The 72,089-nt window shown below is 40.8% G+C and overlaps 1 protein-coding gene and 1 long non-coding RNA gene across 8 annotated transcripts in view; both read right to left on the bottom strand.

The window, feature by feature from the left end:
- Positions 1–553, bottom strand: part of LOC110429936 — a 1,465-nt gene extending 912 nt beyond the window's left edge. Inside the window, exon 1 of the long non-coding RNA XR_002447126.1 lies at positions 1–553. This exon is cut by the window's left edge and continues 197 nt beyond it. This is a non-coding gene — a long non-coding RNA (uncharacterized LOC110429936).
- On the bottom strand, positions 36,563–44,076 carry LOC110429765 (nucleobase-ascorbate transporter 3). Of its 7 annotated transcripts, none has more exons than XM_021446278.1 (15): positions 42,798–43,067; positions 42,308–42,512; positions 39,990–40,087; positions 39,720–39,899; positions 39,441–39,541; positions 39,269–39,344; positions 39,104–39,163; positions 38,791–38,987; positions 38,597–38,693; positions 38,414–38,500; positions 38,046–38,104; positions 37,713–37,804; positions 37,557–37,634; positions 37,282–37,445; positions 36,563–37,067 (listed from the first exon to the last, which is right to left on the bottom strand). In XM_021446278.1, exons 2-15 carry the CDS (start codon positions 42,465–42,467, stop codon positions 36,840–36,842), a joined length of 1,677 nt encoding a protein of 558 aa, XP_021301953.1. In that variant the 5' UTR covers positions 42,468–42,512; positions 42,798–43,067; the 3' UTR covers positions 36,563–36,839. The 7 variants fall into 7 exon arrangements, with proteins under 7 accessions (XP_021301953.1, XP_021301952.1, XP_021301956.1 ...); XM_021446277.1 differs by lacking the exon at positions 42,798–43,067 and adding an exon at positions 43,469–44,076 and having other exon boundaries at positions 36,605–37,067; XM_021446281.1 differs by lacking the exon at positions 42,798–43,067 and adding an exon at positions 43,469–44,076 and having other exon boundaries at positions 36,605–37,067; positions 42,308–42,509.

The raw sequence follows: 72,089 nt of genomic DNA, 5'->3' as shown, positions 1-72,089 counted from the left end.
TATATTTAATGTCTATAAAACTCTAATGAAACTCTATCGAGATTGGCCTTCCGATGGTGCAGTAGTATGTACGTCCACCATGTTTGTTTTCTTTGGGTATCATACAGGTGGGTCCATGCATGCACATGTCGGGCAACAAATGAAGTATTAATATGATGTACAGACGGAGTCACCGAAGCGGCAACTCGAGTGGCCAGCGGTGGGAACCCCATGCCACAACCCACAAAGAGAGGAGATAGGAGGGGACGACAGCGGAATCACCAGATCCGGTGAGCGCTCACACGTAGGCTGATGCATCAGGACCATCGCAAGCAAAGCCCGCTCAGGTAGCCGCGCTTTGGGGCGCCATCGCAGGAACCACCAGATCCGAAGGGTGCTGAGGCTCAGGCTGCCGTGCCAGGTCGGCCGTAGCTAGAGCCTGCCCAGGCTGCCGTGCCGTGGGGCGCCTGTGCCGGGCCGCTGCCGCCGAGTGCTGCCGCGATTAGGGACTGGGGGAGAGAGAACGATAGGGTGGAGAGCAGAGGAACATGAGAGACGGAGAGTGAGAAGCCGCGGGGACACCGGCCATGGGGGCACCATCCACCGCCGCGTCTGGAGGGAGCGAGACGGAGAAAGAGGACGAGAGGTCGGCATGGGATTCTTTTTTCCTTTTGTTGCCCGATGAAGAGGAGGAGAGCGCGACATATTTATGTGGACACATTTATGGGCGACGTGTCTCATCCGTGGCCAAGCAAATTTCACTGTGAGGCTACTCGTGCGACGTGGGCATCTCCTGTCCACGAGAACCTATTTGGGGCGACGTGGCTCAATCTGAGAATTCTGGATGACGTAGCCAGGGGGAGAGGCGAGGGCTGTACATGTGTTTAATTGGTTTAATTTCTTAAGGGGGCATTTTCCCATGTGATAAACTATATTAATAGAGTAGTTATCCTCATGTATTTTTTGCTTGTTTGGTCAACATGGTGGAACATAACAATAATGCATATTCTTAATTCAATAGTGGTAAACTTAAATTATAGTTTATGGTAAAATTATTTTTTGGAGTTAAAGGGCTATAGCCCCGGGCTTTCAGTTAACACCAAAAGACCCATCCTTGCATTCCCAGATCACTTGATCAGGTCCTCGCTTGATAAGCTTCATGTGATGTCGAGGGGGAGTAGGGGAGCCAAAGATTTTTCCCCTGCCAAAGCTTCTGATCTTGTTTATGATGCTGGTCACCACGTCTTTCTTGTCTCCAGAACTCAGAACACTATCCAGTTCTGTAGTAGTCCAGCAATCCTGAAGAGAAGTATATCCATACTCCACCCAGTTCTCTGGAAACATATATGCTAACAGCTCAAGGAGAGAGGCGCTCAGAGGCAAGAAAATGAGACACACTGTTAAGTCGACGTCCACCCATACCACCATACACATACAGGTTGGTTTGATTTTAGCTGAATGCTACAATGATAACAGATTTGAAGGACAAGTACCAAAGAGGCACAGCAGAGCCACCTGAGCGGCATCTGTGAACATTTAATACTCGTGACAACAGTATATGTAGCTCCTTATCTGCTTGTTTTGTTCTGCTAGCTGTTCCAGCTTTGTGTTCTGCACCTCCCAACTGCGACAACGACAGTGTAGTGCTAATTTTCGCTTCGGTACCAAGGATTTCTAGTTGAACTTCAGCATGTTACACCTCAGCTTCTGTTTTCTGTTATAGATGTAGTGCTAATTTTGGCTTCACTAGCACCCTCTAAGAAACAATGCTACATAAGACATCCCAATGCCCTCCTAAGCCTACATGCAGTAGCAAAGCAAAAATTTAAAGCGCCTTCAATAATTAATTGGGTCATTCCCCCCACAACTATCAGAAGGCATTTGCTTCTTCTCGTTTGCCCCTGTCGTCAGCTGTCCTTTATAGATGGTAAGAAAGAGATTACAGTAACTTTTTTCGAGATCTACAACTTTTCAGATGATATGTTCGGAGTAGTTGTCTAGATTCATCCCATAGCCGGTTAATAAAGCTTCCAAAGGCAGGGAACACCATCCATTCAGTTGTTCTCTCAATTTATATACAGACGTTACACATCCATGCACTACTGTGGCAGGTGCCTAATTATTTGGCTTCAATGCACCACACCTACTAATTAAACTACACATGCACTAGTTTGGTAGGCAGACAGGTAGTACACCTCATGCATCATTGTTAATTGTGACACATTTCCGTTCGTTCCATAAGAAGATCATGCAGATGAAGGTGAAAGGAAGACAAGCTATATATAGTCCTTTGGTCTACAAATAGGAAATTGAGAAACCTTTGAATTGCGAGAGGGAGGGAGAAATGTGAAGCAATAGAGATTTGCTGTGTGTTAGGACTGGGAGGCATGCGGGAGTTCTGTACATCATTCAAATCTTTACAATGGTGCAGCAAGAGGGGTAAATGTGAATCCTAGTGTTTTGCATTGATGGGTTAGGGCTGGGAAGTATGGGGGTGTTTTGTTCATAATGCAAATCTTTACGTCCCTGCATCATGATGGACACATGTGATGGATTTAGAAGGTGAAAACATAGGATGAAAGATTTCTCAAGGCTAGTCTGTGGTGTTACCCTGCAGGATGTGACCGGAGGAGATCAGGAGATGGCATCGCTCACACCATAGAACATGAATGAACATTGAGTTGAAGTTGAACCTATGGATATTTCTGTCACTGTTCCAATTCCTCCTGCTGCCAAAGAGTTCACGGCCGAACACTATGAGATATGCGATCAGTGTGCGAGCACCGATGTGATGATGTACACTACAGTTGGTTCACCATTGACCACCATACGTTGTACTTGCACCAGCTGGGAGCCGCGGGGCTGGCTCCATTAATACTGAATAATTTGAGCGTCCATTAGTATTTTTAACATGGTTGGCCTTTTAATTTTAATATGTATATATGTTGTCTTCTACTATACAATTCACTTCAAATCCGCAGAATTAGATGAGAAATTTGAAACTGGACAACAACGGTCACAGCTGCCTCTGACAGCGCTGGCTACTAGAGCATGATCGGGTTCAGAGAGCTTCGTTTCTTATTCAAGTTTGGCCTACGCATGGATGATGGCCAGTGCCAATAAACAAGCCACTGTCCAGTCAGGCCACGAGTGTTCAGCCCCCTTCTGCGATTGACAGCATTGCGACTCGAATTAGTGCCGTTTAGCTTCTTCTGGCTAGTCATTGGTGAAGTGTGTTCAGCAGCTGTATGACGCGCCAACGTAATTCTCCACACACTGTGAACCAGTGCTGACAAAACACATATCAACACCGTACCGGATCAAGCTGTGAACCAGATGCGATTAGAGTATCATCAGGTCAGGATAGTTAAAAATTAAACCGGTGGTGCCATACACTCATTACTGCCGGATCAAACGCCTGCAGGCTGGCGGTGATAACTAACTTATCACAGATCACCATCGACGGCCAAAACCTACTGTGATGCATGGGGTTTCCAAGCCGATGGTAATGGTGTTTCTCTAGTAGTTCATTGGAAGCAAGATCCGTTGATTTTTGGGAACTGGAAAATGGGTGACTTCGTGCAGATGCACTTTGGTCTTCTGGACGGCCAGGAAGTCCTCGGTGTACGTCTCTGGCAAAGTGATGAACAAAACCCTCTCATGCCTCCCAGGCCTAACACGTACGACAACGCAAGACACCAACTAGGGCTTCAAATGTGTCCGTCTCTCGCAACTGATAGTTTCTTCCATTCCTATTTGATGTCTTGCATTCCTCCTATACTTATAAGAAAAGCTTTTTTATTAGATGTGTACTAGCTATCGGATCCGAAGCAATTACACAGTATCACACAACATGTAATTTACTACTCTCCCATGACAGTTGTTTGCATGACTTTGAGTCCGTGTAACTATGTCAGATTAGATATTGGTATCTGCAAAACTGACGGTAATATGTTCACGCACACTTGGAACACATTGGGATGTGATGCTTCAATCTTAATTTATAATCTATGCCACTAGAATGATCGTTTTAGACTTGGCCTTGTTCACTTTCCGAAAAATTTTGCAAAATGTTCAAGATTCTCCGTCACATCAAATCTTGTGGCACATGCATGGAGCATTAAATATAAATAAAAAATAACTAATTGCATAATTTGAATATAATTTACGAGACAAATCTCTTGAGCCTAGTTAGTCCATGATTGGACAATATTTGTCAAATACAAACGAAAATGCTACTGTGTCCATTTTGCAAAAAAAAAAAAACTAAACAAGGCCATAGTGTAATTTTAGATCTTCCTCATAGTGTGTTGCTGGTGTTTAAATAATCTGAGACATGAACATGTACACAATCTTCTTCTTTGCTAACACATGATCAGTGTTTCATAAACAAGACCAATAACTAAGGAGATATCAAAACAGAGTTTGATGAAGTCATCAGCGTGCATCTGTCTTTGATGTAGAGTGGTGTAATTAATTAATGTACATAGTGGTTCTCCCTTCACCGATTTGGCCTTTTGATGCCTTCTATTCATGAATACAAATGTAACAGAGTAGTGCCAACTAGTTGGGATTGGGAACCACCACCACTATAGCCTGCATGGGACAGACGGAGGGGATGGGGACTGGTTCCTTCTTTGATCCTCCTCCTCTCCCTCGTGCCTCTCATTGTTAACGAACACCGTACCAAGAGAGATTAGAGACAGGAGTCTTCCTGTTGCCTACCATGTCTGCTATTGTAAGCCACTCGAGTGTCCTCCACAAACAAGTCATCTCCCCTGGACAGAAAGGAACAAACAGAAAGGTTTGGTAGTCGCAGCAATGGAGCTGCGTGCTCCCTCCCTCGTTTGATCCTTCATATTGACCCAAAATGAGATGATGATGATGCAGGCTTCAATTCTTGCACCTACCGTTGCTTTAATTAGTATCTCCAATGGACTGCTGCCTACAGCTTCAGCGTCTTCAATGAATGTAGCAGAAGGTTAGGAGTCATGAAGACATTCAGTGCAGTCTAGTCACAAACTAATATATATAGCATGAGGGTAAGATGATGCTGAGCTAGGTGATCATTGTACTGTAACTTTTAGGGTGATATAAATAATGATACGTTTGTCGGTCCAGATCCGATGGCCAAAAATAGAATAAAACCTATTAGGAAACCCAAGTTAGGGCCACTAACTTATTAGAATTTGTATCAATGTTTTAAATAGCGGGCTAGGACGTTTAGCGGTTCATGTCTAAAACAGCTAATAGCGGAGCTAAATCGGGCTATAGCGGAATATAGCGGCTAAATTGTACATGAACACAAATAGCGGCACTCTGCCTCAAAAGGCTATAGCGGGCTATAGCGGCAGCTATAGCGGGATTTTTAAAACTATGATTTGTATGCCTGCTACTAATAGTTCCAGAATTTAGTTAAAGGGTCTATTGTCATATGTTGTGCCCTCACATGATAAATTTTATACCATGTTATTATCTTCATTTGAGGGCGGCACTCCTGAGCATTAGGTTCGAATTCAGAGCATTGTCATGCATTCCACCGCCTTTAGAACCTGATCGACCATGTCGGCAAGAGCATGCACAAGAGGCCAGTGGCAGAGGCTTACAGGATCACCAAGTTCAACGAGAACTAGAAGATGGCCCTGAGCGACTAGACAGAGAAGTACTTTAGTCTTGTCAATGTCCATGACTTGTCCCCGGTGCATACCCTCTTTGTTTCTGAAAGCAGGAATGGGGAAGGCTAAAAACACTACATAGTAGAAAAATGACATACATATAGAGATGGTTATGCATGCTAGAAACACAAATGAGTTTTTTGTTTTTTGTAAAGTAGCTAGCCACACAATTGTTCGTGACTGCCTAGCTGTTGTTCCTAACAACTCACAAGATTGAGAGAGATTCCTATCCGTCATGTCCCTGATGGGAAATCCTGATGACTTTGCTAACAGTGCTATCTTATTGGTTGCCCAAAGGTCGATAGTTTGGACAGGAAATGCTGTTTCTGTTGACAAGATGGTCCTGTTAGCTAGTTCGTGACAGTTTGCAGTCAGTAATGACATTCCTGTGTTTTTTATGCATGCTCTCTTGTCGGTTTACAGCCATTTGGAGAAAGTTGTGCTATGGTAGTGAACCGTCAATGGACAATAGTGAAGTACACATGCTATGATGGTGTGTATAATTGCTTGGGATCAGATAGCTAGTACACATCTAAAGTCTGGTTTCTTATATGTGCAGTGCAACACATCATCTCATTTGGTCTACAAATAGGAAATAAAAAAGGCTTCGAGTTGCGAAAGGAGCAATGCGAAGCCCTAGTGTCTTGCATTGCTGTGTTTGGATTGGGAGGCATGAGGCAGTTTTGTTCATCATGCAAATCTTTATGCTCGTCCTTCAGGATGTATTATCCTACAGAAAAGACAAGCATCATGTTGTTTTAGAAGATGAAAACACGGGTTGGAGATTTGCCTATGGCTAGTCGGTGGAGTTAGCCTCCAGGATGAGATGTTGAAGCTAAGGAGATGACATCAATTACGCCAAGCAAATGAATGAACATTGAGTTGAAGTTGAAGCTATGGAGAAAATTTCTATCATTGCTCCGATGCCTGCTGCTGCTGAAAAGTGAAGACCGAAGACTTCACTTCCGGACCGTCGTGTCCTTGTATTGCCATGTCATGAGACACAGAAGAGGATGGCACATGGAGATAGCTTCCCGGAACCACGGCGGCAACAGCAGAACATCCAGAAGCACCGGTGGGTGATGAAATTATTTGGCGTTTTTAATGCATACGTAATCTTCTTTTAAATTTTACAATTTAATTGAAAATGAAATTCTTACATGTAGAATCAAGATCACTAAACAGTCATGGGAAATTAAATGTGTATAGTTAACAAATTGGAGATTGGACAATGATCTGATGCAGGCACCCCGCCCCTATGCTAAGCCGCTGCTAATCACGTGACTCACACCCATGCCCGTCGCAAATTGCTGCTACCGCTAATCACGCGACTCAGGCTCGTCTTCCTGCCATACAAGACTCACGCTCGCCTCCCTGCCATACGCGACTCATGGGAGTGCATACGCCACTGTCATAGTGGTGGGCGGGAGCCATGACGACAAGCAGCGAAACGGCAGAACCTGTGGCGCATGTGAAGCAGCCAGCGAGAGAGGTCGTCCGCCCAGCCTAGATCAAGCTTCATGCCCCCGCGCAGCAGGCTCCTCCTTGCCGCTGACGAGTCTGAGTCAGCGTTGTAGTTGCTCTCTCCCTGGCGCTCTCATCGCAGAGCGGACGCCCCATATGTTGCCACGACGACGCAGCGGCTGAGCAGGTACATATCTGAGTTTTGATTGCTTCACATCCATTTGTGCACGATCACCCGTCACTTCCTTCGTTTCGTTGCTGAAAGTAAAACAAACTACTCTACGGTTGTACTTCAAAGAGGAAAGAGCCTGTTCACTTGAACTTATCTGCTAAATCTGCAAGTTATTCTTTCACAACAAATTAGCAAACAGTACTTTTAGTCATAACTTTTCAGCGAAGCGAATAGGCTAAGATCACTGATATTTATCAAAAAAAATAAATGATCAGTTTTTACCTACATAGGACCAGAGAGAGCTAGACAATGTATTGTGTACACGGAATTGACAAGATTTTCACAAAACACTTAAGTAAGTCTGAGTAGATGATGGACCCGCAGAAATTTTGCATCCTTGTCAGTTAACATCCTAATCCAATGTCTATCCCCAACTTCTGAAATGGCAGTTTTTAGAGCAGCAACAGCTCTGCTGGAACAAGATTCGGAACTTCAGTAGGAGTGACTGTCGGTCTGTCCGTGCCGTCCTTCCTTGACGTCCTTCCGCTGGCGAGGTTAGCTTGGCGATTAGGCATCGTCCTTCTTCTGTTTATAACACGACAATTTCAAGTGTGTTTTCCCTCCCACCAACCGTTCATGGTCCGACAATTGCGATATCTTGCACAAGCAATGGATTGAATGAATCACTGATGACTGAATTGGGTGTAGTGTAAGATTCAGTCAGCAAAACACACGGAGGAGAGTTCAACTGCAACTTGTAGCTGGTCCAGTTGGATTGCTTTACAATTACTTGTTGGTAGAAATGCAGGCTGCATAGGATCTGAATTTCTTTAATGTAGAGTATATATATAGCATCTTGTTTTCTGTGAAATGTCAAATAGAGAAATATATCAATGCATTTGGTTTAACTACACCATACCAGTTTGGATACAATTTTATTATATATTTCCATGTTTTATATACTACAAAATAACACTTAAATTCTGATTTCTTTATTACAACTATAAAACTTAGGATCTCAGATGAGAACTTCACCTGTAGTACTTAGTATCTCAGACCATGTTTTTTTTCGTGTGAGGTTTTGTTGCCATTCCTGACTCTATTCTCAGAGCATGTAACATATGAATTTTTAGATTATTACTTACCATCCCTCATGAAAAATGGGGACGCCAGGAGAGGGACGCATTGCGCTTAGCAATTAACAAACATACATACTCCAGGTATATGCATACACACATATTGCAATGAGTATACAGCACCATAAATGAACACCACCATGTCAACAGCTTGCAGTGAAGAATAATGCAAAAGAGAGAAAAGGAATAGAAAACAACGTGAGTATCGCGCCAGAAAAAGGGCTGGAGAAACAATCGAGGAGAGGGAGGAGAGGAATAAGAGGCAGTGTGACTATCTGCTTGCGGAAAGGCTGAAACAAGTGCACTTTCAAATGCATCGGCTCAACTAGGTGCACGATCTTCACTAATTGTTGTTTGGTTGTTTTCATGTGTATCCCTAAGATGAAGCCATGGCATTAGCATGAGCATTATACTAGTGATTTGTTAAAGGGGCAGTTTTCCCATGTGATAAAATATTAGTAAAAATAGTTATCATCATGTATTTTTGTTTGTTTGGTCAACTTGGTGGAACATATCATTAATGCTTATTTTTAATTTAATTATAATATATATAATGGTAGTTCTTTCGTTTCAAAAAAAAATCTGCCTCCCTGCACTCAACACAAACAAAACAGTGCCACTGCCATCCTCATATTCTTCCACCGCCATACATCTGTTGTGGTGAGAAAGAAGGAAGGGCGGTGGGCTATGTTTTGGTGGAAGTTGTGGCGCTAAGTCAAAGATGAGAAGGCGTGACGTGGTCTTTGCTTGCGCCAACCAAGGTTCATATAGTTATAAATGAAAATTTGTTTTTTTATATAACATAGGCAACCTGACATGTAGTTCCCTACTGCTATGTCAGCAAAACCACCTAAAAAACACTTTCAAATTGTCAAGGGGTATTTTGTTTGGTTTAAAAATAAAGATGTGGATGTTGTTTGGCGTTGGAGTTTGAGATGCCTTTTAAATTCAGTGATAATTTCTTTGTGTGTGTGTGCGCGCGCGCGCACAGCCGCACACACGTGGATTTATACGTATTTTATTAAGAGGGAAATGTTCATTACACAAACAAAGCATTTGATAAAGTGCGGGCTGTGAGAGGCCTACCACCGACACCGTTAGACGAACAAACCACAGAGCGAATGCAAACAAGAAACACAATGGCAATTCCATAAAGTTGAAATGGAATCGACTCTTAGAAAAAATGTCCTTGCTAGTTCTTCAAGGAAGTGGCACTCTTTCCTGGAACTGATTTCACATGCTGAACTGGTTTCCACTTATCTGTGAGGAGAAGAGGGGGGGCTTCTAGAAGCTGCAGACTGCAATGCCAATTACAGTATAATTTCTCCACTGAAACTCAGAAGTCAGAATGAAATTAAAATCGATAAGATCAGAACTGACGATCAATGGTCACTCACAAGTGAAGAACCCAGTGAACTTGTGAAAATATGCATACATTTCCCGTTGATGATCCTACGGAGGTACTAGTGGAAGCAGCTAGAGGTTGAACCGTCAGAAGGAGTCGTACTGCGCCATCTCACAGCCCTGGGACGTCCCACGGTATCCATGCTCCATGGGAATCATCCCTGTGGCGGGCGCATCCTTGCTGATCCTCCAAGGCTCCAACAAGAGCTGCAGCGCACGACTTACTGGCTACTGACACAAGGAAAACAGACAACTACCATCCTGATGGCTAGCAAGGAAAGATACGATTTTTTATAAACCTCAACCTAAAACAAATTTTTAGGTTCTATTCAGAGGGATATATTGGCTCCATTTCTGGGTCCTCTGTTCAGGGGATGAAACTAGATGTTTAATTCCATTATCTAAAAAAAAGATTGCTTAGGCGTTATCCATGCTAAGAAACTCCTATTGCCTTGCAAGCCTACATTTACAGTGAGCTACCGCGAATGGTCACCTGCAGAGTGTAAAGAGCCCTCCCGATGCCTTCCTAGCCTACAATACATCTAATTACTGAAAACAAAACAGTCATCTCTCTCATGTTGCAACATAGTGTCGTGCTCCTTCAAGTGCCCCATCCTTTATTTATGGAGTGAAAGAAAGGGCAATATCACAGAAGAATTGTAGGTAGTAGCATTTGATTTACTATAGAGTAAATAAATTACGCCCACCGTACAACAATTTGTATGGGTTGTATCACTTTGATCCAACAAGTTATCAAACGTGAAAACATATGCATTGAGTTGTTGAATTCGTGTGTCTACAGTCTCATGTACATCACAAAGCATATTTTGCCACCATAACATGTGACATGGACAGTTTTATGCAGTGCATGATACGATCATGCACCTAGCTGTGATGATCGTCAACGAACCAGGAGAGCATCATGACATCCCAACATGGGTTTGACTATGCCAATCACATATCCCGATCTCACTATAACACACATCATGGCTCATTACATAGATCATAGTTGAAGCTGCATTATAACATCAAATTAGTGTAAATTGCTGCTATGATCATAAGTAGTAGACTAGATTGGTGTAATTGTTCATGTGAGTGATTGACCAATCATTTAATTGGCCAATGGGCTGCAAATTCACAATATGAAAAGTCATGAAAAGAATCATACATGCTCAAGGCGTGTAAACGAGGTTATGACTTTGCCTGGCCATATCACAACATACTTGCTCAAGGCAGCAGGCTCTGGTGGACCAACCTCTCGTACAACATATTGTCCTGCGCCGCATTAATTCGCCGGCAAGCTCAACCTCATTTATATGCCATTTTCGATGCTTGCTCACCAGCCACCCCGTTCAATCAGGTCAACCTCGACAAAAGTCGGTGCATGAGAACCAGCGAGGAGCTAGTAACAAGCTCAGGTATGTGATGATCGATGACGATGGAGATGTCCCATCTGTTCAGGTGGTCAATACCACTGGTAAACCACCGGAAAGCTTCCTATCCAAACGTTCGGACACAGGAGACAGACCCTAATGGATTCCCGCGTGACCCACATGTACGGCAGCTATGTCTTTCTGCGCAATGCAGCGAGATCCACACACGACCTACCCACATGCATGCAAGCGCACGCTGCCCGCTCGCCACGAGATTGATTTCCGGCAGCGGTAGTCAGGTGTGTGTTTTTTTCTTTTCTTTTTCTTTCTTTTAGTTTCATTTATTCTCTTTTCTTTCCTTTCTTTTCTTTTTTTTTCCAGCAGCGTCCAGTAGGTAGTTATGCATGTTTTCTTTTTTTTTTCTTTTCTTATCTTTCTTTTTTCTTTTTCTTTTACTTTCCTGCTACATTTATATATATATATATATATATATATATATATATATATATATATATATATATATATATATATATATATTCTTTTTGTTTCATGTGATTTTCTATTATTCTTTCTATTTTCTATTTTGATGTTTCTTTTCTATTATTTTTCTTTTTCTTTTCTTTCCTTTGCTTATGTTCTATTTTATCTCTTATTTTATTTTTCTTTTTTATTTCCTTTTGTTTGTTGCTTTGTTTTTTTTAATTATGTTTTTCATGTGTTTTTTTCTTTCTTTTCTTATTATTTTTTCTTTTCTTGTATTTTTATTTCCTTTATTTTCTTCCTTTTATTTTCTTTTGATCTTCTTATGGTGTTCTATGTTGTTTTTTTAATGTTCATGTTTATAAAAAGAACCAAAGAAAAATAAAATGATACATTTGTTTTATTTTTTTTCTTTTTGTGCATCATTCATTTTTTTTATTTTCTTAATATTTTTTATGATGTTTCATGTTGTTTTTTGTGATGTTCATGTGTATATATGTGATCTCTGCTATATTTTTTCTTATGTTCACGTGGTATATAGGCAATGTTTTATAATGTATTTTACGATGTTCGCGTGATATTCATGTGATGTTCTCGTAGTACACATGTGATGTTCTATGGTTTTATTTTACGATATTACACATTATACATGTGATACTCTATCATGTATTATGTGATGTTCATGTAGTATACATGCATTGTTCTATTATGTTTAATTTTTATGTTCTATGGTGTATTTAATGATGTTCATTACTTAGTACACATGTGGTTTTCGATGATGTATTTAGTGATGATCACGTAATGTATATGTGATGTTCTATAATATATTTAGTCATATTTTATAGTGTATTTTAGTGATGTTCCACATTGGTACACATGTGTTCTGTGATGTATTTAGTGATGTTTACTTAATATATATATGATGTTCTACAATGTATTCGGTGATATTCACTTAGTACATTTCTGATGTTCTATAATATATTTAGGATATTTGACAGTATCATGTGTTATTCTTTTTATTATTATTATATGATTTTATTTTTTCTTTTCTCTTTTTGCTCTAGATTTTAATTTTATATCACGTATTTATTTTTATATATATTACAATACCAATTTATGAACCTAAAACTAGAATATTTTTTTCTAAATAAAGAATATTTTTTATGAAGACGGAATATTGTTCTTTGAACCTAGAACATCGTATCTGCTTAATAAAATAAAATGTTCTATCTTTATGAAATTGGTGTTCGTTAATGAAACTTTATCTGAGTATATCCATGTCTTGTTTTGAGGCATTTATTATAAGAAACATAATAGTACAATCAAAATTTAATTTAGATATACAGTTTAGTAATTGTGACTTTTTAGTTTGAACAACACATAAATCAATTAAACAGAAAAAAATAATATGCGGTCTCCCACTTCCTACGCGCAAACGCACTGCAACCTTGGCCAAGATAGCATAATCCAGATTATACATAGTGTATTTCGAATTGCATAATCCAGATAGCCTATGCCTCCACAATGTTATCCAGAATCGTAGCCTAAGACAGGAAAGGCACCAAAGTTATCCAGAATCCAGATAGCCTATGCCTCCACAACGATTATGCTGATTCACCTCTACTTTTATTATGTCAAGATGGGTGTGCCATTTGATTTCATATACTCAAATACTATTGAGCATCTGCAGTCTATCGTAACTTGATTTGGGCAGCTGATACTTCATGTTAATTCAGTTGTATGATGTTCATAGCCGATGAATTGTCTTCCCGTTTATTGTGTGATATTTTCTTCAGTGTTGGGAGCAGGTGACATTTTATGTTTGTTCATTCAGTTGTTTAGTTCAGGCCAAGGTTCATATATTGTTTTTGCCATTTTGGTAGCATCAGGTACCATCAACCAACATTGGCAACCTAAGATCTGAAACTATGTTTATTCAGATGATTATATGATTGTTAAAAGAACGAAATGTACAAATAATAAATTAGGTCCTTGCAAAAAAAAAGTAATAAACTAGGTGAAACATCTGAACATTTATCCAAAAAAATTGGTAAAAGCACAAGTCCATCCTATCATGTAAATTGGCTCCCTAAGAGGGCAAGAAATATTTCCCAGCTATTGAATCATGGCTAGAGCACGTGGTGTAATCGCTCTGATTTTCTTTGTGTCGTTTAAAGTTTCCTAAACTTTGTTCAGGTTTTAGTTAGTTTTTTGCCTTAGCCTTAGCTTCCCTGCTTTTCTCTTGCTCTTGTAATCTCCTTGATTACTTTTTGTTTTGTTAATAAATTTTCAGTAGAGGTCCCGGTGGCCTCTCCTGTTCTCTCAAAAAAATTGAACCTAAGTCCCGAAATCTTGGGTTCTAGGTGTATATTCGACAAACAATACTATAAACAGGAGCAAGAGAACATGGTCGAGGATTGTTCACCAGCAATGAGATGTACTGTTGTATCATGTTTCACATTTTTTTCATTATAATGACTTTGATAATGAACTTATTAGATCTTATATCTCCATGTAAAGAATATAACTAAGCAAACAGCTCTTAGGAAACAAAAATTGGAGCAACATGGAAACACCAAAACTATTGCTAGCAAGCATATTTAAGACATTTAATGTAATTTATTCGTAAAATTACAATTCCTTTCATTCTCCTAATTAAACAAACAATAATTATTTTTTCTAGAAAAAATGAGCAGGAAACATATATAATTTATCCGCCCAGATCAGGGCAGAGACTAAAGACTGACCCATGACACCACTCTTGATGTGTATGAATCAGCACTCCATTATCAATCGGTGGGCTAATAGTGAGCTGGGTTGGTCATCGATAGACAATGTATTTCTTTTATAACGCCCCGACCCTGGAAGATGGCTAAGGCCCTACATGCTGAATGAGCCACATCTGTTAATTAACTCTCTTGTGCTTTCGTCCTCACTTCGCGCAAGCATGATGATGATGGCGCAAATGGAGCATGATTCAAGTCTGGAAGGATAGGGGGTCCATGTATCCATGACGGCATTCTGTGTGGACTTTGCTTTTGGAATTGTGCAGAGTGTCTTAAATTAATGGTGGCTGTAATGGTATAAAGTTTTAGCAAACTGTTCCTTTCTTTCCCCTGGTTAAGTCTAGAGTTCTGAAACAGATCTTCGGCTTTTACAAGGGGTGATAAGCTCCTTCGTCTACTCTTGTTGTTTTCTCTGAACTAGCTGTAGACCCTGTACTACCGTTTTGATAATGGAAATGGAGCCTGCCTAAAAAATATTGAAACGACAGCTTCTACTGCCTTGAAGCCACAGGGAGTGTCAAGGACCTCGGCCCCCAGCTCAGCAGGTCCCTGACTTCTCAGATTATAGCTGGAGGAAGAGGAAGGCGCCAGGGCTCTGCCCTGCGCCTGGTAGCTGAAGGGGGTGAGATTAGGAGAACAGGGGTGAGAGAATGGACTGATAACTCATTGCTTCCTCATTTCATAGATGCTGGTTACAATATATAGGAGCTGAGCTCCTTGATACTAATGACAGGCCTTAATTAAGCCGGCTGCTAGGCTAATCCCTTCCCCTTCTCTTGAGCCCTGCGCAGCCTTAATTACCAGCCGGCTCAGCCCCTTCAATGGTCTGCTGGTCGGCTGTGCTGCTTCGTGCTCGAGGCCGACGCTCATGATGGCGTCCCCACATCACAGGGAGCTTCTACCCAGGGAGTGCAAAATGCCCACCTGAATCCTGATGCCTTCCAAGCCTGCAACTACAGAGCAATTGGCCAGGCAAACATCCTGTCTCTCTTTTCACCAAGAATAAAATGGTCATCTACTGCTGTGCTCCTTTAATAGAGTCGTGCTCCTTCAACTACTGCTGTGCTCCTTTATTTATGGAGTACAAGAGAGGGCACTATCACACAGAAATTTTAGGTAGGTACTAGCAGTATTTGATTTGCATCAGGTTATTCAGTGCATGTAATTTATTTGAATGAACACTCGCTAGAAGCCACTGCTGATGTTCCATTATAAAGTGCTCAGTTAGTTGGGTACTCATGTCTTCAGAATTAGATGGTCAAGCCTTCTATGCCAATCTCATCAAGCGTGGAAAGGGCCGAGATCAAGTTAAGTGATAACTCTGAACAAATCTCACCCAACATGGTAGTTGTCAGATGAACATGTTAAGAGAGATTAAATAAGACCTAAAGTCTCTGTAAGGTGTAGTATCTAGTTACAGTCAAGAGTTTCAAATCTTTTGTCCTCTTGTAGTGAATTTTGAATTGCCGATGCCTCCTAGTTACGGTCAAGTTCAGCGTAACATCTACACTCTCTGTATGATATTCATTCAATCGGGGGCAGCTAATGCTTCATGTTTGTGTACTCAGTTGTTTAGTTCAAAGCAAGGGGCCATATATTGCTTCTTCCATTTGGTAGCATCTGGTACCATCAACCAACCTTGTAAAGCTAAGATCAAATCATATTTAGTGAGTTTCTTATGTTTCATGGAAAGAGAAAATATACAAATAATAAAGAGTAAATACACCCCACTATACAACAACTTGTGTTGTTGTACTACACTTTGATCCAACATGTTATAAAACGTGTAAACATATGCATTAACTTGTTGAATGTGTGCATGCTGATCTCATTATAACACAGATTAGATTGGTGTAACTTTTTATACAAGTAATTGACCCGTCATTCAGTCTAATCCTTTTTTTGTAATGTCAATGGGCTGCAATTCACAACATGGGAAATGAAAAATTATGGAAAGAGACCGTAGTCCTACTTGCATGGGCACATCACGGCTTACTTTCTCAAGATGGTAGGCTCTGGTGGACCGGCCTCTGGTACGTCATATTATCCTGTGACAAGCCACACCTTGTTTACACGCCGTTTCCACCCGCTCTGCCCTATGCCAGTATGCCACTAGCCACCATGTTTAGGTCGACCTCAACAAAAGCCGGTGCGTGAGAACCAGCCGGCTGGTGGATTCAACTGGTAAGCCACCACAAATTTTCACCTAGAGACTGTGAAGAGCCCTCCTGACTCCTTCCAAACCTAGAACTACAGAGCAATTGTCTTGGCGAACACCTCATCTCTCTTTTTACCAAAAACAAAATGTTAATCTCTCAATAATGTATGTCGTGCCCCTTCAAATGCTCTAGTGCTCCTTTATTTATGGTGTGACAAAAGAGAGGGCAATAAATGTAGGTACTATCATTTGATTCGCGTCAGGTTATTCTGTGCGTGTAATTTCAATGAATGGTCACCATCCAGAGGCCACTATAGAAAGATATGCAGTAGCAGGATAACCAGCAGGGGCTCCCGATGCTTTCATTATATAGAGAACATACAAGAGTTTGTACAGATTACAATTACAACTCGTACATATATGGAAGAGTATCCTATAGATACAATTGACATATTCTAACATCCTCCTCAATCTCAGCCACTAACAAGGTTGAGATTGAATCTAAACTCCTTCAGTTTTGCTGCTAAAACTGGTTTAGTAAAACCATCAGCGACCTGATCACTGGTGCTAATAAAACGTATATCCAGCAACTTCTGAGCTACTCTTTCACGAACAAAATGAAAATCAATCTCAATATGCTTTGTTCGAGCATGAAAGACTGGATTCGCAGACAAGTATTTCGCACCAATGTTGTCACACCATAATCGCGCAACAAGAGAGTGTGATATTCCAAGTTCTGTTAATAACCTTTGAATCCACATCATCTCTGCAGTAGTATTGGCCAACGCCTTGTATTCCGCCTCAGTGCTAGAATGAGAAACTGTAGGTTGTTTCCTAGCACTCCATGACACATGGTTTGGACCGAAAAACACAGAAAATCCGCCTGTTGGCCGCCGATCATCAACACAACCAGCCCAATCTGCGTCAAAGAAAGCACTGACCAATGTAGAAGTAGATCGCCGAAGCTGTAGACCCATTGTCAAGGTGCCTTTGACATACCGAATAATCCGCTTGACAGCACCCCAATGAACTGTTGTCGGTTTATGAAGAAATTGACAAACTTTATTCACAGAAAAGGACAAATCTGGCCTGGTAAGTGTTAAGTACTGAAGTGCCCCAACAATACTTCGATACTTAGTAGAATCTTCTTCTCCAAGAGCCTCTCCCTCAGTGAAACTCAGTTTCTCAGTAGCAGAAATGGGTGTGTCAACAGGTTTGCAATGCCACATATTCGCACGCTTGATAACATCAGTAGCATATCATTGCTGAGACAACACCAAACCATCAGAGTTACATTTAACCTCAATCCCAAGAAAATAGTGAAGGTCACCAAGGTCCTTCAAAGCAAATTCAGCCTCAAGATCTCGAAGCAACACTCGTGTTGCATCCATGGAAGAACTTGCGACAATAATGTCATCGACATAAACCAACACAAATATAGTGATGGATCCTTTTGTATAGAAGAATAATGAAGTATCACCCCTGGACGGTGTGAATCCCAACCAAACAAGCTTACCACAAAGGCGAGCATACCAAGCACGAGGGGCTTGTTTAAGACCATAAAGTGCCTTATCCAGTTTGCAAACATAGTTGGGATATTGCTTGTCTTCATATCCTGGGGGCTGACGCATATAGACCTCTTCTTCAAGAACACCGTGAAGAAAAGCATTCTGAACATCAAGTTGATGTAGGGACCAACCTTTAGAGACCGCTACAGAAAGAACAAGGCGAATGGTAGCAGCCTTGACCACCGGACTGAAAGTATCCTCATAATCAATCCCATAACGTTGTTTATATCCCTTAGCGACAAGACGAGCTTTGTAGCGATCAACAGTTTCATCAGCTTTCTGTTTCACTTTATAAACCCATTTACTACCGATAATATTCTTGCCATGAGGTGCTGGTACAAGATGCCATGTTTTATTGTCGAGCAATGCCATATACTCTTTGTCCATAGCAGTGACCCATCGTTGATCACTCAAGGCAGCCCTGATACTGATGGGCTCGGCTGCTTCGACCGAACTGTGAAGGAGCCAACGCACTGTACCATCAGTGTACTACTTTGGTTTGGTGATACCACGCTGGAGTCGTGTGCCATGGCGATGTGGAGGCGAAGATTCAGCTGGCGGTGAGGAAGAGTCACGAACTGGTGGTGAAGAAGTATCAGGCAACACAGAGTCCACGGGAGCACCCGCAGAAGATCCACGTGGGTTGGAGCTGGTCGAATCTGATAGGGCAGATGACGACTAAGAGGAGGCAGCAGTCTCGGCAGATGAAGGCGTAGAAGATCCGAGAGTCCCCGATGCGGCAGATGAGGATAGAGCCGACGCCGTCCACACGAGGGGGACAGGATCTATCTCCGATCTCGATGTAGATCCCCCTGTCAAGTCAGTCCGAGCATCAGGCGGAGCAACACCAGGTTCAGCTCCATTGTTGTCATTTTGCGCCAAGCTGGATGCGGTCAGGAAATATGGCTCATTTGACATATTCCTTCACCGATTTGCATCGAATTTAAACCTGTAACATCCACAACAGAGGAGGAACTGGGTACAACATTAGTGGGGTTAGAATTAACCATGCATTGATCAAGTACATTAGCAGTCCCAAACTCATGTGATGGATTTTTAAGAACATCAGGGAGAAGATCAAGCTCCGCACGAAGGCGAGCTCCTGCATTTGGATGAAGCTAAGAGAAGGGATAAACAGTTTCATCAAAAACCACGTCACGAGATACATAAATACGACCAGTTTTGGGATCCAAACACTTGAACCCCTTGTGAAGATTACTGTACCCAATAAACACGCATCGGAGGGATCGAAAAGCGAGCTTCTTTGTGTTGTATGGTCGAAGGTTGGGCTATACCGCACACCCAAAGGTCCGAAGAAAGGAGTAATCTGGTGGGTTATTAAGAAGACGGTCATATGGCGTGTCATCGGCAAGGACCTTGGAAGGAAGTCAATTTATGAGAAAAACGGCAGTCAGGAAAGCTTCATCCCAATATTTAAGAGGCATGGATGCATGTGCTAACAAGGATAGGCCGACTTCGACTATGTGCCGATGCTTGCATTCAGCAGACCCATTTTGTTGGTGTGCATGGGGACAAGATACATGATGAGCAATACCAAGTCGACTAAAGAAGGAATGGAGGGATTGATACTCCCCACCCCAATCGGATTAGACAACGAGTATGTTATGATTGAATTGGCGCTCAACCATGCTCTGGAACTCACGAAAGTACTGAAAAACTTCAGACTTATATTTAAGGAAATAGATCCAAGTGAACTTACTAAAGTCATCAATAAAGCTCACATAATAAGAGTAACGGCCAGCAGAGGTTGGGGCCGTCCCCCACACATCGCTAAACACAAGCTCAAAAGGTTTAGATGAAACACTATTCGATTTGGGATAGGGCAATTGGTGACTCTTGCCCATCTGACATGCATCACAAATTACACCATTATTTGTTTCTTTGGAAAACAAAAGCTTATGACGACTAAGAACTTTATGAACGACAGGTGACGACGCATGACCTAGATGACTATGCCACAAGGAAGTAGACGCCTTGAAAACACCAAGGCCTTGAACTTGTTTATTTGGTGGAGAATGATTTGATGGTTGAGGCTTCAATGGATAAAGGCCATCCTCACATGTTCCTTCGAGGAGTGTCTTCCTCGTCACCTGTTCCTTAAGAGAAAAGTGTTGTGGATGAAGTTCAAGGAAAACATTGTTATCTTTAACAAGACGATGTGCGGAAACAAGGCTTTTATTTGCATGTGGAACATGAAGAACATTGTTTAGATGAATATCACGAATAGGGGATTGCAAAGTACTATGACCAATGTGATTAATTTTCATACCTTCCCCACTTGCGGTAAGCACTTGTTCTCCACCACGATATTTGTCACGGAAGGATAATTTTTTCCAAGTCTCCAGTTATGTGATCCGTGGCACCAGAGTCGATGTACCAATTTGTATCTGCTCCATAGGGCGCCATGTTTGCGAATGAGGCACTCTTTTGTGGTGGCCCAGTGAAGTTGGTGTCGAAACGCTTGAAGCAACGTACGACCATGTGTCCCTCCTTGCCACAAAGCTGGCAGAATACACCAGATTGAAAATTGCGGCCACCACCGCCTCCTCCTTGAGATCCGTTTCCACGGCCACCACCATTGCCATGGCCACCACTGCCGCGACGAAAACCACCACGACCACTATCATGGCGACCACGAGATTGATTGAAGGAAGTCCCTCCACGGCCACCTTTAGTGGCCAGATTTGTAGACGATTGAAATCCACCTCCATGGATCTCCTTACGTTGCTCGAAGGCCACAAGCTGCGCATATAGCTCATTGACCGAGATGGACTCAACACGAGTGGAGACAGCAGACACAATGGACTCAAACTCGTCACCGAGCCCCGTGAGAATATACGCCACGAGTTCTTCATCTTCCACCCTGCGACCTGCCAAAGCCATATCATCAGCAAGGCCCTTCATCTTGACAAAGAATTCTGCCACAGATGACGTTCCCTTGGTCGCCGTGGCGAGAGCCATGCGCGTCGAGATAATGCGCGTCGAGATAATGCGCGCACGAGATTGCGAAGCATGGAGGTCTTGAATAGCGGCCCACAACTCTGTCGCAGTTGTTGCAGTAGCAACTTGACCAAAGATCTCTTTGGAGAGAGATGAGAAGAGATAGCTGAGAACAATTTGATCCTCAGCCACCCACTTCTCATAGGCTGGGTTGGGCGCCGGGTCCGGCTTCTTGCCGTCGACGGTGGATGCTTCGTCTTGGATGAACGCTGCGGGCGGCACTGCGGTCTTGAGGATGTAACCCGCCAAGCGAGCCCCTTTGAGCGCGGACGACACGGTGGCGTGCCACATGTTATAATTTCCGCGGGTAAGCTTCTCCGAGACAACAGGGAGAAGGCCAAAGGCGAGAGGAGCGGTGGAAGAAGAGGTCGGCGCCGCCATTGGAGTAGAGAGAGAGAGAGAGAGAGAGAGAGAGGTAGATTGGATCGAGATTTCCGTTGGGAAAGTTTAGGCGTCTGATACCATATAGAAAGAAATGCAGTAGCGGGATAACCAGCAGGGTCTCCCGATGCTTTCATTATATAGAGAACATACAAGAGTTTGTACAGATTACAATTACAACTCGTACATATATGGAAGAGTATCCTATAGATACAATTGACATATTCTAACAGCTACAACTGATGTTCCATGATAAACTGCTCTAGCCTTCTAGGCCAATCTCATTGAGGCATTGAGCACGGTAGGGCTGAGGTCAAGTTAAGTGATAACTATGAAAAAAATCTCATCTAGTGTGGTATGGGTGAGATGAGTGAATTTCAAATTTTGGTGCCCATGTAGTGTATTTAAAATTGACAATGCCTCCTACCTCACTCAGAAAGGACATTTGTAGATCAAGAGGATTTGTATGCCCATTCGCTTGGGATTTTATGTCAAGATATGTGTGCCATTTGATTTCATATACTCAGAATTATTGAGCATCTGCAGTCTATCCTAACTTGATTTGGGAAGCTCATGCTGTAGGGTAATTAATTCAGTTGTATGGTTTTCATATAGTCGATGAACTGTCTTCCGGTTCAATATGTGTTCGTTCAGTTGGGAGCAATTCACTTCATGTTTATTCAGTTGTTTAGTTCAGGCCAAGGTTCATATACTGCTTCTGCCATTTGGTAGCATCAGGTACCATCAACCAACCTTGGAAAGCTAAGAACAAATTATGTTAGTCACTTACATATGATTCATTGAAAGAACGAAATGTGCAAATAATAAACTAGGTCAAACATATGAACATTTATCAAGAAATTTGTTAAAAAGATGCCTATCCTATGATTCTAACATGTACATTGAATGCATAAGAGCTCAAGTACTATTGAATCTAAGTCCTGAAATCTTGGATTCTAGGTGTATATTTGACAAACTATACTCTAAAATAAAATTTTCTACTGGTTTTCTACTAGAAATTATCTTGTTCGATCCTATAGAATGAGTTCAATTAAAACCCTATATTCATACTAGAGCCACGATGATTGAGTCTCAACTATCAAGATAAACAAAAGGCAAAGGTTCTTCGAATAAGAACCACGTAATGATCATTATTGAAAGAGAAAGGAGTTCTCTTTTGGGCTACATAGGAGCAAGAGAGCATGATCAAGGAGTGTTCTTCAGCAATGAGATGTACTGATGTATCATGTTTCACCAAAACTATTGCTAGTAAGCATATTCAAGACATTTAGTGTAATTTATTAGTAAAATTAGAGTTCCTTAATTTAATTCTCCTAAACAAACAGAAATTTCTTCTTCAGAAAAAATGAGCAGGTGGAAACGTATATAATATGACCACAATTGCAAATGGACACCTCCACCTTCGTTCGTCAGATCAGGACACAGACTAAAGATTGACCCGTGACACCACTCTTGATGTGTATGAATCAGCCCTCCATTCCCAATCTCTCAACAGTGAGCTAGGTTGGCCATCTACAGACAATGTATTTCGTTTTGTTTTTCAAGTAGAAAAAAAACCACATTTTCTCATTCATTAGCCAGCATCGAATCAAAGATAATCCCACTAGAATTGTTAGGAGAAAAAATGTATAATCTTAAGGAAAAACAGATGTTATAAATAACTAAAATGGAAACATGATATGGTCAAGTTTTCCTGTCTTATTTTCTTTCCAAAGTTTCAGATTCAACATTGCAACTGACTTGATTCCAGTGGATCACGATTCTTGGGGTTAGAAGGCACTGCAGCAAATCTGGCTCTGTTTCTCGTCCCCGACAAGATGTCGCCAGCACGGTAGGTACTTGCATGGTTCTCTTGGTTCTTCACTCATGTATTAAGGGACGCCACCCATTCACAGTGAAACAAGCACTACTCCTGATGCTTTCCAAGCCTACTACTGCACTCCGTTAATGGACCTGTCCATTAAGAAGCAAGGTAAGTAAAGTGTGACATGATTAAGATGGCATACCACGAATCTCAAAGTGCAACCAATGGTTTCTGGTTGGGGGATACATATCCCCTGGGAGACGCAGACATTCAGCCTCTAAGCCACTGCAGTTACCTCAGACGAACACCTCATCGCTCTTTCGAAACCTACACTGTCGTGCACTCTTGGACTTTTTTCAACTTCTTTTATATTGAGTGAAAGATATCGCAATATCACACAAGAAATGTAGGTAGGTACTAGCATTTGATTTCCATCAGGTTATTCAGTGCATGTAATTTCATTGAATGGGCACCCACCACCTCTGCAGCACTGATGTTCCATATAAACTGCTCACTCAGTTCGTTACTTCTTCTGTGTGTTTCCAGACTTGAGAGATGTTCGAGGGCAATCTCATCGAGCGTGGTAGGGCTGACATCAAGTTTAAGTGATAACAGTGAACAAATCTTGTAAAGTTAAATTTTAGCAAAACCCTACATACTCCCCCTTTCCCAGCTGACGGCAGATCAAGTCTCAACAGCCACACATTGGGTAAAAAAACCAATGCCTTGCACTTAAAACCCATCCCAAAACCATGTATCTGGCACAGAGCTCTACATTATCATGTATAACCATTTCTCAGCCCAAAAGAGTTAAATAAAGCAAATGCCCTAAACATTCTTTTACCCATATCCCGCTAGAACCAACTGGTACAGGTCACAGGAGTAAGACTAACAAGAACATAGGGATTTACATGCACAGCTGAGGGTAACAGTCATCTGAAGTCAGAGAAATCGGCTTGGGATGAATTCATGAACCCTGATTGGGAAGCTATAGAACTCGTTCGTGGGATCTTAGTAACCTTTATGATGATGCAGAAATGGCAGAAACCACAAGAGCCCTCTGTCATACTCGTAGCCCCTGAACTCCTATGTCCAGAGACAGAAACAACAATTTGCACTGCCGTTTGGCCAGAACCAAAAACAGTGTTTATAATGTCAGAGTTCAAGATGCAACCTGTGACATAACTGCAGCATCAAGTAACAGACATACAGTGTGCTAATGTGCCATGCAGAAAATTCAAAACGCATGCAGAAAAACTTTTACATGCATTTTTAAGAATCAAGGTCAAAATTCGAAGGTGTTAAATCTTATCTAGAATGAAAAACTTCACAAATAGGGGAGAAGCTAAGAATATTTACACTAATACGGATAAACCTGCTGGGGCACCAAGGATCCCTGAAAATATTCAAGAAAAATCAAATACCCTGTATGAGAACATTTTATTAAAGGGCTCCAAATTCTGTAAGCACAAGAAATGGTCACATCAGATTAGTGTGAGGATCTGCACTAGAATATCCACCAATCAAGTCATTTTGGTAAGTAACAACAAAGGAAAATTTAGGAGTATTTGCAAACGGCCAAATTTAGCATCTCATTTTGCAATTTATCTAGGATTAGTAACAGAAAAGTATCTCCAAGATCCATGTTTAAGAGGTCAGCCGGAAAGCTGCTAAGCCCCTGTGGCAATGTCAAGCACGTCAACACAGAAGATGTTGAGGATGAGTGCCCTCACATAGATAGACGTGAGCATCAAGGATGGTAGTCATGAAAACCACAAATAAGGAGGCGGGCAGTTCAAACACGCAGCAAAAGGACAAGTCTAATGCATTAGACTTGTCCTTTTGCTGTGTGGTTGAGAGAGGGTGATGAGAGAGTAGAAGGTGGCGGCACACACAGTGGCAGCGAAGGATGGGACTGCTTATGTGAGGGCGGGAGAAAGGAGGTGGTGGTGACTGAGAAACCAAATCAATTGTAGGAGGGGGAGGGCGAAGAACGAACGAGGACGTACTGGTGCATTGTGGTGAGTGGCAACAGAGGAGCAAACCCTGTTGTGGGAGGGGAGGGTTAAAAAAAGTGGATACGGCGAGATGAGGAGGTGGCAGCACAAAAGGTGGCATTGCGTGGAAGAGTGGGCAAAAGAGAGAGGAGACACAGTTTCAAAACTGCAAAACAAGACACCAATATTAGTTACACAGAATCACGACACATCTGTAGTGAAACACCACAAACGCGTCATGTTCGTATGTGTCTCTGGTATTCTTCTTTTGCGAGACCCAGAGACGCAGGCACTCACATACACGAGTGCACACTCACCCCGTAATCTATCACCCACGATAACTCATTACAGGTGTTTGTCTATGTTTTGTGCCAGGAGGTGTTTGTCGACATGACGGGCCTCCGATGACAAGTAGATTTTTCAGAGATGCATTTGACAAAGTGTCTATGATTGAGACCTTGTTTACTTCCATCCAAAACCTAAAATTTTTCAAGATTCTCCGTCGCATCGAATCTTTAGACGCATGCATTGAGTATTAAATATAGACAAAAATAAAAACTAATTACATAGTTTGGTCGGAATTGACGATACGAATCTTTTAAGCCTAGTTAGTCTATAGTTAGACAATAATTACCACAAACAAACGAAAGTGCTACAGTATCGCGAAATTTTTTTCCATCGGAAACTAAACAAGGCCTGAATAACATATCAAAGATGCGTGTTAGATGACCTGTGTCTCCAACGACATGTTGAGTTACCAGAGAAACGTTAGGTTAAAACGTTTTTGCCTGTTGTGCGATATCACAGACGCGTTCTTGGTGACCTGTCTCTAGTAACTGGAGATTATTTAGAGACGTGCGTTGTTAATACACATCTGTGGTAGAGAAGGACCTCAAAGACTACTGAAGTCGAAGCCGCGTCTCTGATTTGAGTTACCAGCTAGTCAAGATATGCACTAACAAGGCAGCACGTTGCCACATTCATCAGCCTTAAATTCATGGTGGCTGTAATGGTATAGAGTTTTAGCAAACTGTTGCTTTCTTTCCCCTGGTTAAGTCTAGAGGTGTGAAACAGATCTTCGGCTTTTACAAGGGATGATAAGCTCCTTCGTCTACTCTTGTTTTTACTAAACTTGCTGCAGACCCTGTACTCCCGTTTTTTGATAATGGAAATAGAGCCTGCCTAAAAAATATTGAAACGAGAGCTTCTACTACCTCGGAAGCCTACATCTACAGGGAGCTTCTACACAGGAAGTGCAAAGTGCCCTTCTGAATCCTGACGCCTTCCAAGCCTGCAACTACAGAGCAATTGGCCGGGCGAACATCTTGTCTCTCTTTTCACCAAAAACAAAATGGTCATCTCTCTCATGTTGCAACATAGAGTCGTCGTGCTCCTTCAATCTTGTGCTCATTTATTTATGGAGCACAAGAGAGGGCACTATCACACAAAAATTGTAGGTAGGTACTAGCTTTTGATTTGCATCAGGTTGTTCAGTGCCTGTAATTTCATTGAATGGGCACTCACTAGGCCACCGCTGATGTTCCATTATAAACTGCTCAGTTAGTTGGGTACTCATGTCTTCAGAGTTGGAGATGGTCAAGCCTTCTATGCCAATCTCATCGAGCATGGAAGGGCTGAGATCAAGTTAAGCGATAACTCTGAACAAATCTCACCCAGCATGGTAGTTGTGAGATGAACATGTTAAGAGAGACTGAAGAAGACCAAAGTCTTTGTAAGATCCAGTATCTAGTTCGGTCAAGAGTTTCAAATCTTTTGTGCTCTTGTAGTGAATTTCGAATTGCCGAGCCCTCCTAGTTACGGTCAACTTCAGTGTAACACCAACCACTGTATTATATCTGTTCATTTGGGAGCAGCTAACGCTTCATGTTTGTGTATTCAGTTGTTTAGTTCAAGGCAAGGGGCCATATATTGCTTCTGCCATTTGGAAAGCTAATATCAAATTGTGTTTAGTGGGTTTCTTATGATTCATTGAAAGACGAAAGGTACAAATAATAAAGAGTAAATTACACCCAATATACAACTTGTGTGGTTGTATCACTTTGATCCAACAAGAAAATGGGAAAACATAAGCATTAACTTGTGTGGTTGTAGCTCCATTATACCATCACATTAGTGTAAAATATAAACTACTACTATATATGATCATAAGTAGTAGATTAGATTGGTGTAACTGTTTATGCAAGCAATTGACCAGTCCTTCAATCTAATCCATTTCTTGTAATGCCAATGGGCTGCAAATTCACAACATGAAAAATGAAAAATCATGGAAAGAAACACTAGTCTTGCTGTCTTGGCCAGATCACGGTGTACTTCTCTCATTTTTTTTAGATAAAGGATATAAAATCCGGCCTCTACATCCGAGGATGTACACAGCCCAAAATTACAGAGTTCTATATGAGATAAACAAAGAGAGCCAAGGTCTTATACATGGACCGGGACGCTAGTTTAAACAATATAAATGTTTCCATCCTTTATTGGATATCTCTAAAGCAATTACTTCTAATTTCTTGCTTATCTTCGAGAGCACGTCCTTGGCTGTCTCATCATGCTGCAGCTGAGCCCAAAAGCATAACCAGTATGCTCCCCTGAAAATTACCTGCATAATAGAGTTAGTTTTCATTTTATTAAAAACATAATCATTGCGGTATCTCCAGATAGCCCAAAGCAAGGCAGCCACCCCCACCCAAATCAAATCTCTAATCGTTTTATTTTGATTAGATAGCCAAGTATCAAACATGTGGTTGATGGATTTAGGTTGGGTCAAACTAGTAGCAAAGAAGATAAGCCTCCAAATCATTTTGGTAAAGGGACAGTCTAGGAATAAATGTTGGATAGTTTCATTCCCATTACAGCAAATGCACTTCTGACTCCCTTTCCAATTTTTCCTAGCAAGGTTGTCTTTGGTTAGGACGACACCTCTTTGTAGTAACCAAAGAAAAATTTTAATTTTTAGAGGTACCTTTATCTTCCAGATCTTCCTATGCCGAAAGGGTGTATGTGTATCTATAAGATTGAGATACAAGGAACGGACAGAGAATAACCCTGATTTGGTTAAATTCCATCTGAAATAATCTGAACCATCCATCAATTCGACATGGAATATCTTTGCCACTAGACTAAGCCATTCTGTAAGTTTATTATCTACCAAGGCCCTCCTAAAAGATATGTTTAGAGGGTTCGTACTCATAACTTTTGAGACTGTGGCGTGAGGATCTCTCACTATGTTATATAAAGATGGATAACTAGCTTTCAGAGGCTTATCTCCTACCCATGTATCATCCCAAAACCTAGCTGCGGTTCCATCTTTAATATGAAAGGAACCTTTTGCCAACACCTCATCTTTGATACGCATGAGGCCTCTCCAAAAATGGGAGTCATTGGGCTTAGCTGTCACCTGGGATAGGCTTTTGGAGTTTAGGTATTTATTCCTTAAAAGCGTTTGCCATATACCTTCTGTATTCAATAGATTAACCAGCCATTTGGCTAGGAGGCACTTGTTTTGCAATTGTAAATTTAGGATACCTAATCCCCCTTGATCCTTAGGGCGGCACAGGATGTCCCATTTGGCAAGGCGATATCTATGTTTATCTGAGGATCCTTGCCAAAAGAACCTTGATCTATAATGATCTAGGTTCTTTAAGACTCCCTTGGGGATCTCAAAGAAAGACATCATAAACATAGGCAGGTTGCTTAGGACTGAATTTAGCAGTACTAGTCTTCCCCCATAAGACAGGTACTTCGCTTTCCAACAAGAGAGTTTCTGTTCGAAACGATCTTCTACTTTTCTCCATTCAGAATTAAGGAGTTGTCTATGATGCATAGGGATCCCAAGATATCGGAAGGGATATTCACCGGTATTGCATCCAAAGAGATTAGTATAAAATGATTCCATCTCTTTAGCAGCTCCATAGCAGAAGACTTCGCTCTTGTGGAAATTGATCTTCAGCCCTGATAGGTGTTCAAAAGCACAAAGCAACAATTTCAAATTATGTGCTTGTTCGGGGTCGTGATCAATAAAGATAATGGTGTCATCCGCATACTGTAATATGGACAGACCATCATCTATAAGGTGGGGTAAAACACCTCTTATCTGATTGTCGGCTTTTGCTCTATTAATAAGGAGAGCTAGCATATCTGCGACGATGTTGAATAAGATTGGTGACATTGGATCTCCCTGTCTGAGTCCACGTTTGGTCTGGAAGTAGGGCCCTATGTCATCATTGACTTTGATTCCCACACTCCCACCTGTGACCATAGTTTCTACCCATCGACACCATTTGGGGGAGAAACCTTTCATACGTAGCGTTTGTTATAGAAAGGACCACTTCACTTTGTCGTATGCCTTTTCAAAATCAATTTTGAAAATGACACCATCTCTCTTTTTTGTGTGAATCTTATGGATGGTTTCGTGTAAGATGACGACCCCTTCCATTATATTCCTGCCTGGCATAAAGGCAGTTTGTGTTGGTCTCACTACAGTTTTAGCTACCATATTAAGCCTATTTGTGTCCACTTTAGTGAAAATTTTAAAGCTCACATTAAGAACACAAATTGGCCTATATTGCTGAATTTTTATGGCATTATTAACTTTTGGGATTAAGGTGATAATACCAAAATTCAGGCTATGGAGATCCAGAGCCTCCCTATGCAACTCTGCAAATAAGGAGAGAAGGTCATCCTGGATCACCCCCCAAAACACCTGATAGAATTCCGCAGGAAATCCATCTGGGCCTGGAGCCTTATTATGCTCCATTTGGAAGACTGCGTCCCGCACTTCAGATTCAGTGAACGGGCTAATAAGGATATCATTTTCCTCCGGGGATACCTGTGGGATATCTAGGTTATGAGCCTCTATCAGGGAGATATCGGAGTTCTCTGGGGGGCCAAAAAGGTCTTTATAATAATTAGTAATATGACTCTTGAGACGATCAATACCCACCACAAAACCTTGATCATTCTCAAGTTTGTATATATGTTGCTTGCGGTGTTTTCCATTGGCCACTAGATGAAAGAACCGAGTATTGGCGTCTCCTTCCAAAAGGGTTTTAACTTTGGCTCGCTCATACCATTTTAGTTCTTCCTCTCTTAGAAGGGTAACTAATCGCTCGCTTAAATAATGCTTCAGATCAATCTCTTGATCGGTCAAGGGAGAGTTCCCAGCTTTCTTATCAAGATCATCTAACTGCGCTAATAGAGTCTTTTTTTCTTTTCTGTATGACCCCGCAGTGTGTTTTGCCCAGCCTCTTAGATGTTGTCTGAGCCTGCGGATCTTGAATTGCCAACGTTGAAGCGGAGAAGTCCCGGAGTACGGTGATTGCCAAATTTTTGCGACCATATCATGAAATCCCTCCCGTATCAACCATCCCCTCTCAAATTTGAAAGGACGGTTTTGGGTATTATGAGTCGATGCTCCTGTATTAAGCACTAGGGGAGTATGGTCTGAAATAAACCTATCCCTAGGTTCGACTGTTGTCAGCGGAAACATGATTTCAAATTCAGTGCTAACAAGGATTCTATCCAACTTTTCAAAGGTTGGGTTATCCCCTGGCCCAGCCCAAGTATATTGGCGTCCTGACATCCTGATCTCATTAAGATCTAGAGATTCGATGACAGCATTGAACAGATTAGGCCATTTAGGTTCAAAATATCATGAACTTTTATCCTCAGGAGATCGCATTATATTGAAATCACCTCCTATCATATATGGAAGCGTTTCTTTGTAGCAGGTGTTGGCGAGTTCAACTAGGAAAGCACTTTTGTTTTGGTTTTGTGCTGGTCCATATACCGAATAAAGTACAAATTTGAAATCATTTGACTTAATTCGTAAGGTGAATTTTACATAAAAATCTCCCTCATCAATGGCTCCAATGTCGAAAACATTCAGGTCTACCCCAAGAAGGATGCCTCCTGATCTTCCATGGGGTGCCATGGTATGCCAAATAAAATCCTGTCCCCCACAAAGATTTTTGAGGACATGATCTGGGAAAGAATCTCGTACCGTCTCAGAAAGAGCAATAAAATTAATTTGCTCTTCCTTAACTAATTCCGCCAAGAATCTATGTTTAGCCAAGTCAGCAAGACCTCTGCTATTCCAAAAGATCCCTTTCATTCTATAATAATTTTTGAAGGGGACTTTGGTTTCTTGGGGAGTTTGCCCTTATATATTTTTTTGGCATTATTATATTTCTTCCTACGACGGAGTGGAGAGAGATCGATGATTTGATCATTCTCCGCCTCCAGCAAGTTCTCATTTAGATCTCCACAAGCGTGGCTGAGAATTGCATCAAGATGGTTTTCCCGCTCATCATCACTAGCGATGTTTGAGGCATTAGATTTAGAAAAACCCTTCTTTTGGTTAGCACATAGCACCAGCTTGTCAACCTCTAAATTTTTAATAGCTACTCCAGCTGAGGGACCTAGGTTGATGCCTATCCTACCAAGGTTTGAAACAACTTTCGAATCTAGAAAATTAGCAAAAGAATTACCTGAAAAATCAAGGTTCTTTTTTGCCGTCAGTCGTTCGGCCTTGCGCATGGTATGCATGTCCCTTGGCCATGTTTCTCGAGCTTCGACGCAGCACTTTTATCGGGGCTGCGTTTACTGCTGGCGCGATGTTCCTCGAGCTTCGACGCAGCTCTTTTATCGGAGCTGCGTTTACTGCTGGCGCGACCTCCCCAGAGCTCCGTATCGGGGTTGTAGGTCCTCCGTTCTGTGTTGTCGAGGCCATTGGCAGGTTACTGGCGAGGGTGCCAACACTGCCCGGAACAGTGGTTTGGAGTGTAAACGCTGATGTAGAGCTCCGGCGCGGTGTCATGGCCGCGACACCACCGGCCTCTTCCGCGAGCTGAGGAAGGCAGACACAGGATCCAGGCGGTGATCCGAGCCCCGCGCCAAACCTCCCTGCGGCCTGGAGCAACGTCGCCGCAGGGGGCGACAGCCGTGCAGTATCATCCTCGCACGGCAGGTGGCTCCCTGGCTGGGCGCGCCAGAGACCAACACAGGCTCTGATGGACCAGCCTCTGTACGGCATATTGTCAGGACCGGTCCTGAGAAATTCTGGACCTGGAGCCCAATCAAAACTTAGAGCCCTCTAGAAACATTATAAAAAAATATCAATATGTACATATATTTTTTTGACACTCAACATGTATCAAAGCAAAATTCATACGAAATAATATGATCTATTAAAAACAAAATTATTCATGTATGATTAGTGTATGCTGATGAATGAATTTGAGTATCAATTGATAGACTAAAAAAGAAGCGAAGAGAACCTACTAATTCAGCAGGCGGCAAAAGCGTCGAGTGCGGCGAGCCGGGCGGTCGGCATTCGGCGATTGGAACCGGCGGCGGTCCGCAATCGACGGCTCGTCGAAATTTAGAATTAGAAAAAAATCTATACGCACACGTAATAGCCGCTTATTGATCGTTGAAGCTGAAACGTTCACTTATGAAGTACTATTGCTGCGCATCATAGGAGGCCTCTTGGGCTGGGCTCTAAGCCTAGTAGCCTTAATCTCAACATACGTGTTGCTGTTGCCTTCTTAATCTTTGGATTTTTGGCTAACTAAACTAAATATACTAGTACTTCTAATACTAATACAGCATACTCGTATATAGGAAGGGCCCAGTAGCGTCGAGGGCCTAGAACGGCCGCCCCGTTCGCACCCCCTCAGGGCCGGCACTGCATATTGTCCTGTGACAAGCCCAACCTCATTTACACGCCATTTCCGCCCGCTCTGCCCTATGCTAGCCACCATGTTCAGGTCGACCTCAACAAGCTCACGTATGTATGTGATGATTGATGACGTTGGAGGCGTGAATACCACCGGGCACTGGAAGCACACCGCAGAACTTCATCGAGAGACAGTGAAGAACCCTCCTGACTCCTTCCAAGCCTAGAACTACAGAGAAATTTCCTTGGCGAACACCTCATCTCTCTTTTCACCAAAACAAATCAGCAATCTCTCTTGCACGTATGTCGTGCCCCATCAAATGTTATGGTGCTCCTTTATTTATGGAGTAACAAAAGAGAGGGCAATAAATATAGGTAATAGCATTTTATTTGCATCAGGTTACTCAGTGAGTGTAATTTCAATAAATGGGCACCAGCCAGACGCCACCACTGATGTTCCATGATAAATTGCTCTAGCCTTCTAGGCTAATCTCATTGAGCATGGCAAGGCTGAGATCAAGTTAAGTGATAACTATGAAAAAAAAATCATCTAGCATGGTAGGGGTGAGATGAATGAGTTTCAATTTTTTGTGCTCATGTAGTGTATTTCAAATTGGTAATGCCTCCTAGCCTGACTCAGAAAAAGACACTAAAGTAATCCAGTAGCTTAAGCCTCCATAACGTTTATATATGCTCATTCACTTGGGCTTTTATGTCAAGACGTGTGTGCCGTTTGATTTCATATAATCAAATCTTATTGAGCATCTGCAGTCTATCCTAACTTGATTTGGGCAGCTGATACTTCATGTTAATTCAGTTGTATGATATTCATAGCCGATGAACTGTCTTCCCATTCATTTTGTGATATTCGTTCAGTTGGGAGCAACTGACTTCATGTTTGTTTATTCAGTTGTTTAGTTTCAGGCCAAGGTTCATATATTGCTTCTGCCATTTGGTAGCATCACGTACCATCAACCAACTTTGGAAAGCTAAGATCAAACTATGTTTATTCAGTTGCTTATTCAATTAATTTTAAAAGAACGAAATGTACATATAATAAATTAAGTGAAACATCTGAACATATATCCTTAAAATTTGATAAAAGACGCCCACCCTATCATGTAGATTGGCTGCCTAAGAGATCAGGAACTACTAAACCTAGGTGTATATTTGACAAACTATACTGTACACAGGAGCATGTGAGCATGATCGAGGAGTGTCCACCTGTGTGATGGCCTGATATATCATCGTTCACATTTGTTTTTTATAATTACAAAGAGTTTGAAAACAAAATTATTTGATCTTATCCCCATCTAACGAAATTAGCTCCACGAACACCACTACTAAATTTTTTTTGGGAAGACAGACCCCAAACATTAACGGAGATAGACACAAAGTGCCCCTATCTCCAAAAGTAGATTGTGGTTTTCAGAAACAGGCAACCCATTTACGGAGACACTCATAAAACAACCATCACCTAAAATCAATTAACACGGGCGGACATCTACCTCTTAAGAGGTCTATCTCTATAAATGCGGACCATTTACAGAGTCAAACTTGTTAAGAAGCCCACCTCTAAAAATAGCTCTGAATCTGTATGAATCGATCAGCCCATCTCAACCTGACATCAATGTTGAAGTATATAAACAAGAAACCCAAAACCCTAGTTTGCACTCTTTATCCTGAGACCGCCACTCTTCTTCTCTCTTTCGTGCACTCCCTCTCCTAGCAGCATCCTCCACTCCTCCCTCACCGCCACCCATCTCTCTCTCTCTCTCTCTCTCTCTCTCTCTCTCTCTCTCTCTTCTCTTCTCTTCTCTCTCTCTCTCTCTTGCCGACTCGCTCTCCCTCATAGCCAGCGGCCAGGGGCGAGCATGCTCACGGCCGGCATGAATCTATGAGGAGGACGGCGGTGATAGATCTGCAAGCACGCTCTACTCTCTCTCTCTCTCTCTCTCTCTCTCTCTCTCTCTCTCTCTCTCTCTCAACCTCTCCGAGGCGGGGTGGTAGATCTAAGGAGGAGACGGTGCAGGATGGCGACGGATGTGAGGAGGCAGCAACAGATCCGAGGAGGAGCGCACGGATCGAGCAAGTGCAATGGTGTGGCGGTTGATCGAGCAGGCATGGTGGCGTGGTGGCCAGGGTAGGGGGCTCGGGCAATAGGTCTAGTTTTTCCTCTTTATTAACAGTGGCCAGTGGTGGAGGATGATAATTAATTAAGGTACAGCGAGTAATAAATAACATAAAAGACAAAATATTATTCAAAAAGTTATGAGAAAAAGTATTTTATGCACATTAAATATGTAGTGATTTTCAAGTACAAAATATAGAAGCAAGAACATAGATGGCCATGTTTGGTTATGTCTTTTCTTTAACATCTATCACATCGAATATTTGGACACATGTATGAGTACTAAATATAGACTATTTACAAAACTAAAAACAGGGCTAGAGAATAATTTACGAGACGAATCTTTTAAACCTAATTAGTCTATGATTAGACAATAATTGTCAAATAAAACAAAAATATTATAGTAACAATTAAACTTTAATACCTCCAACCAACCACCTCATACATAGACAAAAAAAAAAGTCCTCAAATCTGCACTCTATCGACACCAATTCACTAACATGTACTTGCCACGTTCAAAAGGCAATATGTACCTGGAGTTTTGGAATTTCGCTAGATTTTTTTCTTTTAAATCCATCTTTATTTAATTATTATGTTCATTATGGTTCAGAAATTAAGTAGTTGACCGACAATTTAAACAAACAAGACAAGACAATAACAAACTGACGCACGTGACGAGTGCCGAGTCGCCAGTACAGGCGCAGTTCCCCACTTCGGAGCTCGATCTCGTCTTGCAGCACCATTGCATCAATATGCCTACGGCCTTCTTTCCAATGTTGTCAGATTGAACATTGCAATTCACTTGATTCGGGTGGATCACAGTTCTAGGGGTTGAAAGCCACTGCAGCAGCTTTGCGGCGTTGGAAGGCTCTCCACCAAGCTCTGCTTTCTCATCCCCAACAAGATCTGACCAGAGTAGGCACTTGAAAGGGTTTTCTTGGCTCTTCACTGATGTGTCAAGGAACGCCACCCATTCAGAGTGAAACGAGCAGACCTCCTGATGCTTTCCAAGCCTACAACTACACTAAGCCACTGCAGTTACCACAAACGAACACCTCATCTCCCTTTGGGTGCCTGCATTGTGTCTTGCAGTCTTGCTCCTTCAACTCCTTTTATAGAGTGAAAGAGACCGCAATCTCACACAAGAAATGTAGGCAGGTACTACCATTTTATTTGCATCAGGTGATTCAGTGCCTGATTTCACTGAATGGGCACAGGCACTGTCAACAAACCGTAAAGTTAACTTTCATAAATAAAAAAAAACCTACATACTCCCCCTTTTCCCAGATGGCAGATCAAGTCTCAACAGCAACACATTGGGTAAAAACTAAACAATGCCTTGCATTTAAAACCCATCAACATGTAAGGTGCTATTCTTCTGTAATCCTTCCCAAAACCATGTATCTGGCACAGAGCTCTCTACATTATCATGTATAACCATTTCTCAGCCCAAAAGAGTCAAACAAAGCAAATGCCCTAAACATTCTTTTACCCATATCCCCCTAGAACCAACCGCTACAAGTCACAGGAGTAAGCCTAACAAGAGCACGGGGATTTACATGCACTGCTGCGGGTAACAGCAGTCATCTGAAGTCAGAGAAATCGGCTTGGGATGAAGTCATGAACCCTGATTGGGAAGCTATAGAACTCCTCGTTCCTGGGGTCCGAGTATCCTTTATGGCGACGCAGGAATGGCTGAAACCATGAGAGCCCCCGGTCGGACTCGTAGCCCCTGAACTCCAATGTGTTATCCAGGACAGAAGCAACAATTAGCGCCACCGTCGGGCCGGAAGCAAACACGGTGTTTATGATGTCGTTGAACTGCATAAAGACACATTTAGATGTTAAAATTCTGGCGTAGTCGTATAGAGTCCAAGATGCAACCTGACAACTGACATAACTGCAGCATCATGTTACAGACTCTGAGTGTACTAATGTGGCATGCAGAAACTTTAACACATGCAGATGGTAGATGGGTGATGCGAACTATACAAACACTGAATGTAACAAATGTAAAACGAGAAGCTTCAAATACCCATCCAGCGTTTGTCCGGGCAGGTCCACGGCCGTCAGCTGAAGAAGTGTATTCATTGAAGTATTGAGGGATTGAGATGCCAAGGAACAATGAGAGTCCAATGATATAGATGTTCCTCATGGAGTTTTTGTTGGCAAACTGCATGAAGGAGACTCCCACAGCAGCTGACATCAACAAAAGTTCAGTGATAATTAGTCTATGAATGACGAATCTGCACTGCCTCTAGAATTTATCTATAGAAATATGTAAAAACACAAGAAGTAAGTTTGACTCACCTACAATGCCAAACAAGATGCAGTAAATTGCTGCAAAGATTGGCAATGGAATTGATGCAAAGAAGGCACCAAACTTACCTGCAAAAATAAGAGTTCACAATTTGAGCAAAAGAGTTGCAAATTCTCTCCTGGCAACCAAATGAAAAAAAAAATTACCAAATAGGGAGAAGAAGATCATAAACCCAGTTGATATCTGGACGACTCTCCTACTTCCGACTTTGGTCAGACCAAGGAGGCCAATATTTTCACTGCATTGAAGAAAAGAAAAAAGGAAAAAAAGAAAAAAAATCAGAATAAGCAGTAATGGTTAAGCATGTCTTCCAATAACAATCCTTATCTTAGTTGAGTTTTCTGGGGTAGCATGTTCTAGGTTCAACCATAAAACTTTTACATGCATTTTTAGGAACCATGGTGGAAATTTTGAAGATGCTAGAATCTTATCTAGAATGAAAACCCTCACAGATAGGGGAGAAAGCTAAGATTACTTACACTGATACAGATGAGCCTGTCGGACAACTAAAGATCCCCCCCAGGAACATTCCAATACCCTGCATGAGAACATTTTATCAGAAGGCTCTAAGTTTTGTAAGCACAGGAAATGGTGACATCACATTAGTGTAATGAGCTACTTAGTACACTAGAATAGAACATATCCACCAGTTAAAGCATTTTGGTAAGTAACAAAGGAAAGTTTAAGAGTATTTACAAAGGACCAAATTTAGAATCTCATTTTGTCAAATACTAGTAACAGATAAGTATCTCCCGGATCCACATTCAGATGGAAGGACAGTAATAAACGATGTGACAATACGTTAGTAGCACTAGTCTTTAAGAGGAAACTCTGGTATAGATCCGACCTGCAAGCCAACGCTCCGACTAAGGACATGAGCTGGAGGTGGTGTAGCACCCGCTAGACGAGCAGTAGCAAAGTGTGCTCCAGTTGACTACAACAGACATAACATATTTAAAAAAAGGACATCAAAAGGAGGATAAAAGAATGATCTAGAGATAGAAAAGCATCAGGCTTTTTAAGTCTTAACCTCAAAGGCTGCAACAAGTACAGCACCCATCATCCCAAATGAATGACCAGCAGTGAAGATTGGAGGACCCCATTGGAATGGCAATGGAACTTTAACCCTACAAGAATATGCATGCAGAAAGTAGATTAAAATGGCTTCTCCAAAAAAATGGTGGTCTTTAAATCTTGATCGAAGAATCATCTTTATGGCCATACCATGGTGCCGATGAGATGAGTCGAGACTTATCAGTGCGGCAGTGCTGCTGTGTCTTAAGTGAAACATGGTCGTATGCACCCGCAGCAGTAAGAATGGCTGCAAAGGCCCACACAATGCCGATACAAAGAAGCAACGAATACCTCTCAAACAAGAAGGTGACCCGTGGATGGATATAACCGAAGTAATTTGGCACATACTGCATACACAATATCACATCATTGATCTCCTAGCTTTTATAACAGCAAATAACGCAGGGCTATGCTAGGAATAAATGTTTCACTTAAATACATTTGACAGAGATTAAGCCATTACCTGTTGCACAAGCACCGCAAGAATTAGCATTGGAAGCCCAATCTCCACACATTTCCCAACCTAAATTGACAATCAAACATTATAAGGTTCCTTTCCTTTTCTTTTCCTTTTCCTTTTTTTTCCTTATGATCTGCTCTGTTTTGCTGTATAAGTACAGAAACATACCTGGGGAAAGCCAATTTCGAATAGTCCAAGACCAACAACACAAACAACAGGGGTCATTATTACAGGGCTGAACTTCCTGCAAAGAATATCATTTGAGTTTTAATATCTTGGCAAATACAATATGTGAGGACTATTATTATCACCCTAAGAGCAAGTACTATAAGATCCATACTTGGCATATGCTGCCCATATCGTGCTGAACCCAAGAATCATGTTGAGGATGGAAGCCACAATCAGAGCTCCTTGTGCTGTTCTCATTGTGTGTTTAAATCTCTGCAAACACTCTAATAGGTTACAATTATTTGTATTACGAAGTAAAATATGTTTAAGCAGTCAATCATAAAGAATTGATTATGCTCCAAACAAATTTACCCACACCTCAATAAGAAAAATGGATGAGCATCCATTTCAAACCCAAAAATGTAAGTTCAAGCAAATGAGCACATTATACCTCGTGATCATTCAGCAAGTCATTATTTGACTCGATCTCTCTTGCTATTGAGAGCACTGGGACAACAAATGCAAAAGAGGCATTCATAACTGTTGGAAGTCTCGTTCCAATAAGTGTTTGAATCAGTGTATTTATGCCACTCATAAAGAGCAACGATTGAATGACTCGAGCCTTGTCACCCTGTCAGTAACAAGCACAAATGTGAGGTGGGAAAACACTAACCCTTCAAAAGGAAACAAATAACTGCCAGCCAAAGCGCTGAACACTTACAGCGTTACCACCCATTGCAGGAACAATAACTGATGCAAGCATGACGGTAGAACCCAACATCACAAGATAGTGAAGGAATGCAAGTGCTGCCACCTGAACTGGAGATTATAACAACAATAACGAGTTAGTAAGGACAAAGTTTCCACAGCGCAATCATGTCTATGACGCAGAGTAATTCAATTTCTAGCAGTTCAGTCCATACCTAAACATCTAAGGTGGCGCACATGATATCCAAATATAACTCAATACTAAAGGGGATGCACCTTCTAAAAGTGGAGTAACACTACATCTACAAAAAAGTTTTACGAACACTATACTTATGTGCTGACATGGCTAACCACCACCACTACAACATGAAACCTTTTAGTTGGCAAGTTCAAATTAGCACACATGACTGCTACTATCCACGTCAGCGCCTAGGTAGCATTTTGTGGAACGTTTTTGTAGGTGTAGCGCTACTTTTAAAATACGGTTAGGTACAAAATTTGCCCACTTGATTATCTAAATACAGAAATTTATCAATGCACCAATTAATAGCCACTTGTTTTTATTGCAATCGCCGAATTGTTCAAGTCATTATGTTCCATGTCTAAATGACCAAGTCATTATGTTCCATGTCTAGTGACCAAACTACTCTATTCCAATCAGAGACTACATAATTCCATTCTGCATGCAAATAGCTACTACAATAGCACAATATACAAAGGTAAACAACAAAGTCTTAGGTAAAACAGGGGCTCAACATCACTGCTGTCAATCAACTTAAATATACTAGAGGGAATTCGCAAAACCCTAGATTAAGGAGGTCGCAAACAAAAGTAAGAGAAAGGAAACATTTATTAGCATGTCAAATGCATGACACAAGTAACGGAAACCCGCCACTCAAAATCCAAGCAACGTGCCAATAACATGTGCAGACAACATCTAACCGGCAACACAAAAACAAATCTTTCAACAGACAGTCAAAATTACTATCCAGATATGTTAGGGGAATAATAAGAAACGCCATTTATACCAACAGAGCAAATGTTACCTACATATACACATAAAAGCATTGAGCTCCTTGACTCTAATCTAGTTCACCAAAATAAAGCATGCCTCTCAACAACTTAAATATACCCAGGAATTCGCAAAACCCTAGATTAAGGAGGTCGCAAACAAAAGTAGGAGAACAGAAACATTTATTAGCATGTCAAGTATAATACCGACATGACACAAGTAACGGAAACCCGCCACTCAAAAATCCATCCAACATGCTAATATCATATGCAGATAAAATCTAACCGACAACAAAAAAAAAATCAACTGACATAGTCAATATTACTATCCAGATATGTTAGGGGAATAATAAGAAATGCCATTTACAAGAACAGAGCAAGCGTTACCTATATATACACATAAAAGCATTGAGCTCCCTGACTCTAATCTAGTACACCAAAGCAAAGCATGTCTGTCAATCAACTTAAATATACCAGAGGGAATTCGCAAAACCCTAGATTAAGGAGGTCGCAAACAAAAGTAAGTGAACGGAAACATTTATTAGCATGTCAAAGTATAATATGGGCATGACACAAGTAACGGAAACCTGCCACTCAAAATCCATTAACATGTGCAGATAACATCTAACCAGCACCAAAACATCAAATCTTTCAACCGACCTAGTAAAAATTACTATCCAGATATGTCAGGGGATAATAAGAAATGCAATTTAAAAAAACAGAGCAAACATTACCTATATACATACACATAAAAGCATTGAGTTTGCCTGTCAATCAACTTAAATATACCAGAGGCCAGAGGGAATTCACAAAACCCTAGATTAAGGCGGTGGCGAACAAAAGTAAGAGAAAAGAAACATTTATTAGCATGTCGAGCATATTATGGACATGACACAAGTAACGGAAACCCGCCATTTCAAAATCGAAACCCGCCACTCAAAATCCAGTCAACATACCAATAGCATGTGCAGATAACATCTAACCCAAATCTTTCAACCGAAATTGTCAAAATTACTATCCAGATATGTCAGCGGATAATAAGAAACACCATTTACAAAAATAGAGCAAATGCTACCTATATACTTCCTGACTCAAGCTCAACCCTATATACACACAGCGGACAATAAGAAACGCCATTTACAAAAACAGAGCATTGAGCTTCCTGACTCTATATCCAGATATGTAAGGGGAATAACAAGAAGCACCATTTACAAGAACAGAGCAAACATTACCCATATACACACGCAGAAGCACTGAGCTCCATGACTAGTACATACACCAAAATAAAGCAGGTCAGGGTGCCTCTGCTCATGCCCTTACCCCAGGACGGATTCGAGTGGACGCAGTAGTTGAGGTGGTGGAACTGCTCGTGGGGCGGGTGGATGGCGCCCGCGCCGACGGGCGGCACCATCATGGCCATCATGGGCGGCGGCGCGGCGACCGGCGGCGGCGGCGGCGGCTGCTCGTTCGTCTCTCCCATTGGATCAGCAACGACACGCGAACTTCCGCTTCTCCGACTGGACTGCTGCAACAGGAGAAAGAGGAATCGAAATTATAAACCTAAAATGCTCCACCCCTTTCCTGGAAGCTTCCTACTATTAATTACTCCGATTTGCGAATTAAAAAGATGCAAGTAATTTCAAGCGATTCACGAGGGGGAGAAAGCAGCAAAAAGAAACCGATGGCCGGAGCAGCACTCAAAGTTCGCCACCTTTTCTTCCTCATCAAACATTCAGAAAAGGGGGGAAAACCGGAAATCGGCAACATTTTCTAGAGATTGCTCGGCAAAGAGAACGCAAGAACACTTCACCTTTGCTGCTGCTAGCGTCTCGCGCTAGACTGGACTAACTCTCAGATGGAGTGGCAGCAGCACGCAGCAAGAGACTCCACAGACGCAAAATAAAAAAAAAAGATTCAGATTTCGGGGAAGATTCGGAGGCAAATCCTGGGGAATCGATGACCAGACCTCCACCGATTCCTCTTCCTTATCCCGGAACTGGCGAGACAGGGACAAGCAGAGGAATACGTATCAAGGAAGAAGAGGACTGATGGGATGGGAGCTTCACTCCAAAGATTCCCGCGAGCAGCGCTCGATCGCTTGTTCGAAGAACTTGCGCTAAAGAAAAGAAAATGCAGCGAAAAGGATGCAAGTATAGAAAACCCAGCACATCACATCATCAGCGCAAGCGCACTAATAAAATAAAGAACAAAGCGGGCACGAAAATGAAACCCGCACACGAAGAAAGAAAGAAAGAAAGAAAGAAAGAAAGAAAGAAAGAAAGAAAGAAAAAATCCAGGAAACAAGTCACCACAGGAATGAATTCCTCAGAAGCTCATCAGGCCGCTGCGGGTTTTCCCACCCACCTCTCGAAAAAGCAGGATGAACCTTCCAGAGAATCCAGGGAGATTGAGAGGTGGGGCGGGGCGGCGGAAAATATGTGCGCGAGTGCGGCGAGAAGCAATCGGAAAAAAAGCCCTCACCTTTTTATGCCCCCTTTTTCCTCGCTTCCTCCTCTGCCTGTGCTCTCTGCCTTGCGCTTATTCTTATCTCCTTTATATGGCTGGGCCTCTCTCGGTGCCCAGCCAGCGGCGGCGGCGGTGCGGGCGCAAGCGGAACAGGACAAGCGGGGGATTTGTGAGCTTGCGGAGGATCAGGAAAAGATTGCGAATTCGAAAACACCCGCTTTACACCTGGTTTTTATGAGGCGTGTTGATTTGCTGCCTTGCTAATCACTCTACTGGCTGCTAATCACAAGCGTCCAAAGCAAAAAGGCGAGGCACCGCGCTCTGCTCGTGCTCGGTAGACGGTGGAGGGCAAGAGCTGCCGTGCTCCGGCGTTCCGGAACGCTGTTGGAGGCGAGTAGAAACGGCGGTGCTGTGGTGTGCTGGACTGGACTGGACGAGCTGGAACTGGAACTGATGGTTTGATGGGGTGGATCTGGGCAGGACTGGAATGCATTGACAGTTCTTGTTTTTGGGAAGGTGTATTGAATGCAGCCGCGGCAGATTCCGAGGATGGTGAGGGTGTCTTGTAGCATTAATCGCTGTGTGGGCAGGGAGTGCCGCCGTGCCCTGCTGGTGACTGCTCGAGATTGAGCTCAGTTCCAGGCTGCTTCCTCCTCCCCACATTGGACTCTTGTTTACTTCCAAAAAACTTTTGTAAAATAGAAATAGTAGTATTTTTGTTTGTATTTGACAAATATTATCCAATCATAAACTAACTAGACTCAAAAGATTTATCTAGTCAATTTCGACTAAACTGTACAATTAATTTTAATTTTTATCTATATTTAATATTTTATGCATACGTCTAAAGATTTTGATGTGACAGGAAATCTGAAAAATTTTGCAAAATTTTTCAGAAACTAAACAAGGCCATTGTACTAGCAGTATGTACCTTCGAGAACGACGGGACGACTGGCTTGAAATTGGAGTACCTCCGTAATAGAACAGCATCTTCAAATCTATTTTTTCTCTCTTTTTTTCTTCACATTCAGCAAACGAGAACCATTTAGTTTTTGACCTTCGACTTGCGGACACGCACAAGTGTATGTGCATGTGGTGTGAGCGTTGCAGCGTATGAATAATGTGCCTACTATTGTACCCTAAAAAAAACTTACCAGTCCAGCCTTCTCAATCTCAAGGTTTAAACTTCTGCGTGCATGATGTTTGCCTAGGGGCACGGGGCGAAGAAGCATGCTTGAGTTTATCGTAACAGTTATTCAGTAGTGTTTTTCTCTCATAAAAAATCAGTCAATAGTACTTTCTGTCATGGTTTATCAGCCAAACGAACTGACAGGTTAGCATTAGTAGGGACATAGGGACAGCTGTGACAGAAGATCAGGAGTAGTATTTCCCTGACAAGTTAAGCATGAGCAGCACATTTGTTTAGTGTGTTTGACCTACCCGAAGCCAGCCAGTTGACGCCTTGCTGGCTACTCATTTATAGTACTAGTGACCGTTAACAGGCCTCACTTGCAACCAGGTTAGCATTAGCAGTGGCAATCATCATCATAACCAAGGATCAAGATTCCTGGGGCTTGGCACTAGTCTACTACACTCTCACTCACCGGCCGGTCACTGCATGCTCTACGTAGTATTTGTTTTACTGTACAGCTTTTCTGAATGGTGGTGCTACTGGTATCTGTTGCACTTTCGATCCATGGGGGCCCTGGACCCTAATACCTTTGTGCTGTTTCGTGCTTGTTGTGCCAGGTCAGATGAGGTGTGAAGATTTGGCCATTTGCTGAGTGTGACCGTGGAAAGGGAGAGAAAGGTAGGCAGGCAGAAAGGTGTCTATGCTCTCACTCCAGACAAAAGCATGTTCCTCCTTATCAGGTGGCACATTTTTTTAGTGGACTTGTTTTAATCGTTTAATTGAGATTTAATATTCTAGAAAAATATATAATTTTAGCAGAGTACTAAAGCAAACTATATTAAATTTGGCTAAATTTATATAAACAAAAAGATACAAAATAATTAGCATAGAAAATAATTAAAAGTTGTACGAAACACTTTAGTAGGGAAAACTGTTTTCTAGTGAATATTAGAGGAGCTGAAAGCATTTTTGGTGAGGAACTGGAACCGTTGTTGCTTAACGAACCGAAGCTGTAGAAAATGGCTACGCCTCCTCCCCAGAAAGAACACTTAAGGAGGAGTTTGTGCCAAACTGTCTCTATATATATTTATTAGAGTAATAAATATTGATACTATACTTGATAAAGTTTGACTTGCATCTGATTTAGAATTTCATGTCAATCATAAGAAGTTTGTATCCTCTCAAAGAAAAATTGAGAAATCGTTGCTAGTAGAGTAGAATAGAATAGAATATTCGTTCAATTTAGAGGAAGCAAGGTCGGCACCGACCAGGTGGCGAGGCCAACGGTGTGCATATTGGACTCTGGGCAGTCTAGTAACTCTAAACAAGTTATTATTTTACTTAGAAAATCAATAAAATATTTTGTTATATTGGGACGAATTATTGGGTTTAACAAGTGAGACATCGTACACTACACAACACACATCAACGGGCTAAAGTAGGATAGGACTCTTGCGATGCAATTTAGGCTTTGTTTTTTTCACTCAAAAACCAAAAAATTTTCAAGATTCCACGTCACATCGAATGTTGCGGCACATGTATGGAGTATTAAATATAGACGAAAATAAAAACTAATTGCACAGTTTGTCTGTAAATCATTAGATGAATCTTTTGAGCCTATTTAGTCCATCATTGGATAATAATTATCAAATAAAAATAAAAGTGCTACAATACCGAAAACCAAAAAAATTTCGGAACTAAACAAGGCCTTACTACTAGTAGTGATACAACACGGTTTCTCTATTAACAATCTATCGGTGAACGGTTACACACAAAAAAAGGGAGTAATGAAGCACAAGAGGTGCGTCAAGCGGTGACACACAAAAAATGAGTGATGGAGTGCAAGAGATACGTCTCTCTCTCATCTCCTTGTTCACTTCCCTCATGTATCACTCACACCATTTCAAAAAAAAGGGATATCACCGACACAACCTCTATTGTACCGTCGCAGCCTAACCACTAACACCAATACTGATCCACCATGGGCCTCTCTAAATCTATCAATACTAAAAATTAGTTGGCTACTATAATAGCTGCATAAAAAATTAGCTGGCTACACTAATAGTTAATAGTTGCTAATGTTTAGCAGGAGATTATAAAGATCTATTAGCTAATCAAACATGCTAATAGAACTAATAGTTAGTAGCCCTTGAGCTAATAATTATTAGCTGTTTTTATTAGCAGATCTATTTGGATCCACTAGTACTAATTTTAGATGCTAATTTTTATTGCTAATGGAACCAAATGGGCCCTAATAATAGTTGGAATGCCACTAGAACCATGTGACGATGGCTAACCTCCATGCACTCTCCTATCCTCCAACACACTTCCTAAGAGCACAGGTTTGGTGGTGGCCAATCATGGGTGAGTCAGGCTACTAACCCTTGCCTCTATTAGCTGCTGAATCCACGCTCTCGTAGAGTCTTTTGTTGTGAAGTGTTGTCTGCGCGCCGCCAGACTAAGAGTAGGGAGTGATATTCGACTAAGCTAGAGACATGAGGAAGTGGAAGGAGATGAGAGACAGGGACGACATGTGGGCCCATAGAGGAGGGAGTGGGGAAGGAGATGAAAGAGAGATGATATGCATGCCAAGTACATTGTTGGTAGCCACTGTAGTTTATTCACAAACAATATTAATTAATTTGGATATTGTAATGTCCTGATTAGAAAGTTTAGAGACTTAAATTTATAGCTTTGGAAGCCAGGGGACATGATGGCACCATCGTACAAGTTTAGATACCTCATCTGGTCTGTTTAGTAAGCTTGGGGCCTATGTATGCAAGGTTGGAAGTTTGGGACCATGATGGCACCATCCTGCAAAGTTTATTAGATACCTCATGTGGTCCGTTTAGCAAGTTTGGACCCTAGTTTTTGGCCTTGATGATACCGTCATGCAAGTTTAAGTACTGGACCCAATATGTCATATCCATACGTTGAGTCGTCGGTATGAGCATACCAATCAACGTATGGAGCGGGTCAAAAACTCTTGGATGAGTAAGGAAGCCTAGAACATGTTTTGGGACAAAAAAACATAAAATGAAAGTTTGGAGCCTATATTACATGATAGTCTATGTTTAAGGATCATCATATTTTCTTCTGGTGCCATAACCACACATCATGGCCCATAAAAAGTTGTATATAGCTAAGCTAAAAGAAAAGGGTGTGCCTCGAGATGTGTGTACAAAGGCTAGGAATTTCTAGGTAATTTCAGTGTCGTGTCACAAGTGATTAAAAGGAAAATAAAATTTAGGTTACTTGATTATTAATATTATCATAAGATATCAATATAATATAATTAACAAGGGTTGAAGCCTCACAAAGCCATGTTTGGAACATAGAAATTTTACATGAATTATGAAGAAATTTCACGGAAATTATTTCAATTTGACAATAAAAATGTAGGAACGAGCCTAAGTGTGTTGCTGATACGTGGTACTGACATACATTATGCAATGCAGAAGGAAAGGACTGAGCATTAGGTTTTTTTGGGCATGGCTTCTGTAGTGATTTCTCTACCGATTTAATTACGATAAAGTTATAGCTTACTCGGGTGATTTGGAGCGATCCATCACTCTAATTTTCTCTTCTCTAATTCTGGTCTCTCTCTCTCTCTCTCTCTCTCTCTCTCTGCTTCTTCAAGTTTGGTGGCCTTAGAAGGGGCTCGGGGCGAAAGGCCAGCCATGTGATGGCGACGGTAGGAGGGTGACGTTAGGGTTCTGACGACGGTGGAGGTAGTCAGACTAGGTTAAGGCAGGGTACCCATGGCCATAGCAGTGGCGGGAGGGGATGAGAGGAAGGAGGAGGCCGCTGTCGTGGGTAGGGGCAAAGCTAAGTTGTAAGTGGAGGGTGCAAATGCATTCCTAAAAACATGAAAACAGTGAGATTAGTTAGAATTTCACCATATATACATCATCCATAAGACATATTTATGCATCCACAAAGCATGTGTACCTCCACTAATTTATTTTAGCTTCGCCACTGTTGTGGCTGCGGAGCTCAGTAAAACCTTTTCGTACTGCGGTATAGGGCGGTGGGCACTATCAGCCTAGATGAACACACAAGAACGGTTTTTGAAGCTAAAAGCAAGTTAAAAACTGGAAAATCGAAGCCACCGAAACGTGATTTTTTTCCCTGACTCCTTCCTTTTTTTAGATGCCCAATCCTTGCAAAACAGGACCTTAATTAATGGCGAGATTACGATGCCTGTGATCATTGGCGGACGCACGAGGGGGGCTGGGGTGGCTGCAGCCCCCCTCTTGGGCTCAAATATTTTTGTAACAGGTTTTCTTTTTTATCAAAAGACTTCATATATTTGGTATTTTTCTATGCTTATTTAATGAATCTTTGCCTTTGAACACTTTGAATCAATATTGAATTATCAATCTTAGCTATATCTATTAGGTCTTATTTAGTTTTCAAAATATTTTGCAAAATTTCTCAGATTCCCCATCACATTGAATCTTGCGTCACATGCATGAAGCACTAAATATAGATAAAAGAAATAACTAATTACATAATTTATCTGTAATTTGTGAGACGAATCTTTTGAACATAGTTAGTCTATGATCGGACAATATTTGTCAAATACAAACGAAAAATGCTACTATTCCTATTTTGCAAAAACAAATTGTAACTAAACAAGGCCTTAGTGTACTGGATTGAGTGAGAAAAAAAATTTAACCTATATTATTTAGCCCCCCTCTTGATCCATTTCTGGCTCCGCCGCTGCCTGTGATGACTGAATGATCTATCTGATCTCATGGCAAAGTTGGCCGGGATAAGATCGCGACGTACGGGGACCGATTTTTGGAAACACGTACGTACGTTGGCCTGGACCGGCTCATCATTCGTCGCCTTTGTTATGTTAGCGACTACCAGCAGCGAGGGATGGTCGAGTACGAGTAGTGACCATGGGATTAGGCACGAAACCTTTTTTAATTAATTAATTAACTAATGATGAGGGGGTTGCTAATTGGCGCCGGCCTTTAATTACCTTTTTTATGAGCAAGCCTTTAAAAAATTGTAAAACCTAAATAAACTTTGATTTTAGATAAAAACTAGTTCTCCATCCACGTGAAAATTCCAAGAACACAGAAAGATAGCGTACAGCTATCTGAGGTGGGAGGGTCATGTATAGGAATTCGTATGGCATCACGGCAAGGCCTTCGGGCCCAATGTCAAAGCCCAAATTGTTTAGGCCTTGTTTAGTTAAAAAAAAAATTTGGGAAATCGACACCGTAGTACTTTCGTTTGTATTTGACAAATATTATCCAACCATAGACTAACTAGTCTTAAAAGATTTGTCTAGTCAATTCCGATCAAACTATGCAATTAGTTTTTATTTTCGTCTATATTTAATACTCTATGTATGCGTCTAAAGATTCGATGTGACGGAGAATTTGAAAAATTTTGCAATTTTTTTTGGAACTAAACAAGGCCTAGCCTTATTTAGATGCGAAAAGATTTTGAATTTCGCTACTGTAGCAATTTCGTTTGTTTGTAGCAAATATTGTCCAATGATAGACTAACTAGGATCAAAGATTCGTCTCGCAATTTACAGGTAAACTGTGTAATTAGTTTTTATTTTTGTTTATATTTAATATTTCATGCATGTGCCGAAAGATTCAATTTGACAGAAAATTTTGAAAACTTTTTGGTTTTTGAGTGAACTAAACAATGCCTTAGTGCGGAACAATTATAAATATACTCCTACAGTAAGATTCCTCACTAATTAGCGGAGAACAGCACGTTAGTGTCCAAAAGGGAAAAAAATCCTTTATACTTCCTCATACTCCATAATATTTTAAAAATTTTAAGACAACTTAAGAGAACATTCAAATGACACGTGTACTATAGATTATTCTAATTATAGAGTTTCTCCTCACATTATGATTTTCTTTTTAACCAACCTTGCCAAATCGAAATATAATCTTTATGTAGAATACATTGTGTTTTAATACAAATTTTAGAAGTCACAATACACTCTATTTTAGGACAAAGGGAGTATGTCTGATTTTTCTGCCTCATTTATAAATCTTGATATTTGCAGTCCCTAAACTTTTAGAAAATTTGTTTTTATATACTACGGACAGCCATTTTATCTGACGTGGTGCCACATCATCTAGGAAAGAGTGAATCAGACCTCCTTGATAGTTAAAGGGCAAATCAGAATACATTTATTTCTTTTTTTTGGAAAATTTACACTAGTACTCGGGCATATGTACGGGCGGCTGGTAACCTATTTTTACTAGCGTTTTTACAAAATTGACTTTTAAAAATAGAAAAAAAAAGATTTTAATTACAGGGAAAGCCTATTGAAGTTACAAGTTGGGCTTTTGCATGCTTCGTAGCCGGTGGGATTCGAACCTAAGACTTTGTCCTTGCGCGTAGCCTCCTCTACGACTCCACCTATCACTTAGTTGAGTCTATATTAAAGTTTAGTTCCCCACGTATTATCCCAAATCGAGCATATATTGATTATTTGAGTCCCTAAATGAATTCCAATGGAAAAGTTGTCAACTACAAAGTTTCATAACTTTTCAAAATCTACAACTTTTATATTGGTAGTTTTTCTATCTGAGGTAATTTACAAAATTTGAATTTCAAATTTAAGAAATTCAAACGTAGTTTTCGACGACAAGATGATGTCAAATGAAAAAATTATCAACTACAAACTTTCATAACTTTTCGAGATCTACAACTTTCATTTTGACAGTTTTTTCAAACGAGGTCATTTGAAAAACTCAAAAAATTCAATTTCAAATTATTTCTACAGGCGGCTGTAGAAATATGATTTTTACAGGCGGTTTCTTAGGAGAACCGCCTATAGAAATACATAATTTCTATAGGCTGTAGAAATATGATTTTTAGTGGCGGTTCCTTAGGACAACCGCCTGTATAAATGCATGATTTCTACACGCGGTTTTGTTAGGAAAACCGCCTGTGAAAATATATCTTCACAGACGGTTGTTAGTTCTGACACCGTCCTTTTTATACCACAGGCGCGTGATAACTACAACCGCCTGTGGTATAAAAAGGGAACGTCGGTATTGTACTCTTTTCTACTAGTGTTATATGCAATTAAAGATCCTAAAATTTTGTTTAAACTTATATATAAAAAATATTTAGCTCAGAAAGTTATGAAAACTAGCTTCATACTTTTCCTAAAATCATGCTCTGTCTTACTGTGCTTAACTTGGACTATTTAAGTATATATTGTATGGACTTCTGCTCTCACATCAAATAGTCTACAACTCTACATCGATGAGCCAGACTATATTTGTAATAATTTATGTGACTTTAACAACAACAAGTGTAACGCAAGGAGCATCTCCAACGGTACATAAAAATTTAAGTTCTCCAAACTATATTTTGGAACCTTTCTAAAAAAAACTACTCTACCAACGGTTCCATTTTATTTATTTCTAAAAATATATACATTATATTGATGTCGTGTCCTATACATACCGAGCTACCGATTATAGACGAAATAACTTGCCGCATGTGCACGAAGGTGGCCGAACTATCTCCTATCTTTGACTAGTTGAACTTGAACCTTTACTTAGGCCTTGTTTAGATCCAAATTTTTTTTGGATTTTGATACTGTAGCACTTTCGTTTTTATTTGACAAACATTATCCAATTATAGAGCAACTAGGCTTAAAAGATTCGCCTCGTGATTTACGGGTAAACTGTGCAATTAGTTATTTTTTTATCTATATTTAATGTTTCATACATGTGCCGCAAGATTCGATGTGATAGGGAATCTTGTAAAGTTTTAGGTTTTTAGGTGTATCTGAACAAGGCCTTAGTCATCGAACGGACCCAACAAAAAATATGAGGTAGAAATGGACCGTCACATATGTCACGTATAAACACCAAAACTTGACCAATATTTTAGTCTAGCTCTGTATGTATGCCATCTTTATATTGGTCTATTAGCACAAAAACAATTATTTCTATAATCGGTAAATTAGCAAACAAAATGGTACGGTATAGGCAAAGATTCAAGATGATTACCTCTCTTTCACATGAAAAGTTTCATCTCCTCCCTATCAAATCTACAACGGTGACCTCAAAAATATGCAGATAGTACGTGAGTTGTTTTCACCGGACGGTGACGTAGGTGTGTGCAAGTAGCGTTGTTGCCGCTCGATAGCTCGGGAATAGGCCTCCTAGCAGGCGGCGCAATACAAGTTGATAAAGGCCCAATGTAACAGTATAGCTTTCAATACACTCGAGGGTCTGGGCGCCAATGTAAAATTTATTGACACACTAGTAGGGCGCCGTTAAGGCGTGTTATAATGAACATTCTCTCTACCTTAATATAATACAAAGACGAGTAAACCTTTTGCGTGATCGAGAAAAAAAATATCTTCCCCCATCCATCATGATTCAGAATTCAAATCCATTGATCATTCATCAACAATTCAAAATCCTAAAATTCCTCATAAGAGCAAGTATTATAATACAGCTAGCTGCTGGCTGTAAAATTTCTTTACAGCCTTCTTACAGCCTACTTATATAATGGTTAGCTCATCACTATTAATACATGATCCATATGTCTGTCTCACGGACTTTCTTAGTTTTTGTGCCTTAGCTGGCTGTAAGCTTACAGCCCGTTTTTACTCTCTCCTCTTCTCTTTCCTCCACCTCAGCATTTAGCTGGCTTACAGCCTGCTATAATACTTGCTCTAAGGACACAACAACAGTGCAGCCCATTGCAGCCACCGGAGCCAATAAGGCCTAAAGGCGTGGCGGGGCCCAGCGGCCAACTGGCTAACTAGGTCGACGCTAGGAATGGATGTTTAAGACATAAGAATACGAGGAGCATAGTACAAATTTAGATGAAGATTAGTGATAAAACAATTGCTTAAACAAAATATACACTAATACACTTTCACAAATTGGTATAAATATATCAATTAGAAATTTGAAGTATTTTAGACGGTCCCACATGCTGGTGCAGTCAGGTTGGGGCTAGCTCATCGTGGGCTGCACTTCGTCAGTGACTCAATTAATGTGTGGTTGATTGAGGTTCAACAAAAGTAACATGAGTGTGATGACAAAACGGATGGGTCGGTATGCATATCAAATGACTTGTTTGATCAAAACCGGATGGCCTGGTTTCACCACCGTCACGTAGGATCTTCCAAGTTTTTGTTCACGCGTTATGAAAGAAACTTCTTCACAAATGCTGAATTAGGTGGTCTATATATATGTTTCGATCATCTCGACAACAGCTATGTCATGGCGAACTCCAATATGCAATTTGGCCTCATGCATTTTTGTGATGTTCGAAGGGCTTCTTTGTGTCTTTTTCGTAGGAATCCTATCCTACAAAAGAAAGTGCGTTGTGCATCTAAGAGCATCTCCAAGAAACTAGGTAAAATGATATTCTAAACTACAAAGTTTAGCCATTGTGTAAAATAAAAACTCACTCAAAGCATAGAATTTCACAACAGCCTTTGTATATGATAGCTAGTGAGGACGACATGCTATATATAACAAGCGAAAGTTTAGGAGTAGCAAACTTGCTATTTTAGCAAACCAGATAGCACACTTATTGGACTTTATTTTTGCTTTAAAAATATAAAAATAGCCTAGATAACATGAGTAGCATATCTGTTGGAGTTGCTCTGAAGAAAGTATGGAATCCTATCCTATCCTACGAAAACAAAAACGGCGCTGGAGCAAGAATTTCGCAAATTGGCTTGGCTTGTGAAAATATAGGCCTTCAAGGTGCCTAGAGTCTCTTGAAGATGCTCTTAGATGCACAACGCACTTTCTTTCGTAGGATTCAAAAACAAAAGTAACGTCAATCTTAGATGCTCCGGTGTCTTGTTTTTGAACCATCTAATCCAATCCAAAAAATTTTAAAGTCAGTTGAGGGTGCACCTTAGCTTGTGTGTGCCTCATCAATCAAATCAAATTTAAATTGTGTTTTGTTGGGGGTGCGCCTTAGCTTGTGCAATAGTGCAACGCCCAAGCAACGCTTGAGGACCCTAGTAGATCCTCCCCACAAAAAATAAGTTTATATCAAAGTGAACACATAGTCCACGTACCAGATATTAAACTGATAAGAACAGATACTACACTTGATCTTAGCCAAAAGGCCGAGAAAAGTATGACTTGCCACGTTAGGTTACCCGTGATTTTACGCTGGCCTCCACCGCCTCATATGCTCTTTGCAGCGATATGGTACTAATCCTACGGCCGGTGTCGACTGTCGAGACGGATTATTAATTATTAATTAATATTTATGAATAATACGTGATGCGAAAGGGCGCAAGAGCGAAACCAATCTATCGTGTTGGGCTCAATGTTTCGTCTAGGTAGGGACACTAGGAGGACGGGTTTTCTTTGGGCTGGGCTTCAGATTGTTGGTCCGCGCGCGGCTGCTCTCGGCAGTTGCACCTGGCTCCTAGTGTCGTATATAGGATGATGAATAGTAGTCACTTCACTTACTCCTCAAAATTTAATGATGATCTACGATATAAAAAAAATAAAATAAGGATTGTTTTTTAGAAAGATCAGCAAAAGCTTTGCCACTATTTATATTAAATGATAAAAAAATAGATGTAGGTCTAGTTTTTTAAGTGGGCCTAAAAACCATACAACCGAGGAGAGTACGCCAGTCAAATATACAGTTAACTGGACCACTAATAACTTCACACTACTGCATGCTTCGGTGCCACCATTTATATTAGACGATAAAAAATAAAAACAGGTGTAGGTCTAGTTTTTTGAGTGGGCCTGAAAACCAAGCAACTGAGGAAAGTGCGCCACTCAAATATACACTTTGCTACTTTAACCGGACCACTAACAACTTCACACTACTACATGCTTCGGTGAACTTCATCGAGCCAATTTGGTCAAGCCGACTGCATGAATACAATTTGTTTGACAGCATTGTAATTAAGCTAGCGTTGCCGACACCGTGTTGGCCGTCAGATGAGGTTTATCCAAACGAAAAAACAGATGCTGCCACTAGTATCCCTCCGGATGCCCCAATCAGTTTGTGTCTAAGGCCTTGTTTAGATGTGAAAAAATTTTGGATTTCGCTACTGTAGCGCTTTCGTTTGTTTGTGGTAAATATTGTCCAATCATAGATTAACTAAAGTCAAAAGATTCGTCTCGCGATTTACAGTTAAACTGTGTGATTAGTTTTTATTTTTGTCTATATTTAATGCTTTATGCATGTGCTACAAGATTCGATGTGACAGATAATCTTAAAAACTTTTTAGATTTCGGGGTGAACTAAACAAGGCCCAAGTCGCAATCTTCATTTCCTCAAGACATACCATTGTGGCCCCCGAAGAGACTAACATAGATTACTGAATCTACTGATTACTGTCCCATAATTTCAGTCGTTTGAGAGAGAGACGCTGTTACCAAGGAGAATGGTAATGGACCTGCATACCCCTATCATTCCATAACTATAGCCTTGTTTAGTTCGCAAAATGAAAAGTTTTCGACCACTGTAGCACTTTCGTTTGTTTATGGCAAATATTATCTAATCATGGACTAAGATTCGTCTCGTAATTTACAGACAAACTGTCTAATTAGTTTTTGTTTTCGTCTATATTTAATGTTTCATGTATGTGCCATAAGATACGATGTAATGAGGAATTTTGAAAACTTTTTGGTTTTTAGGGTGAACTAAACAAGGTCTATATCAGATAAAGAAGTACTAGTATAATACAACTAGTACAAGCAACAGCAAAAGAGTGACACATTTTTTAATTCTTGGCCGCGCTCTATTGGATGGCAGGAGCCAAGGGATAAAAGTGGGGTGTTGTGTGAGCAAAAATGGATACATATAGCTACTGTCTGCTAATATCGTGCCTATGTGTAAAACGTTGGACGATAATTTCTCTGGGATAAAATTCAAATCCTACAACGACACTTCTTCTGATAATTCTATTTTTTTTTAAAAAAAATCTGCAACTGCAACCCTGTCGCGCATATGCGGCGGCCATGCATGAAGATGGTCAACAGAAGTCAACCAGCGGATGGAGAGTAGCTAAATGTTGGACGTCGCTACTAACTTTATTTTATTTTATTTTATTTTATTTTATTTTATTTTATTTTATTTTATTTTATTTTATTTTATTTTATTTTATTTTATTTTATTTTATTTTATGTTATGTTTACGCCGGTCAACACAGTCTAAGTAATTCGTTTACCGACCAACAAAGTCAGCTGCTGCCTGACGTAGAGCTAAACACCTTTTTTCAAGTCCAACTAAACAACCCACTATTACACATAATTAAAAATCTACTAGTCCATGCAATTATAGTATCCACATCAATAAGCCATTATATTTCTTTTAACATGCAAGTTGTTCAACTAAGCAATACACTATCACACATAACTAAATCCACTAGAATACAATTGTAATATCATATCAGCAAGACACATACTCCATCAGTCCCAAAAAAGAGTGACATTTTTTACTTTTAGACATCATGTTTGACCATCTATTTTATTCTTTTTATAAAATATAAAATAAATAAATTATTAGTAAAATATCTCTAATGATAAAACAAGTTTTAATAAAATATGTAATATTTATGTAAAAAGTTAATAAGACAGAAGATATTTGAAATTCTAAAACAACATTTTTTTGGATGGAGAAAGTAAGTATTTTATTTATCTATATTATTATGTCACGTAATCTATCGTATTTTTGTAGCAACACACCAGAGTATTCTTCTAATTATATATAATGACAATGGCAAGAGATCGAAGGCGGAGTAAAAAACAATAAAAAAAGAAAGCCAACCACAGTGAGCAGCAGCATCATTAATTTGTCATTGCGTTTGAACGGACTCGACCAAGAAAATATGAGCAATAGACTGGAAACGTGTTTGGTGCAAACCATAACCTTCGTAAAAATTTATACAAACCACAGTAAAAAAGTCGTGTAATTCTTATCCGTTTGGCTGATAAATCATGACATGAAATTCCGTTGGCTGATTTGTTGTGAGAGAAAAATACTGTTGAATGATTGGCGATTCGGTTAATAAGTTTAAGCGAACAGAAGTTACACAAACTTGTAAAATATCTTATCCAAATTCGAATTCTTCACGGATGCTGAATTAGGCGATATACTCCCTTCGTATTGGATTTAGATGTTATTTTGGACAAAATTTGGGTCAAACATTGGGAATATAAATCATCAATAACTTTTAAGTTATTGAGTTTGCAAATGTGAAAATTATATGAATAGAATTGTCTTAAAAAATATTTTCATAAATATATACATATATTTTTTTATAAATAGTTTTATAAAAATAAAAGGTCAAAGTTGTGTTTTGGAGACCGTGTTGTTCTCATAAACGACAATGAAATTCTATATGGAGGGAGGGAGTATGTATGCACTTTGATCGTCTCGACCACAATTACATGCCTACGTCATGGCCAACTCCAATATTGGTGGGCGGTGGTTTTGATTTTGGTTAGGCCTTGTTTATTTCCATTTTGCAAAATTTTTCAGATTCTCCATCAAATCAAATCTTTAAACGTATGCATGGAGTATTAAATATAGGCGAAAATAAAAATTAATTGCACAGTTTGGTCGGAATTGACGAGACGAATCTTTTGAATTTAGTTAGTGCATGATTGGACAATATTTATCAAATACAAACGAAAGTCTACAGTGTCGATTTCTCAAAAATTTTTGGAACTAAATAAGGCCTTAATACAAATTAGCAGCGAAAGGGTGTTGGCGTTCTTCTCCGTGTCTGCGCCGAATCGAGTCCAGCAGATGCAAAACCCAAGCAAGGATGCAAAACCCAAGCAAGGTTGCTCGACAAAGGATGCCAATATTTATTTGGTACGTAGTTCACCCACCGCAGAGTCAAGTTTGACGTTAATTTGTTTTTGAATCATCTCATCCAATCCAATCCAAAAAATTTAAACTAGGTTATTATCCATCAAATTTCAATTCTATATTGTTGGTGTCCGTACAACAACGATTTAGCAACGGACGACTTCCAAAAAATAAGTTTATATCAAAGTAGACACTTGGTACATACAACAACGACTTCATTAGCAATGGCAGCGGTCCGTCGCTATAGCCTTTAGCAACGGACTGTCTCTCACTATACACTGTTGAATATAATGGGCCATTAGCCCATATTTATATTTGATGATTAATTCAAGGGCCCATAATTAATGCTATAATGAAAATGGTTTAGTACCATATTGATGATTGACCATGTGTTAACTCAACTTAAATAGGTGGCCTTTGTTAGCCCCTATAGAGAAGTTGAGGGAGGGTGAAGGGGTGCCACACGCGCGCGCCGCCGCCGCCGCCGAGCCGTGTCTTGTCGAGACGAGCGAGCGTGACGTGGCACACGAGGACCAGACCAGACGTGACGTGGCGCATGCGTGGTGAATAAGGAAAGGGAGGAAAAACCCAGACCAGACGTGACGTGGCGCACGCGTGGTGAATAAGGAAAGGGAGGAAAAACAGGATCTGACCGTTGTGTAATTAATGGTAATTTATTGCTAATTGATTGACTCGGTTTATGACAATTAAATGAGATTAATGGTCATCAATCAGATGTTTCCTCCTGAGGCAACCTCTGCGCGCACAGAGATCGGGAGAGCAGGCCTCCGGAACCCGACCTGCTCGGGTGTTGCGGGCAATCAGGTTTTTGGGGAGCGTCTTCCGCGACTGCTCACCGGCGAGATCGTCTTCTTCCACACCGGCGGGTCTTCTTACTGGTGGACGTTCACGCGGATTGAGATCGACTACTTCGTCTTCTTCCTAGTGGACGTTCGCGGGACTGCACTGCGAACATCTTCCTGCACCGACTGTGGTCTGCTACTTCGAGCAACGCACTATGTCGACTAGTGCGAATGGAGCCGTCGGTGCCTTCGGCACTGGTCCCTCCTCTGGGTACAATCTTAAACGATTGTTTTTCGTTTTCAGTATGTTTGCTGTTGTTGCAGTAGTATTTGCAATGTTTATCTCTAATCTGAGTAGTGATAAAATTGCACACGTGCACATATATGCCACCACATTATTATTGGTAATTTTCTGGATTAAATGAAACATTAAAATGTCTAAATTTCTAACAATCCAAAAACCTGATATTAGGCATTTTTCTGTTAGTGGTTTTGCTGCTGCGTTAAAACCGGATCTGTTTGATGGTTCAAATTATAAGCGGTGGCGCGCGAGAATGATATTATGGTTGACTGCTATGAGTTGCTATGATGTCGCGAAGGGGAAGCCGGAACAGTTTACTCCTGAGGAGGAGAAAACGTTCTTGGCTGCTGATAACAGCTTCAGAGGCGCCGTCATAAGTGCGCTCGATAAAAAGTATGTCGATAATTATATTATTTGCACCACTGCTAAGGAATTATGGGATGCGCTTGAGGCCAAGTTCGGGGTTTCTGATGCTGGTAGCGAGCTGTACCTCATGGAACAATTGTTTGATTACAAGATGGTTGATAGTCGTTCTGTGATTGAACAAGCACATGAGATACAGGCACTAGCTAAGGAACTAGAACAATTCCCTTGTGTGTTGTCTGAAAAGTTTGTGGCCGGCGGTATAATCGCTAAGCTGCCACCTTCTTGGAAGGATTTTGCTACTTCTCTAAAACATCAGAGGAAAGAGTTTGGTCTTGCTGAACTCATGGGAACTCTTGATGTTGAGGAGAAGGCGAGAGCAAAAGATATACATGGGAAAGGCGTTGAGTCTTCTAGTGCCAATGTGGTGCAGAAGAAAAAACAATTCGCATTCCGTAATAAGAAAAAGAACAAGCAAGAGAACAAGCAAGGAGCAAACCCGAAGCCAAAACAAACTGCAACTTTTAAGAAGAAAAAGGCAGAAGGAGGCTGCTTTGTTTGCGGTAGCGATGACCACTGGACGACTGGTTGTCCAGACCGCAAATTTAAACGAGAAGAGAAAAAGTCAGTAAACATGGTCATTGGCGAGGCTGAAGGAGGAACATCTGGGTATGGTAATTATTTACCTACTGTTCTTTCAGTCTGTCATTCACCTGAGTGGTGGATGGATACTGGGGCTAATGTTCATGTGTGTGCTGACATCTCTTTGTTTTCTTCTTATCAGGCCGGCAACACTGGAGCCTTACTGATGGGGAACGGATCTCATGCGCGTGTTCTTGGTGTTGGTACGGTCATTCTGAAGTTCACTTCGGGAAAGACGGTGCTGATGAAGAACGTGCAGCATGTCCCCTCCATCAAAAAGAATCTAGTTAGCGGCCCACAGCTTTGTAGAGATGGCTACAAAATAGTCTTTGAGGCCAATAAAGTTATACTTTCAAAGTTTGAAACTTTTATTGGTAAAGGTTATGATTGCGGAGGCTTGTTCCGCTTATCCATGCATGATGTGTGTAATAAAATCGTGAACCATACTGTGATTTCGAATGAGTCGAATATTTGGCATTCGCGATTTTATCATGTTAATTATGGTTGTTTAACGCGGCTAGCAAATATGAATTTAATTCCGAAATTTAATTTAGTCAAAGGTTCTAAGTGCCATGTATGCGTGCAATCCAAGCAACCTCGCAAGCCTCACAAGGCTGCGGAGGCGAGGAACTTGGCACCATTAGAATTAATCCATTCCGATCTATGCGAGATGAATGGTGAGTTGACTAAAGGTGGTAAACGATACTTCATCACTTTTATAGACGATTGTACTAGATTTTGTCATGTGTACTTGCTTAAAACAAAGGATGAAGCATTACAATATTTTAAAGCCTATAAAGCTGAAGTAGAAAATCAACTTGAGAGGAAAATTAAACGCTTAAGGTCCGATCGTGGTGGAGAATATTTTTTAAGTGATTTTTCTGACTTCTGCGTAGAACATGGAATTATTCATGAGAGGACACTGCCATACTCACCACAGTCCAATGGGATTGCCGAAAGAAAGAACCGTACTCTAACTGAGATGGTTAACGCCATGTTAGAGACTTCGGGTCTATCTAAGGAATGGTGGGGTGAGGCGATATTGACAGCGAGTCATGTCTTGAATAGAGTTCCTACAAAGAATAAAGAAATCACACCATTTGAGGAATGGGAAAAGAAAAGAGTAAATGTCTCTTATTTGCGTACTTGGGGTTGTTTGGCTAAAGTGAATGTGCCAATAAACAAGAAACGCAAACTCGGACCTAAGACAGTTGACTGTATTTTTCTTGGTTATGCTACTCACAGCATAGGGTATAGGTTCTTAATCATAAACTCTGGAGTACCAGATATGCATGTTGGTACTATAATGAAATCTAGAGATGCAACATTCTTTGAAAGTGAGTTTCCTATGAAAAGTACACCTAATATTTCTAGTCATGAGTCTATAAACTCCCATGAGCAATTTATTCCGATAGAACAATCTGAGGAACCCCATGTTCACTATCATGAGGAGGATGATAATGTAGTCACTCGAACGAGCAAAAGACAAAGAAAAGTGAAGTCTTTTGGAGATGACTATATTGTGTACCTCGTGGATGATACCCCAACAACCATTAAAGAGACATTTTTCTCTCCTGATGCTGACTTGTGGAAGGAAGCAATAAGGAATGAGATGGATTCTATAATGTCTAATGGAACTTAGGAAGTGGTTGAACGACCTTATGGGTGCAAACCTATAGGGTGCAAATGGGTGTTTAAGAAAAAGCTTAGATCTGATGGTACAATTGAGAGGTACAAGGCTAGGCTTGTGGCTAAGGGTTATACCCAAAGAGAAGGGGAAGATTTCTTTGATACTTATTCACCTGTTGCCCGTTTGACCACAATTCGAGTGTTATTGTCTTTGGCTGCCTCTCATGGTCTTCTCATTCATCAGATGGATGTGAAGACAGCTTTCCTAAATGGAGAGTTAGAGGAAGAGATCTATATGGATCAGCCTGATGGATTTGTAACAAGTGGTGAAAAGGGCAAGGTGTGTAAGTTATTAAAATCCCTTTATGGCCTAAAACAAGCTCCAAAACAATGGCATGAGAAGTTTGACAGAACCTTAACTTCTGTCGGCTTTGCTGTTAATGAAGCTAACAGATGTGTGTACTATTGGTTTGGTGGGGGTGAAGGTGTGATCCTTTGTCTGTACGTGGATGACATACTGATCTTTGGGACAAGCCTTGTTGTGATCAAGGAAGTTAAAGACTTTTTGTCTAATAACTTTGAGATGAAAGATTTGGGAGAAGCTGATGTTATTCTAAACATTAAGCTTTCAAGAGAAGGCAATGGTGGGATAACACTTGTGCAGTCCCACTATGTGGAAAAGATTTTAAGTCGCTTTGGGTACAGTGACTATCAATCTGCTCCTACGCCTTATGATCCTAGTGTGCTATTGAGGAAAAATCGAAGAATAGCAAGGGATCAACTAAGATTCTCCCAAATTATAGGCTCATTGATGTACCTTGCTAGTGCCACGAGGCCTGATATCTCGTTTGCAGTGAGCAAACTTAGCCGGTTTGTGTCAAATCCGGGAGATATTCATTGGCAAGCTCTTGAGAGAGTGATGCGCTATTTGAAAGGTACTGTGAGCTATGGCATTCACTATACCGGATACCCGAAGGTATTAGAGGGTTATTGTGATGCAAACTGGATATCTGATGCTGATGTGTTAAAGGCCACAAGTGGATATGTGTTTCTGCTTGGAGGTGGCGCTGTTTCATGGAAGTCTTGCAAGCAGACTATCTTAACGAAGTCAACCATAGAAGCAGAACTCACAGCATTAGACACCGCCGGTGCTGAGGCCGAGTGGCTTCGTGAACTCCTGATGGATCTACCGGTGGTTGAAAAACCTGTGCCGGCTATTTCCATGAACTGTGACAATCAAACAGTGATCACTAAAGTCAACAGTTCTAAGGACAACATGAAGTCTACTAGGCATGTCAAACGGCGTTTGAAGACTGTCAGAAAGTTGAGAAACTCCGGAGTTATAGCATTGGACTATGTTCATACGTCCAAGAATCTGGCAGATCAATTCACAAAGGGACTATCACGTAATGTGATAGATAGTGCATCGAGTGAGATGGGTTTGAGACCCACGTGAGGTCTACCATGGTGGCAACCTGTTCTATGTGATCGGAGATCCCGTGAAGTAGAATGGTGAAACAAGCCAGAAGTAGATTGTGAGGAAAGACCCTTTACTTAACTCATCTCAATTGCACTTCTTTCCTAAGTCTGTAAGGAAGGCTGGTTATATACCTTAATATATTCCAAAGCGTCTTGTGAAGCGATAGATGTTGTCCTACAGAACATCTTTGAGGAATACACCTATATGAGTTTGACTGCTAGTCACAGTCTATGAGATTTTGGGTGATCTCTAGATACTCATGAATGGGCCAGAAGTATGACTTATATACTTCAACCAGAGGGGATGTTCATGCAATCCGGTATCAGTTATGAGTGTAGATGAAACTTATATCACACAAAACTTGCAATTCAAGGCATAGTCCATTGTTCAAGTTATGGCTAAGTGTAGTTTGTACTCTAGGTGGAAGTTCAACTTAACAGTCTCCACCGAAACGACTGGTATATGAAACGACATGGAAACTTGAGAGCTTTTCTTATGTGCCCTAGAAATAGGTGGGGATTGTTGAATATAATGGGCCATTAGCCCATATTTATATTTGATGATTAATTCAAGGGCCCATAATTAATGCTATAATGAAAATGGTTTAGTACCATATTGATGATTGACCATGTGTTAACTCAACTTAAATAGGTGGCCTTTGTTAGCCCCTATAGAGAAGTTGAGTGAGGGTGAAGGGGTGCCACACGCGCTGTGCCGTGGCGTGTCGTGTCGTGTCGTGTCGTGTCGTGTCTTGTCTTGTCTTGTCTTGAAAAACGGGATCTGACCGTTGTGTAATTAATGTCAATTTATTGCTAATTGATTGACTCGGTTTGTGGCAATTAAATGAGATTAATGGTCATCAATCAGATGTTTTCTCCTGAGGCCTATATATACCATACGCACCCACTCCTTCCATACCTGCGGGAACACATTCAGTCTTCCTTCTTCCTGTCGAGTTGCTCTCTGTCCATTCCCGTCCCAAACCTCTGCGCGCACAGAGATCGGGAGAGCAGGCCTCCGGAACCCGACGCCTTGCATCGAGACGTGTTGCGGGCAATCAGGTTTTTGGGGAGCGTCTTCCGCAACTGCTCACCGGCGAGATCGTCTTCTTCCACACCGGCGGGTCTTCTTCCTGGTGGACGTTCACGCGGATCGAGATCGACTACTTCGTCTTCTTCCTGGTGGACGTTCGCGGGACTGCACTGCGAACATCTTCCTGCACCGACTGTGGTCCGCTACTTCGAGCAACGCACTATGTCGACTAGTGCGAATGGAGCCGCCGGTGCCTTCGTCACTGGTCCCTCCTCTGGGTACAATCTTAAACGATTGTTTTTCGTTTTCAGTATGTTTGCTGTTGTTGCAGTAGTATTTGCAATGTTTATCTCTAATCTGAGTAGTGATAAAATTGCACACGTGCACATATATGCCACCACATTATTATTGGTAATTTTCTGGATTAAATCAAACATTAAAATGTCTAAATTTCTAACATACACCCCTTTCAACAACGGATTGTCCATTGTTATTTAAAGGTTGTGATGTAGTGCGACACTTGCATTAAGACTGGACTGAAAGACTGGGCTAAAGAAGACTAAATGCAAATCACTTTTTACCCAAACACTATGACTAAATGAGACTATATGTCCTTTAATCCTCTCTAGTCACTTTTGAATGACTAAAAGAGACTAAACCATTTAGGTGCAACTAAAGTTTATAAGGGTAAACTAAAGAGGGCCCAGTCTAAACCTCGCTCTTGAAAACTGTGAGATAAAACACTCTATCGAGACTAACCTTATACTTCTCCAACTATGATCGTTCGATTTTTTTCCACCTTATTTATAAATCTAGATTTTTGCGGTCTCTCAACTTTTAAAAATATATTTGTTTTTTTATACCGCGGACAACCATTTTATCTGCCGTGGTGGCGCATTAGCTAGGAAAGGGTAAATCAAACCTCCTTGATAGTCCAGGGTCAATCAGTAATACAAAAATATTTTTTATTTCTAAAAATTCTATGTAATTGCAAATCCTAAAATTTGGTTTAGTCTTATAATAAATGTAAAAAACTGTTTAGCTCAAAAAATTATGAAAACTAGTTTCATATTTCTTTTTCCTAAAATTATGATTTATCTTACTGTGCTTAACTTGGACTATTTGAGTCTACATCGAGGAGGCAGACTATATTTGTAATAATTCATGCAACTTTACCAACAACACAAGTGTAATCTATGAGCATCTCCAACGGTACATAAAAATTTAAGTTCTACAAACAATATTTTGGAACCAAAACTAAAACTCTCTACCAACAGTTCCATTTTATCCATTTCTAAAAATGCACATGATGTTGTGTCCTATACATACTGAGCTGCTCATTATGGGTTTGCTATATGGTACATCCATGGACCTTTGATTTAAATAGCAATTATCACATATTATCTCCTAGGAGATAATAGAAATTTAAGAAAAGAAATATTTTTATTAGATCTAATATGCATGCATGATCTAGCTTTCCTAACTTGATCTAAAGTGTTCTATGACATGGACATGGACACACACATGCATAGCGATGGCGAGGTGGGACACCAACTTCACAAATGTATAGCCGTATTTTATTTCATTTTTTATATACATTTATAAAATGATGGTTTGTAGTTGGAACTAATACATAGTTATTTATATTTTTCCTATTATAGTTTTTATTTTAGAATGTTGTAGAGCTATTTTGTGGTAGAAGTACAAAATTATATCTTACAAACTGATATGTATCATGACATACTAGTGATATACAATTTTTTTAAAAAACTAACAAATGTGTGTTACGCAAACACTAACACGCTACAAGGTTGCATGCTATCTCCTATTTTTATTTTAACCTTTGGAGGCTTGGATCCTAGTGATAAGCCACTATAATAGATCCTCTAAAAACATGTTGACATCTGTTCAACCGATGATCTTTTTTTTAATCATCAATCCATATCTATAACTATCTATATCTATCTCTATAAACTTTAAATTTGTTTTGGTTGGGGTGCGCCAGACTAGGACAATAGTGCAATACCCAAGCGACACTTGAAAACCCTAGTTATCAGATGATAAGAACAGATACTACGCTTGATCTTAGCCAAAAGGCAGAGAAAGGTATGAGTTGCTATGTTGCGGTACCCCTGGTTTTATCTTAGCCTCCACCGCCTCAAATGCTTTGCGCAGCAATATGGTACTAATCATACCCTAATCCAAAGGGCGCAAGAGCAAAACCATGCCATGCTATCATGTTGGGCTTGATGTTTCAACCAGTTTGGAGATCGGATTTTATTTGGGCCGGGCCTTAGCTGTGACGCGGCTCAGCAATGCATACACATAAGACATAACACATGTTGCTAAAAAAAGCAATACATACATACAGATGATTGACATGTCCTGCTCAAAAAAAAGATGATTAACATGTTAATTAATCACTTAATCCCGTCCCTAAAAATTTAATGATGATCTCCGTCAAATCAAAGAATGAAATAATTATATCTTTCTTTCCTCAAAAGAATAAATAAAACAACTATATTTCCTAAAAACTATAATGGTTTAATTACTAGTTGCAAGAAATATAGTAGTTTAATTAACCCCATTGTAATTGAGGCCTTGTTTAGATGTGTTTTTTTTGGATTTTGCTACTGTAGCATTTTCGTTTGTTTGTGGCAAATATTGTTCAATCATCACTACAAACGAACTTCTGTGACGTTGCTACTGTTCCTCCGTGGCGGGCGTTTTTTGCCCGCTGCGGTAAATCGTGTGATTTACCGCAGCGGGCACTTTTAATTAACCGCGACGGACACTTTTGTCCGTTGCGGTAAATCAATTTACCACAGCGGATAACCTATCATGCCCGTCACAGTAAATTTCAAAGCCCAAATAGACCATCAACGGCCCGATAGCAAGGGTCATATATATACGTGATGTTAGGGTTTGCTTGTCGAGTGTCCAAGTCCTCCCTCTGCCCACTTCCACGCAGACAGTCGCCGCTTCTACGGCAACACGCACACAGAGGACAGCCATGTCGGGAGCAAGACGACTGTTGATATTTGGTAACGCAATAAGGAAATGATCCGCAAGCGCACGGATATCAGTGAGCATTTCACCCGGGAGGTTATCCAGAGTTATCGTATTTATATTTTTACCACTGGGAGAAAGGGTGCATCTGACTAACCAAATCTATTGCTACTATCCCTTTAGGCTACAAAGAATGTCTCTCGATGTGAGTGATGTATAGAGAAGACTGCAACCGTAGTCTCGTTCTAACCTTGGTAAGGATGATCTACTGTTCTATTGGGGAGGCTCACGGAATCTAGACAACACAAAGGATGTTCGACCCGCACCTATAACCCTACCCGTCCTGCTAACGAGATGTGATCTGCAAAGGTAACTCGGAATTGTCACGTTCCTCGCTACTACCACTGTCCAGCTAGTCAGGGGATATCTATGAGTACCCTAGCCTAAACACCACGTTTACGCTAGCAAGTGATTACTCTAATACTCAACCGGAAGAGGATTAAAGTAAACTCATAAACCAAAGAACAATAAAACAAGAACTTACTAGCATTAGAAGTCGAATTACTGAAGAATCTTAGAAGCAAGCCTCGGGTTAGGAGACTTGATCCCGTAGGTACAACTCGGAGTAGACACCGACAGGCCGGCCTTCCTCCGATCCACACCTCCACTCTATCTCTCTCAATATAGTAGAAACTAGAAGATCTATTTCTACTTTACATTGGTTGCTAAGCCTAAAAAGAAATATTATTTAGAGAAGAGGTTTTTCTTCGAGGGCACCCCTCAATCTCTATGATAATTTCTTGTCTCTTCCAGGGGCCAGAGGGGGTCTCCTTATATCCTCCCCTTCTATGCGTTTTTGGGTCGATAGGCGAGGTGGTACTATGTTATTCTGGATCCAATAGGTCGGTGGAACGTCGTGTGCAAAGAGAGTCCGGAACGGAGTCCAGAGGGGGGCGGGTGCCCAGGTCCTCAGGGCGGGCGCCCTGGGCCTGGCCCCTTTCGGGCTCCGCTTCCTTCCCGTGGCTTCTGGAGTCTTCTAGATGGTAGAAAATTGCGCGGTGGGTTGATATCTCTATGTAATCCGGACATGTGGGCCTTTCTTCCTTATTTCATGATAACCCCCTGCAGAAATAGACAAACACCAAAACTCGTGGAATTCTGTCAGATAAAACCCTAAGTCTAGATGTTGATTTCATTTGGATCCTTTTCTTTGTTTATTTGATAATTAAATTTGATACTTAAGGACCGTCAACAAACTCCCCCAAGCTTACCTCTTGCTCGTCCCTGAGCAAGGATGAACTCAAGAGTTTCTGCAGTGGTTTCATTTCTTAGAAGTACACACGCATTTAAGCAAGATCTCATCTCTGAGTTAGAATAAACCGTTAAGACTTAAAACTTACTTACTTTACCTACACCATAGGACTTGTAACCGTCACTTCTGTCTTGAGTGGTTAAAAGATAGAACAGTCTAGCCAAGTGTCATGTCTCTTATTCTTGATCAGCTATAGCTCTGGGGTTTTTGCAGATTTTCAAATAAAACTCAGAAATTCCTTGTATGATTCTCTCAGGTCTCTCTTTTGTGGTATTTTTGGATCCTTACCAAGGCAGTGATGGTATATGCCTTCTCTCAAGATATGTAGTATTTGTGGTATGAAGCATAGTGACATTGTCTTCTCTCTCACCCTACTCTAATAAGGCTTTAATATCTGGAGCTCATAGGTGGGAGATAAAGTATACATACTTACAAGACATGTATTGTATAGTCAAACCATGGATCCAAAGAAATCAAGATGTGCATGTGTGGCGAATAAATGATGTATGGTGATGATGGTGATAACAATGGTGGAAGTAATGGCGGTGGAAGTCTAATTCTACTTTGCTCTTTGAGGGGATACATACCTTCCTTGCTTTTGAAACTTTATGAGGAGAATGAGATGCTCTTCTTTTTTTTCTCTCAGGTGGGTATCTTGCACCCCTAATTCTACTGTCGGACACTTGTCCATTTTTACCTCTCGTCTCACTTTTTCTTTTCTTTCGAGGTTCCGAGCACTTGCTCCTTTTTATTTCCTCGTATCTCTTTTTTTTCTCTTTTTTTTTCAGAGCATTCATCTCTTGAGATAATATAGCAAGTGGTAGTAACAAGATAACTTGAGCATTTATTTCACAAGGGGAAAACAGAAATATTTTTGGTTATTCTCTCCCGGATTAGGAGTAGAATATTTTTGGGTGATTCTGGAGATGGAATGGGTGGATATATGTGGATGGTACTTCCGGAGTAGAAGTAGCATATATGAGTGAACGTGCAAGTGAATCTTGATTTAACCACATGACAAGCTCCTAAGGGTCTACACAGCTTGACCACACTCAATGCTCATAAGCAGTAAATAGTAAATGTGTGGCTCAAAGTCTAGCAAGCATGTATATATGGCTGTGGTAGGAATTTAAACTCTCATCATGCAACGTTTTAAAGATTTTCAAAGATAAAATTCTCCAGAATTCTAGCATCTCTAGGAACAGATAAACAACAGCTCAACCTTCCCATATCGTATCCGTTAACAACTTAGACTTCAGATCAAGTTTTCATCCTACAAGTTTAGGTCTAGAGCAAGCTTTAAATTATAACAGTTATATCTAAACTTGAGAGAGAATTTAAAATTTGCAAATTAGGCAGAGCAACTATTTATCATATCCATGCTTAAGTTTTATTTAGATACAGATTGGCATAGCTACTTTATTTATTTATTAAACACACTAAGCAAAAGACATATATATAAGCATAAAATCTTTATTTGGTTTTCCATAGTTTATGTGTATTTATATTCTAAAATAATATAAGTATAAAGATAGATAGAAATACTTATCGAGATAAATGGGGGTGCTCTCCCCCAAGCTGAATTTTGACGTAATTTCTCTTGATGTAGCTAGCAGGTGGCAGAGGTGTATTTGAAAGTCAGCAACATTCTGACAGTGATTAGAATGTCCTCCGTCTGCTAGTCTTCTTGATTCTTAAATTCTGTGGAGCTCAAATAGACAACATAGCTTGTGGAACTGATTAAGTGTTAGCATAAATATCTAGCCTTTATCATGTTAAGACTCCTTAATAATTGTTACTCTCTGTTTTTATATTTTTGTCTTTATAAAGCAGAAAAGATATTTATTTTTATGCCACCACAGTGAATGTACTTATGGGTTTTATGCCACTCGTCTACTCACATGGGGCTTACAATTTTTTTTTCACATTTTTATTTTCTTTTTAAGATAGTGTGAAGATGATTAACTAAGCAAACTATAATTGAATAATTAAAAGGAAAAGGATAACTACCAAGTTTACCTCTTGGCAAGGCGTTCGGTATTTTTAAGTCCTCCGAACAGGACTCTCTGTTTTCTCAGTCGTCCTGGGATTCACTGGGTGGCGTAGTCGGTGGTTCCGGCGGCGTCTCCTCTTCGTGTATAACTATCTTCTCTTGTCACACCTGACTCGGTGCTACGGTCTCCTCAGGATAGTTGTATTCAAGCTGTATGTCTTCAGTCCTTATCATTTCTCCTTCGTAGTCTACCCATCCGTCCTTGATGATTTGTCTCCCCTTCTCAGAGGGGAAGTGCATGTGGACATCTCCGGTTCCAATGTAGATGATTGCTTTGATAGTGTTGAGGAACGGTCTTCCAAGGATGGTGGGTGAATCATACTTGTCTTCTCCCATGTTAATGACCTGAAAATTGTTTGAAGCTGAATGTATCTTGGTTGTAGGGGCATGGTTCCATGCAAGAGCTGATAAGTGACTGCGGCTATTATGTTGTCGTCAGATCCGGTGTCGTAGAGTGTCTTCTAAAAAGAGTATCCATTGTTTGTGCATTCGATTCTTGGAACACCAGAGTCGTCCTTCTTGATCAAGAAAGGTGACTTGAGTCGACGATCTTGACCTCCTTGAGCTGCAGTGACCATCTTAGCTGACTTGGTCCACATTTGCTTGTTCCTGTTCCTCCTGTTGGTCCTCTTCCTTGGTTCATGTCGGGATTGCTCTGAAGTTTATGTAGTCTTATTCTTGAAGGAAAATCTCCTTCTTCATTGATGTAGAGACTGATCTTGGCAGCATTAGCGTAGATGACACTTCTGGTGTTTAGGAATGGCCTCCCTAAGATGATGGGTGTCCCTTCCTCACTACCAGTCTCTATCACCACGAAGTTTGCTGGAGCGTACAAGGTACCAACTCGGACATAGAGGTTCTTCAATATTCCTTTGGGAAACTAAGTGTCTGATCTCCATTGTGTTTGTGCTCGTAGATCCCGGTTCTTCACTTGATGGAATCTGGGAGTTGTAAAATGCCTTCACGTTTCTCAAAATGTGTCCTGCTCATAGAGACAAGGCAGAGATCAAGTGCATGGGCCCTGTTGGTGGAAAACACCAACAG

The sequence above is a fragment of the Sorghum bicolor genome, chromosome 8, assembly GCF_000003195.3.
Source record: "Sorghum bicolor cultivar BTx623 chromosome 8, Sorghum_bicolor_NCBIv3, whole genome shotgun sequence".
Lineage (NCBI taxonomy): Eukaryota > Viridiplantae > Streptophyta > Magnoliopsida > Poales > Poaceae > Sorghum > Sorghum bicolor.
This window is presented reverse-complemented; position numbering and strand designations above follow the sequence as displayed.

What these genes read in the sequence shown, in the direction of transcription:
- LOC110429765 (XM_021446277.1), bottom strand. Translation starts at nt 42,467, where the DNA reads ATGGGAGAGACGAACGAGCAGCCGCCGCCGCCGCCGCCGGTCGCCGCG. An exon ending in GATCTTCTTCTCCCTATTTG is followed by an intron (nt 37,635 to 37,712) that starts GTAATTTTTTTT and finishes TTATTTTTGCAG; the next exon opens with GTAAGTTTGGTGCCTTCTTT. An exon ending in CCCGGACAAACGCTGGATGG is followed by an intron (nt 37,068 to 37,281) that starts GTATTTGAAGCT and finishes GTCTTTATGCAG; the next exon opens with TTCAACGACATCATAAACAC.